We start from the raw sequence: 60,948 nt of genomic DNA, 5'->3' as shown, positions 1-60,948 counted from the left end.
ATAAAAACCAAGATAGTGCAATTCTAAGAATATGTTGAGTATTTAATTTGCTTTGATATAGGAAGAGAATAATGAAGTCTGGTAAGCATTTCATTTGGAGAGAGCACAGAACATCATGATAATTTTGGCAATGATAAACTTACATCTTTCTGAATTTGCCTTTTTATTTCTCCAGTGGGCCAGAATGTAGTCAGTAGCTACTGCTGTCATCAGTTTTGTTTGCAGACCGAGACAGTGTGGATTGCTTTAGGCAAATATGGAACCAGAATGTTGGTAATATTTTGAGAGGTAAGGAATCATTGTCCCAAGATAACCAGAGGGAGGACCAACACCACCACTGATGTGTTTGCACACAGCATTGGCTGCTTCCTCCAGGGAGCCCACTGTCATTTCTGGTGATTTGCTGTGGCTGCTATGATAAATGTTTTATATTCATCCCTCTATGCATGGTTTCCAACTCAGGACCAACCATTGAGTAGACTCTCAGCAGCGTTCATTCAATGAATGCACTTTTAAACCACTTTTAAAGTGGTGCAAACCTCCAGTTATCTCAAGTCTGCCCCTGCCCAATGTCCTGTCAGGGATGTTCTGCGTTCTCCCAGGATGTAATAAATCCTTCTCCTAGAGAGAAGCCTGCCCTATACCATCCATGCCTCATGACCCTCCAAAATTTGAGCTCCGATGAAAATGTGGCTGCTCTCAGGGATTCCTCCCCTGGGTCACCTTGTCATTAGGAATAAATTTCCTTGATCTGTCTACCGACACTCTGTATTACCAGAGTTTTGGGAGGACAACTGTTACCAGAACTAGTGAGGCTTCAAGGAGGAGGTCTCCTAAAGAAGGCCACCGTCTGGCTCTTGGGTACCAAGTTTCTGAAATTGTTGCAAAAAGGAATTTTGGGACACATTGAAGTCGAAACCAAGAAAGTTTGTAAATAATCATTAAGTCGCAATCCAATTATTCCTTGTTGTAATCCCATTAGTCTCCTTATTCTCCACTGTTACTTTGTCCATTTGTGGTTATTCTCATTGTCCAAGCATGCTGACTTTCTTCCATATGTTTCCTCAGTTCTGCTTTCGCGGGGTGTGGACTTGGCTTAGGCACCTGCAGGAGGCACATGCATTGAGACCAAAATCAGATCTGGGTTGCAATCTGTAAGACCCATCACATACCTATCTCAGTCCTAGAGGTACTCAGAGGAAAGTGAACAGAAAGGGCCCTGGAAGAGGTACAGTAAGAACCTTAACGAAGGGATGAGCACCTGGGACCCACAGAGGAGGAGACTTTCCTAAGCAACCCCACCACCCATGGCAGCAGAGCCACCATACAAACCTTGGCCTTTTAGCTTTCTTATCCAAGTGCAGACATCCTAGTTTCAGGGGGACACTGATCACACAACTCTTTGTAGTTTTAAAAAAGAAAAAACTTTGAAAGAGTCTTTCCTATGGCAATGTTTTATCACAGTTTTATGGTCCTCATATTCATAGTCAGTTCTCATTCAAGAGCAAGGATCATAAAAGTGTCAAGTAATACTTATCTCAAACACAAATGAAATGTGTCACCCCTATAAGACAAATGTGTAAATGACAGAGCTGAGGAAGGAAGTTTATTATATAGCTTGAGAACATGGCATGGGAAGAAGCAAAGCAAGCACTTTAACATCTGTGGGGTACAGACATGAGCTTTACGTTTAAATAGAGGAAGAATCGGGGCAGAGGGAGAAAGATGCATAGTTAAACAGTCCTGGTCAAATTGTGGCCAGATTATTATCTCAGTTCTGGTTCTCTGAGAGTTTTAGAGTTTTTTTTTCTTTTTTATCACTATCATCACTTGAAGGGAACAGTCTGGTTTCCATGAGATGATTACTCCTGTTTCAGGGTGTAGCCTCATCATTATAGGTAATTGTCCTTATTTGGTGTTCTGTCCTGTATGGCTGTGTTGTTTCTTAGGGGTAGTTTTGATCCTTTGTCATGGAGATTTTATCAGTCAGTCCTGTCCTTCTCTGAGCAAGGTGATTGCAGAGAGAATGGCTCAAAGACAAAGAGGAATACAAAATGAAGGCAAAGATGCCAAACTTTTCTCTTGCTTTTAGTTAATTCTTGGGCATAAGTAAGGATTGGTGCTTTTCAACAAAAGCATTTTAAGCACTTGTTACAGGCTGACCCTGAGGAACCTTGTGTCCTGCAAGGCTTGCCACTACCTGCCAAGTCCAGAGATACTGAATCACTGCCTGATTGAGAAAAATATGATGGTTTCCTGCCTAACCTCCTTGTGATGTGGTGTCCAATGTCCCCTGGTCTGCTTGTGCCAGAGGTGCCAAGCAGAGAAGATGGAAAGAACACAGGACAATACTCACCATGGTGAAATTAAGTCCAACAAACTAGAAGTGAGGTCGATGCAGGGAGAAACAAGTATGCTTCTCTCCCCTGACTACAACTGTAGTCTTAAGTATGGGTGGAGAGATGATTGGAAGGTGGAAGAAAGACTGAGTCATAGACCCTCAGCCTTCAGCAGCTAGTCCTTTGGTCTGGAACTTTCTGGATACCAGAGAGTCTCCCAGGCCCACCTGCATACAACCCAGCATCAGAGTATCTGGAGACTTCTAACTCCTGAGTGGAAAGTAGATGCAGTTTTCCCTTTAGATGTTAGACTGTTACACTAGACAGGTTCAGTGGGTTTTGTGGTCGGATATGAGGTTCTCCTGTCCCAAAGATTTGTGTGTTGAAGGCTTGGTCCCTAGCTTGTAGCACTGTTTAGAGGTGATAGGCTCATGAGGGTGCTGAGAAAGTGAGGAGGTAGTTCAGGGCATCACTCATTCTCTGCCTGCCCCCTCAATCCTGTCCCAGCTTCTGTGCCACTGGACCCTGTTGCACCTCAGACTCATGCCCTTGATCTTACCATGCTTTATTAGTGGAATTCAACCACAAGTTAGCAGCATTAAGCTAATTCACTCACACAGTCTATGGAGCAATGATGGGCCCTGTTTGGTTCAATATGTGGAACCAATGAAATAACATATATAAGTCTTTCCAAAATAGATGGTCACAACATGTACTCAATGTTATATAGATAACCATTTTAATCTCACTGCCAGTTTGGAAAGAGCTCGTGTGGAAAGAGCTCTTGCTCAGAACACATGTGAACTGCTGTTTAGTGACATTAAAAACAAAAATAGCTGGGCAGAGACAGTAGGATCATGAGTTCGAGGCCAGCCCGGACTACATAGGGAGACCTTGTTTCAAAAATCAGGAAAACAGCTGGGCTCTGGTGGCTCACACCTGTTTTCCTAGCTACTTGAGAGGTTGAGATGGGGAGGATCATAGTTTGAGGCTGCCCCAGGCAAATTCTTGCAGAAACCCCATATCCAAACTAGCCAGCACAAAATGAACTAGAGGTGTGGCTCAAGCAGTAGCGCTCCTACTTTGCAACCACAAAGTCCTGTATTCAAATCCCAGTCCCATAAATAAATAAATAAATAACAAAAAAGCCAAGTAAACAAAGTATAAATGGAATCAATCAAAACAACCCATCATAAAGGAGGCGGTTAAGAGGTAGCAATAGCAAACTTGACTTGGGTTTAATGAAAAACTAACATCCGCCCCAATGAGAGAAAAGAAGCCAACATAGAAATGGAATGTTTGAAGGTGTGGCTCGAGCAAGAGAGCTAAACACAAGCCCAGAGATCAAATCCCAATCCCTCCCTTGCCCCCACCCTCACACAAAACCAAAACAGAATCTCTGGAGTAAGAAAAAAAGGTGAAAAATGAGTATAGCAAAAATAATACTGAAAAAGGACAGAAAAAATTTTAAACACTAGGAATTTATTCTCTTACTATGATATATGTCTCTGTGTTTCATAGGTATTAACCCAGTGAGAAATAATGTGTGAATATTCAAAGAACATGACAGTTTTACATTGGCAAAGTTTTATAGTTTTCACTTGATGAAAAGTCTTTTAAAATATGCTCTAATGTTAAAGAAGTGGACTTCTGGGTAGCTGTGAAGAAAGTATCACTTGTTGGGAAGCCATTTATTCTTGGATGATTTTGTCTGTACATAAGAATGAGCAATAAGAAATAGTCTTAGTAGTATAGGAAAGAGAGGTGGTGGTGTTGGCACAAAAGCACACAGCTTTTGTAAAACTGGCAGATGACCGGGAGGGCGTCATCAATAGTAACTTCCACTGGGACCATATGGCTTTAAGAATCAAAGTGGGTTTGGCAGTTGAACGGCAGGGGCTCCTGACATTCCATGACACCCTCAACCTTCTAATTTTGTTGTGGCTACTCCAGGCTGTTACCTGGCGCACTGCATTCTACCTCACTCACTTCTGTTGGAGTCTGAGCTACAGACAGTGCCTTTGGCTCTGAACTCTGGCATCTTGACCGTTGTTTTCAGGGCTAAGGACTCTGAAGTGGGATGTTGATCAACTTTTTCTCAACAGTAAGTTAGTTTTTAGAGTTATTGTCATCCCTCAGACCTGATGACACTAGTTTGATTTCATGTGTTTTGGTTTCTTCTCCACAGTACCTGGTTTGGCTTTTTCTGCCACAAACGCCATCATGGCAGGATCTTTCAGTCCTTTGTCTACTCCAATGGGAGAAGTGAACATCCTAGAAATCAACAAGAAATTGCGCTTTGAGCTGGAAGAAAGGAAGCAGTGTTTCCGAGACCTCAAAGAGAAACTCCTTATATCTGAAGCTACTGTGTATAACCAGGCCAACCAGCTGTGGAAGTACAGTAAGTTCTGTAGGCTCATAGTCAGTAATGAATGAGCACCTGTTTTCTATGAAAAATGAAATGTCTCCCAAACTTGATTTTTCACTTCCCTTTATCAAATAAATTTCATCCTTCCCATATTCCTAGAAATATAGAAGTTGATGTTTCTCCCTGAATTTGCTGAGAATAGAAAAACAGCAACATAAAGGGTCACAAAGTATATAAGGTAGTGATTGATTTCTGATTCAGGGAAAAAACTGGCTGCTATTCTCAAGAACTGGTCAAACCATTTTTATTAGGATCCCTTCTATACCATGGTAGATCTTGTAGACATACTGCCAGTGTTGAGAACAATGCAAAGGCCTGGTATTAATAAGCTTCATCTGAGTTTAAGCTTCCATTGAGTTCTGATTGGCCAAGCCCTATGCTGGTCATGCTGTAGACATGGTGACAGAGCACAGTACCTGCTTCAAAGGAGGTACAGGGGAGTCTGCTCCTAATCGAAACTGTGGCATCATAGGTGATCCCTCTGAGACCAGGGAAACCTTGTTGAGGGGAAGCACTAGGACAACTTAGAGGACAGGTTCTTGTTATGAGTCCAGGAGGGTCATTTGATGCTCTGTGGAGTAGTGGAAGGAGCTTCTGAGATAGGAGACAATCTATAGTATGCCCTGTCTCTCTCTGAGCTGGTGAAACTTCAGGGATACCTAAGGACCAACAGGTCCGGGTGCATGTGAGGTGTCTCAGGTATGAGATGTGAGGCCAAAGTGAGAATGAGGGTGTATGGAGGAGATCATCAAGCCCAGAAATACGCATGCCAAGATATGGGCAGGATCTTCCCTCCCACAGTCAGCTGCCCACTTGCCTGTTGTAAGACAGGCTGTAACAACTCCAGGAAACATGTGAACGGGGCCATGCACCATAGCAAGTTTAGAAGGAAGCATTCCAACTCTGAGCTGGACTTATCCTCATTTATGTACAACTTTTTATCAAAACTTCTCAGCAGAGGTTTTTTTATATTGAAAAGGACTTTAAAAAGTAAACAATTGGGTCTTTTAAGTAAGTCAAGAGATGAGTTTTGGGAAAGGGTACACTGTATTTTCTTTCCTTACAATCACAATATAATTGTAGGAAACAATTTTGAAGTTGAAGAAGAAGAAAGATACTGCCAAGACACTGTTGAGGTAACAATGTGTAGAGAGTATTGGCTGTTGGACAGTCTCTCTCTCTCTCTCATTCTCTCTCTTTTTTTGTTTTGGTGATATTAGAGTTTGAATTCAGGACTTAATGCTTCCTAGGCAGGCACTTTAGCACTCAAGCCACTCTGTTAGCCCTGGCTACCTACTTCTTCAGCTAGTAATGAACACATGAATTAATTCTAGTAACTCTTATATCAAGTGGTTTGTAAAGAATAGGTACTGATAGCTTGTTGTTCTAGTACTTTTTATATAACAAAGTTTATTAGTGTTGGTGGTATTTCTTTCAGGTCCTGATGGTCTTATGTCTTCTATTTTATGCAGTTATATTTTCAATCTGAGAAACTTGTGCATGAGTTGAATTGCAGCACGAGGGACCTGTTGTCCCTAGTGTTTGAGCATAACGGAAATCACTGCTTTAGGCCCAGCTCAATGTTTTGACTTAGAGGCTGCAAGGCTTGATAATTACAGTGCCCCTGCATCAGTGTCAGAACTCAGGGATGTGAATTCTGACTCTGTTCTTTACCAGTTGAGTCTTTTGTGAAATTACTTGCATTTAAGGCTCATCTCTCTAATGGGGATAATTAAATGTCACTTAGTCAAGACACTGGGAAATTAAAGTATGGAAATCTCTAGACAGAGCCTGGCCAGGGGGCAATGTTTGTCTGAGGGAGGACCCTGCTTCCTCCTCTGAAGGCTGTGACCACTGCAGTGTGTTGAGCTGTCCACTGGGGTGGGTGCATCTGTCTTTTCTCAGAGTGTGGTGACTGCAAAACCATCCAGTCAGTTTTGGGGGAGAAGCTGCAGCCCGATGAGTGGGAGCTGGCAGAGAAGCTGACACTAGCTGAGAAGCTCAGGTAAGGGGGCTCTGTGCAGGGCAGATGGTGGGCAGACGTGCAGCTTTCTGAGGTACATCTCAGCTGGGGGAACTAAGAGCTAGCCTGGGCCAGGAGAAGGTGCACAGTCATAGTACTGACCTCCCCTCAAATAAATAATGTGCATGTCCAAAAAAAAAAAGTTTGTGGCCAAATGAGGAGCTGCAGGGCATGTTTGTGACGGAGATTTAGGAAGACACCTGAGTTTGGTCACAGAATGGACCTGGACCGTGTGGAGGAATCTTACAGAAGGATCATTTTCTGACACTTGGGAGGACTTTGTTCTTTTTTCTTTTGCCTCAGGCAGGTCACCAAGTAAGTTGTGAAATTCTGCTAAGGGCTCATTGGGGATATTCCCACAGACATTTCTGTCAAAGCTCATACAATCTGTGGTGTAACTCTCTTCAAGGTTTAATTTTCTCTGTACTCTACCTCAGGGCATCCAATATCATCATTGAAGACCAGGCCAGGAAGCTGTCCCAGTTAACGCAGAAGTTACAGCAGGGGAGAGATGTGTCCCTTGTACTCAGTCAACATCTCCAGGACCTCCTCACCCAGGATCCTGGCAGTGACCAGGGGCAGGGCTTCCAAGAGCAACTGGCTGAGGGTTGCTGGATAGCTGAGTGCCTCGTTCTCAAACTCAGCCCAGGTGAGGTGGCCACGGGCCCTGAATATACCCAGCTGCTGGAGGTCCCCAGCTCAAGGACTGTCCAGTTACAAAGTGACTTTTGCAGCTGTTTTGGTTTCCATGTCAAGTATAGGCCATGCAAGAGCAGGACTGTCTGCATGGAAACACAAAATAAACGCACAACGTGGAGTCAGAGTATCTACCTCCTCTGTCCTCTGCTCCCTGATGGATCTTGGCCTTCGATGAGGAGGCACATCCCTCCAGTGTCAAAGCAGAAGGGGACATGACAGGAGGCAGCTGGTTAGCGTTAAAGTTGTTCCAGAATAAGAAGGAAAGCTCCCCAGCCTCCAGCCTATTTGCTTTCTTTATAACTGGACAATTAATCACTTTATCTTTCCTGAAATTCAGTCTTCCGGGCTATAAAAAATGGTTGGTAGTAGGTATAGCCATCATAGGTAGGAATGGAATATTCCTGAATGCACTTATAAAAACAAGGACCCTCATTTTGGGGGCTTGTTAGGTAGTTGGAATAGTAGCACCTGACAGTGCATTAATGGGAATGTTCTGTTAAATTTCATCAACTTCCAAAGACTTGTAAAGACTACAGTTTATATTAAGGCTCACTGTCAGTGTTGTGTATCTGTGGGTTCTGAAAACATTGATATATATCCTCCCCTGCAGTGAGACAGAATAGTTCCACAGCTCTAAAAGTCCACTTTACTCTACGTATTCATTCCTCTGTCCCATATCCAGAACTCCAAAGAATCATATCTTTATATGTCACCAGCTTTGCGTTTGCAAAGATTTTCTCCCAGTGTGTAATTTCTCTTTTAGTTACCTTAACCGTGTTTTTCACAGAAGAGACATCAATTTTAACAAAGTCTGACTTACCTATTCTTTCTTATGTGAATTGTGCTTTTGGCAGTCTGTCTAAACTCAAACCCATGCTCACCTAGATTTTGTTCTTTGGGAGTTCTATAAAAAGTTTGTAGGCTGGGAGCATAGCTTAGTGATAGAGGATTTGCCAAGCATGTGTAAAACCCTGGGTTTGATTCCCAGCACTGGGGCAAACAACAATTTGTGGTTTACACTTGAGGTCTATAATCCATGTTGATAACAGTTTTTGTGATGGTTGTAAGTTATATTTCAATTCATTTTTTTGTGGTCTGTGAATGTTCATTTGGTCCAGTGTCACTTTTTAAATTTTTTATTAGCAAACAGAATTTTACTCTTTTTTTTTTTTTAAGTTTCAAAGGAAAATTTACTTACATGTATATATGTTGTTTGGGCTAACCCCCAATCCCACCCCTGGTTTCTGGGCAAAACCTATTCTGCCCTCTTGTTCTCCGATTTTGCTGAAGGGAAAACCTAGGAGTTAATAAGAAAGATAGAGTTTTTGCTAGTTTGAGATAAAGATAGCTATATAGAGAGATTCCTAGTGTTGCTTCCATGCACTTGTGTATTGCAACCCGAATTGGTTCATCTCTGCCAGACCTCTTCACTACTTCCTGGCCCCCTACCCATAGTGGCCTCTGCCAGTTTAAGATTACTTTATTTGCTTCTACACAGTGACCACATTAACCATGTTCAAGTTTTAGGTTTCTTTCCCATTCTGTATTCCTCCTGTGTGCGTTCTCCCCTTAGTGCATGGCCCATGTCCAGTAATATTATTGCATTTGTCTATAATTTGCGTCTCAGAGAGAACACGCAAGTTTTGGCTGCCTGAGCCTGACTAATTTTGCTTAAGATGGTGTTCTCCAGTTCCATCCATTAACTTGCAAATGGCAAAATTTCATTCTTCTTTGTGGTTGAATAAAATTCCATTGTGTATAAATACCACATTTTCTTAATCCATTTGTTGGTAGGAGGGCATTTTGGCTGTTTGCATAACTTGCCTATTGTGAATAGTGCTGCTGTTGTAACCTGAGTCACATTCCTTTGGGTATATCCCTAGAGTGGGATTGCTGGATCATATGGCAGCAATTCTTTATTTTTGAAAGAAGCCTCCATATTATTTTCCAAAGTGGTTGTACTAGTTTACTTCCCACCATCAGAGTCTGAGGGTTCCTTTTTCCTCACATCTTTTCCAAATTTGTTATTGTTGGAGCTATACAGGGGTGAGGTGGAATCTTAGTGTGTCTTTTTCTTTATTCATTTATTCATATATGCATACATTGTTTGGGTCATTTCTGCCCCCAGCCCCCCTACCCCCTTTCCTCTGCCCCCACCTCCCTCGCTTCTAGGCAGAATGTGTTTCTGCCCTTTTCTCCAATTTTGTTGAAGAGAAGACATGATCAATAATAAGGACATAGCGTTTTTGCTAGTTGAGGTAAGGACAGCTATACAGAGAGATTCCTAGCATTGCTTCCATGCACAAGTGTATTACAACCCAAATTGATTCATCACTTCCAGGCTTGTTCACTACTTCCTGGTCACCTTCCCATATTGACCTCTGTCGCTTTAAGGTTACTGTATTGGCTCCTCTGCAGTGGGGACATCCAACATTTTCAAGTTTTGGGTTTCCTACCTATCCCCATTCCTCCCATATGTACTCTTCCCTTAGTATGTGACCCAAGTCCAGCAACACTACTGCATTTGCCCTACATCTAAAGTACATATATGAGGGAGAACATACGATTTTTGGTCTTCTGAGCCTGGCTAACCTCGCTCAAGATGATGTATTTCAGTTCCATCAATTTACTTGGAAATACTAAAATTTCGTTCTTCTTCATGGCTGAGTAAAATTCCATTGTGTATAAATACCACATTTTCTTAATCCATTCGTCAGCAGTGGGGCATCTTGGCTGTTTCCATAAATTGCCTGTTGTGAATAGCACTGCAATAAACAAGGGTGTGCAGGTGCCTCTGGAGTAACCTATGTCGCATTCCTTTGAGTATATCCCCAGGAGTGGGATTGCTGGATCATATGGCAGATCTGTGTTTATATTTTTAAGAGGCCTCCATATTTTTTTCCAGAGTGGTTGCACTAGCTTGCATTCCCACGAACAGTGTATGAGGCTTCCTTTTTCCTCTACATCCTCGCCAACACCTGTTGTTGGTGGTGTTTTTGCTGATAGCTATTCTAACAGGGGTGAGGTGGAATCTTACTGTGGTTCTGTTTTTCATTTCCTTTATGGCCAGAGATGGTGAGCATTTTTTCATGTGTTTTTTGGCCATTTGAATTTCTTCTTTTGAAGTTCTGTTTAGTTCAGTTATCCATTTCTGTATTGGTTCATTGATTTGGAGGGAGTTTTGTTTTTTGAGCTCCCTGTATATTCTAATTATCAGTCCTTTGTCTGATAAATAGCTGGCAAATATTTTCTCCCAGTCTGTAGGTGGTCTCTTTAGTTTAGAGACTATTTCTTTTGTTATGTAGAGCTTTTTAATCTCGTGTGGTCCCATTTGTCCATCCTTTCTCTGAGTTGCTGAGATGCTGGGGCCCTATTGAGGAAGTCCTTGCCTATACCTATTACTTCCAGAGTATTCTCTGCTCTTTTATACACTAACTTCATGGTTTCGTGTCTGATATTAAGGTCCTTGATATATTTTTGTTGATACTAGTACAGGGTGAGACATGGATCTAGTTTCAGTTTCCAGTAGGCAGATAACCACTTTTCCCAGCAACATCTGTTGATGAGGCTCTCTTTTCTCTATTGTATGTTTTTGGCACCTTTGTCAAAAATAAGGTGGACAAAGCTTTGTGGATACCTATGCGGGTCCTCTATTCTGTTCCACTTGTCTTCATGTCTGTTTTTGTGCTAGTACCATGCTGTTTTTATTGCTATGGCTCTGTAGTATAATTTGAAGTCAGGTATTGTGATACCTCCAGCATTGCTCTTTTTGCTCAGTATTGGCTATTCGTGGTCTTTTTTGTTTCCAAATGAACTTTAGGGTAGATTTTTCAATCTCTGTGATGAATGTTATTGGGATTTTGATGAGAATTGCATTGAACATGTAGACTGCTTTTGGTAGTGTAGCCATTCTTACTACATTTATTCTACCAATCCATGAGCATGGGAGAGCTTTCCATCTTCTGTTGTCTTCCTCGGTCTCCTTCTTCTGAGGTTTGTAGTTCTCCTTGTAGAGTTCATTCACATCCTTTGTTATGTTTACTCCTACGTATTTTGATTTTTTTAGGCTAGTGTAAATGGAATTGTTTCCACATATTGTTTTTCAGTTTGTTCGATGTTGGTGTATAAAAAGGGTACTTGCATTTGTAAGTTGATTTTGTATCCTGCTACATTACTGAAGCCGTTTACAGTGTCTAGGAGTTTTTGAGTGGAGTTTTTTCGGTCTTTGAGATATAGGATCAAGTCATACGCAAATAGAGATACTTTGACCATTTCATTACCTCTTCATATTCCTCTTATTTGTTCTTCTTGTCTTATTCCTCTGGCTTGGAATTCCAGGACTGTGTTGAATAGGAGTGGGGATAGTGGGCAACCTTTTCTCATTCCTGACTTTATGGGAAATGGTTTCAGTTTTTCCCCCATTAAGTATAATGTTGGCTATAGGTTTGTCATATATAACCTTTATAAGGTTGAGGTACATTCCTTTTATTCCTAGTTTTCTTAGAGCGTTTATCATGAAGTGGTATTGGAACCTATCAAAGGCTTTTTCTGCATGTATTGAGATGATCAATTCGTTTTGTCTTTATTTCTGTTAATGCACTGTATTACATTTATAGATTTGCATATGTTGAACCACACCTGCATCCCTGGGATGAAGCCGACTTGGTCATGGTGAATGATCTTTCGGATATGTTTGCGGATTTGGTTTGCTTTATTTTATTGAGGATTTTGCATTGATGTTCATTAAGGAGATTGGCCTATAGTTCTCCTTTTTGGATGTGTTCTTGTCTGGTTTTGTGATGAATGTAATGCTGGCTTCATAGAATGAGTGAGGCAATATTTCTTCCCTTTCTATTTCATGGAAATATTTAAGGAGTGTTGGTATTAGTTCTTCTTTGAGGGTCTCGTAGAATTCAGGTGAAAACTTGTCAAATCTTGTACTTTTCTTTTTTGGGAGATTTTTATTGTTTCTTCAATTTCATTATGTGTTAAAAATCTGTTTACATGGTTAATATCGATTCAGTTCAGGTTTGGACGGTCATAGGCATCTAGACATTTGTCCATTTCTTCAAGATTTTCCAATTTATTGTAATATAGGATGTCAAAGTCTCTGAGAATTCCCTGGATTTTCTTAGTGTTTGTTGTTATCTCACCTTTTTTGTTTCTGATTTGACAAATTTGAGTCTTTTCCCTCCTCATTTTGGTCAGATTTTCCAGGGGACTTTCAATCTTGTTTATTTTTCAAAGAACCAGTTCTTTGTTTTGTTGATGCTTTCTATTGTTTTTTTTGTTCTCTAGGTCATTAATTTTGGCCCTTATTTATTATTTCTTCTGCTTGTTTTGGGTTTTGCTTGTTCTTCTTTTTCCAGGTGTTTGAGATGTAGCATTAGTCATTAATTTGAGAGATTTCTGTCCTTTTAATACGTGTATTCATCTGTATAAACTTTCCTCTTAGGACTGCCTTTGCTGTTTACCGTAGGTTCTGGTAGGTGGTATGTTAATTTTCATTAGCTTCCAGGATCCTTTTTATTTCCTATGTTATTTCTTCTGTGACCCACTGACCCACTGGTCATTGAAGTATGTTGTTATTCAGCCTCCAATTATTTGCATGTTTTTTGCTGTTGCTTTTGTTGTTGAGTTCTGGTTTTAATGTATTGTGTTCAGATAGAATGCAGGGGGTTATTTCTGTTTTGTTATATTTGCTGAGGCTTGCTTTCTTTCCTAAGATATGATCTATTTTGGAGAAAGTTCCATGAGATGCTGAGAAGAATGTATATTGTGCTGTTGTTGGATGAAATATTCTATAGACATTAGTTAGGTCCCTTTGGGTTATGGTGTCATTTAGTTCTAGGATTTCTTTACTGATTTTTTGTTTGGATAACCTATCGTTTGGTGATAGAGGAGTATTAAAGTCTCCCACTACCACTGTGTTGGAGTCTATATGTCTGTCCTTTAAGTCCTTTAGACTGTGTTTGATGAAATTCAGTGCACTGACATTGGGTACATATAGTTTGATAATTGTTATTTCCTTTTGATGTATTGTCCCTTTCACTAGTGTGATGTGTCCTTCTATACCTCATTTGACCAATGTAGGATTGAAATCTCCTTTTTCTGATGTAAGTATTGCTACTCCTACATGTTTTTGAGGCCATTGGCTTTGCCAATTTTCTTCCAGCCTTTCACCCTAAGGCAGTGTTTATTTATGTCAATTAGATGGGTCTCTTGTAAACAACAGATTGTTGGATCTTTCTTTTTTATCCAGTTTGTCAAATAACGTCTTTTGATGGGGGAGTTGCGTCCATTGACATTCAGTGTTAATATTGATAGGTATGTGGTGACCCCTGCCATTTAGTTGTTTTCGTTGTTTAAGGAATTGATTGTGTACAGTTGAATCAATGCTACTCTGATTACTTGTCTTTTATTCTCCTGGGGTTTGATACTTCCCATCCTCTAGTGGTTTTGTTTGCTTTCATCTTCTGTGTGCAGAATTCCTTGTAGAATCTTCTGTAGTGGTGGCTTGGTGGTCTTACATTGTTTTAGTTCCTGTTTATCATGGAAGATTTTTATTGCTCCATCAGTTTTGAATGATAGTTTTGCTGGATAGAATATCCTAGGGCTGAAGTTATTTTCATTTAGTGCCCAAAATGGAGTGAGGATTCCATGCACTTCCTGCTTTTAAGGTTTCTGTTGAGAAATCTGCTATCATTTTTGATGGGTTTACCTTTATACATTGTTTTTTTCTCACTAACAGCCTTCAATATTCTTTTCTGTTTTCTGTGCTTGTTTTAATGATAATACACCACATGGAGCTTCTTTCTTGGTCAAGTCTGTTTGGTGTCCTGGAGGCTTCCTGTACCTGAGTTTCTTGAGATTTGGGAAATTTTCTGTTACTATTTTATTGAATATATTACATATTCCTTTGGCTTGTACCTCTTCTCCTTGTTCAGTGCTCATGATTCTCAGGTTGGTCTTTTGATGGACTAAGTAAGTTCTTGCATGTTCCTTTCACAGAACATTTCTTGTTTTTTTTCTTTAATTTCTGTTTTATCTTTGAACTCTGAGATTCTGTCTTATACTTTGTTCTGGTCTATTGGAGTGGCCTTCAACTATGTTTTTTGTTTGACTAAGGGGACTTTTAATTTCCAGGATTTCTGTTTCATTCTTTTTTCTGGAGTTTTCCATACCTTTGTTCAACTTCTCTTTTCTGTTTTGTGTTGTCATCTTTAATTCATATCTCCCTTTTTATAGTGTCCTATGTTTCCCTTTGGTGTTTGTTAAAGTCTTGTCTGAGGTCATTTATTTGTTTATGTTCTTTATTTTTGGTATCTTGAAATTTCTTGAGTGCGTCTTGTACATTCTGGTTAACCATGTCTAGTATCTTCTCCATGAATTTCTTGGTGATACCTTCCAAAACTTCTTTTTTGGTTTTATGTGAGTGTCACTGGGCTCCTTACTGACATTTATCATTGTTTTTTAAGGTCAGGAACTTGGGATCCACCTTCCTTATTTCCCACTGAATCCTGTATTGAACTGGTTTTTTGAGGAGAGTGGTTTCCATCCCTTCTTTTTCTTCCTGTTGCTCCAGTTGGTGCTGTGCAACTATGTTTTTGATAGGCTAATTGCTGGTTTTGATTGCTTGATTTAATTTTTGTGTTGTGACTGACTTGGTTCTTAGCTAGGTTGATGTGCTCTTTCTGTCCCTGGCCTGGAGTTATAACTTAGCCATAATAAATTGACAGGTTCATTGCCAGACAAGTTGTTTACATATTATATAGTAAACCCCTTGGTGATAATATCTATAAACAGTGGGTGTTGGGGGTGGAGGGTAATGGTTATTAGGTTAGTTATGGATTTGGGGGAATTGGTAAAGGTGGCAGTAAAAAACTCAGGTTAGGAAAAGGGGTGGATGGGTAGGGGAAGAGGTATGGGGACTGTTGGGTTTTCTGGCTCTTGTGTGTGTTTGGGTGTATTTCTGTTGTTGTAATGGAGGGTGCTTGTATCAGGGATTGAAGGAGACTAGTGTTGTGTACAGGTGGTCCAATAGGCTAGTCAGTTGGTGGTGAGTGTGTAGGAGGGAGGGGTCAATATGGTGACTGGCGGGGGGAGGACAGGAAGGGGAGGTGAAGATGGGGGAAAGAGTGGATGAGAAGGGGCAGAAAGAGTAGTTTGGAGGGAGAACAATGTATTGTAGCACAAGAGAAGGAGGGAAAGTGAAGAGGATAAGAATAGGGATAAGAGGATTATGATGATGAAGTTAATACAGGAATAATAAAAATAAAAATTAGAAAAAAGAAAACAAAGCAGTATAAAAAACAACAGGTTCAGGAATCACAGAAAGTTCACTCTTTTGGTAAAAGTTCTGTGGTTATTCCATAGGTGTCCAATCCTTGTATTGCCATACAAGCGGAAGCTCTGATATGGTCTCACCAGGTGACTGGCTTGTGAATAGTGTTTGGTTCCTTCTGTCCACAAGATTAATTGGAAATGTGAGGTGAGGTAAGACTGCCAGCTCATGCAGGATGGTCAGAGCTGTTCTTTTCACCAGGCAGGAGCTTTATTGCTACCTTCAACTGTAGCTATGTTTGGTGAGCTCCTCCCCCTGCAAGGTGGGGCAGTTCAGTTTTAAATGCTGTGCTCTCTCCTAGAGATCAGCTCTGGATTCCACCATCTGCCCTGCTTTGGGAGATTGCCCATCACCCCACCCCTGCTCTCAGCCTTTGGGTGTTTCCTGGTCTCTGCTAGGTGCTAGCAGCTCCTCTGAGAGGTTAGCTTGTCACCTCACTCTTACTCTCAGCCTTTATATTTCTCCTGATCTCTGCTGGGTGCCTGTGGCTCCTCTGGGAGATTGGCTGCTTTTGGTTCACTGAGAGTTCAGCACTGAGAGTTTGGCTCCTTTCCCCACATATCTTCTCCTGGGAAAATTTAGCTTTACACCCCCCACCTTCACTGTTAGATTACAGTTTTCTGTTCATGTTTTTCAGTTTTTCTGGGGAGGGGAGTATTCAGTCTGCCCAAGGGCTGAACTGGATTATTTTCCCAGGAGTGGCTAGGGCAGTTGCATGTGGTGCGTGATGCTCATCTGTTTGTTCTGCAGTTTCATGGAAGCAACTATGGAACCAGCTGGCAGGGAGAAATGGCTCACTTTTTTCAGTGTGGTGTGGTATAGGGAGGCTTTCCACAGGTTAGGTGTCCAGGATGTTGCAGAGTTTGATTCTGATTGATGCTCTGTCTTCTGCTTGTTGGGAGAAGGAAGAATATAAAAAGAAAAGCGGAACTGCTGGAGTGACGGGCATTTTTCTCAGATACAGATTGCTGGCTGTGCTATGTGGGATTTTTGTGGCTGTTAGGTGCAATTAAAGGCTGATTTAAGCGTCAGTCTTTGAATTTTGTTTGCACCTAATGTTATCATGGTTATTATTTTGGCTAGGAGCAATCAGCATTACTCAAGTGTAGCTCTGACGTTTCAAGGAGGTTTCTGGGGTCACGGAGCTTAGCATTTCTGATCCCCTACCCTAACTGCCATTTTGGATCTCCCAGCATCACTTGTTGAAGAGACTCTTTTTGCCATCGTGTGATATTTTCTTTGTTAAGTGTATATTTGAGGGTCTCTTTCTGAGCTCTATGATTAATGGATTCTCTCAGTACCACCATACCTTGGTTACTATAACTATTGAGGAAGTCTTCAAAAGGGCAGTGTCAACTCTTTGACTTTGCTCTATTTCAACATTGTCTTTTGTGGGTGTTTTGAGATTCCCTATACACTTGAGATTCTGTGTTTGGTAACTTCAGAATAAGGTGATGTTTTTTAATTGGAAGGGCACTGCATTGATAGATTTAGTTAGGAAGAACTGACATCTTGATAGCATTGAAATTTCTTCTTATACATGGACTGTCACTTCATTTACCTAGATAATCACTGGGTTATGTGTTCTATTTTTCCTTTTCCTTTCCAGTTTGTGTTCTTTACTCCCTTTTCTGTGACTTTTGAAGCTATAGAATCCAGAGGCACCTAGATAATAAGATGAACTGAGTCACACATTATACTTTTAACAGTGTTTCCATTTGCAGCACAGTGTGCAATAAAACCAACACATGCCATTTATGAAAATACAATATGTGAGATGTACACTATAATTTTCTCTGTGTATCTTGAAATTCTCCAAGGATATTTATGTCTCCATGGGTAATGTGGAACTATACAATGTTTAACTGGACAATTCTGACTTTGATTGCAGGAAATAATGAAGATGAGGGAAATGATAACAAACGGAAATGGCTGCCCCCCAGGTAACAATATATATTTAGAGTTTGGAATAGGATGAGTAATATATGAAAAGAGACTGCAAATGAACAGTCCAAATCAAGAGCAGCCACAAATTTCACAAGGTGTCCTTTGTCCTGGTGGTACTCCTCTGTACCTAGGTAGAACTAATGAGCCTGTGAATTCTTTGAACTCACAAAATCTACCACTACTCTGGATGGATATATTGACAGTGAGATGCATATCTGGTTTCTGTATGGTTGGTCCTAGCTTTTGGCCAAGATTTCATTGCAAGGAATCTAACCAGACCAGAAAGAAAATTGTACAGTGTCACTCTGTACACAAAGAGTCATAAAATGCCTAAGATTCTTGGACTCTACAGTGTCTTGGAAGCACTGACTGTATTGCTTGATTTAAAAGTCAGCATAACTTATAGAAATGTTAAGCCACTGTTACAGCCCTCTGTGTATGCTATGCATCATATAGCATGTGGGGGTAGTTGAAAAGCCTTCATCAGTTCATTGTCCAGTCAGTGCTCTTAGCTCCTTCTCCTGTCTCCTGCCATCAAGGCATCCTCCTCTTGGGGGATTGTTTTCTTTCTGTTTAATGGGTGTGTCCCTACCATAAGTCACTATTCCCTTATGACTGTCAGAGCACCTGGGAATCTTTTATCTCATCCTCTTAATTTTAATCACATTCTATCCCACCAGGCTGAGCAGAGAGGGACAGGAGGAGAGAGTTAAAGAAGCTCTTAAGAACTCATTGGATGAATGTCTTAAGACTTCCTCTAGTTGTCATGACCTGTCTGATACCCACCATCCTTTGAGAGTCACTGATGTTCTGTTGGATGACCATGTAGAATCGTCTCTGGATTCAGTTGGTAAGCATTGGTTTACAAAGAGCACTGCATTCATGCCAACCACATTTCTGGAGGTGCACTGGAAATTTCAGAGTGGTGAACACCAATGTACCAGACAGGGAAGGTTGAAAAGACTATAAATAGACACAGCCACCACTGATGCCTGAGGTCATTCTTTAAGTTGGGACAGTTAATCTCTCCTGTAATATTCTTGCTAATTGTTGATACTGAACAGTGTACTTTGACCATCCAAACAGGTTGGTACTCTTGTACTCTTGACTACATCATTGGAGATAACTGTTGTTAAGGCTTCTCAACTACAAGCCTCAGTCTCTTCCTCTCTATAGGTTGTTTTGTCAACAATAAGGTGCCATATACCTACCAGCATACAAACACTTCTTGTCTGTGTTTATAATTATTCCTGAAGGCATGGCTTGTGTCGTGACTCTCCATCCCCTTGAATATAAAGTATCTTGTTCTTTGTAGCATCAGAAGTCTTTTCTCCCTAAGGGTCTATAGATTCCATCCATCAGTTTAGTCTTGATATAATCTGAACTCCACCAAGAACAACCCTAGTACCTGATGGGATAAGGGCTAAATCTTGCAGAAACATTTCTAGAAAGCCACTATTGAGGCATTTCTGATCACTGGGATAAACAATAGTTTTAACTGATCACCAGATTCAGGACAGAGGGCACTGTGATATTAATTGAGCAGCTCAGGGACAACTTTCCCCATGATGAAGGAAAAGAAACCTTTCCATTTCTCAGAGGAAAAAATCTAAAGACTTTCGGTATTCCTCTTAAGGTGTCCTATTCTCACACCAAGAATACTTAGATCCATTTGCTTAAGTTGGCACAGTGTAATGTGTCATAACATAAGTGTTCATTTTGACTTTCTGTCTGGATGTATTTTTCAGGAACTCAAAATGTTCAGAGGCAAGAAGAAGAGGAAGAGCCTGTGTTCTTCAGGTGAGGTGAAATCATGGGCTATTATGCAGTGGTGTCACCTGGAGAGCTCAGGTCCAAGGAAAAGCAGAATGGGCTGAATATATCTATTTTATTCTTTCTGCTAGCTTGGAATGGCTTCATTTTCTTGATGGCTTTTCTGTTAGTTTCCACCTTATATTACTTTTCCAAGTTTACTAACCTTGGGTCAGGCAAACCCAAGGTGAACTAAACCCAGGTTTTCCTGCAATCAGGGTGAACTCTTTACTCTCTGTGTTAGGAAATTGGGAGGGGATGCACCTATTCTTACTGAGCAGTTGGTTGTCTGGGATTCCATAGAAAGAAAAGGCAATGAGATTAAAAAAAAATCATCTAAACATAATAGTGAATGAAGAAGGCCTGGAATCACCATATCAGGAAGCTTTCTTCTCTGGACCCCTGCAAGTGGAGCAAAATGCAACTTCTGTGGTTCCTATGCTGTGGATGCTGTGCTTGCACCATACAGGGTGGTTGAGTCTCCTTCCTCTCCAGCATGTTATCTGACCAGTGCATTGAGCAGCTGGTCTGCTCACCAACCGCCCCACACACTTGCACACTGTTCCCACATTCCCTTGACAGTCTCACTGTGCCTTAGTCAGAGGGGATTTTTTTTTGCTTTCTTTTTTTCTGCCTCCTAGGACCTCTCATTTAGGTTACCCATCAGGTACAAGTGAGAATTTATCAAGTCCAAAATTTCATTGTTTAACATTCTCTTCTCCTCACACACTTGGGCTCAGCAGAGAGGTGCAAGAGGAAGGGAGCATTACGGCAGTGCTGCAGGACTCACTGGATGAGTGGTATTTGGTGCATTCCAGTTGCTGTGACCTGTCTTGAGTTCCACCAGCCTCCCAACGGTCCAGTATCCCTATCTGAGGAGCACCTGATATGCTCTGCCATGAATCCGTCTGGTGAGTACACCCAGTGCAAAGAGAATAAGTCTCTCAGTGGTCTTCCATGTAGCCTTTTTATTCTTTATCTCACCCTTCTGTGTGGTAGAGAGCTCTCTTTGCTGCACACCCTGCAGCTACACCTGGGTTTCAGTCAAATTCTAAGTCCAAATTTTAAGTACAGACATAAGGTATGTCAGGCAGCTTGTATTCTCCTTGGTTTCAGGCCACACCTCTCTCACCTTGGTATACACTGGCAAATGCAGGATGTGGGAACCGTGCTGGCCAGGGTGAGGAGAGTGAATGAATCCCACTTTCTGTTTTATAATGGGTCATTTCATCTCTTCTTCAGTTGTCTTAAGTATCATTTATGAACAATGTTCCTTCCGTATTTGTAGTTGTCCAAGGAGGATGATGGTCTTACCTGTACTTCTGGAGATGTTACTAATATTGCTGAGCTCTAAACTCCTGTTCATCTCCTCCTGACTTGTCCTCCTTAAGCATTCCTCTGAGTACCTGAACATCCTGGCACTATCATTTCTTGTGTATGGGATTTTCCTTGAGGGTAAGACTGTATCCTGGTACCTCAAACCTAAATGAACAGCAAGGATCTTGTGCCTTGAACAGCTCCAAGTATTCTTGCCTTTGTGGCAGTTTGTATATTTCACCTCAATCAATCTCAGTGTCCACTGCCATTGGAGCCAGCCAAAAGGAAGGTGTCTGATGGGGCAAGTTGGGGAAGAGCTTCAGAAAGCAGCTAGGCAAGTCCTCCATGATCTCTGGAGGGAAAATGTATACTAAACTGTTTTCCAGTGTTCAGGCAGTGGATGCATGTTGATGATTTATGAGAAAAGGACTGTCTATGCAATGGCCAGGAAAACAGAGCCAGCTACTCCTAGAGTTCATCCCAAGGTTGACTACAGTGGTCCTCTCAGAATATCCCAGTTCAACAGTGAATATTTATGTCCCTGTGTTTGCAGCAGGTAAAGCAGTAGCAATGTAGCAATGTAAGATGACTCATTCCATCTGATTGTATTTTCAGAGAACAAAATCAGTTGCAAAGCTGGAGAAGGACAAGAGGCAAAGGCCTCCAGGTAAGTGATCTCCAAGGACTGTTAATGGTACATAAGGTGAATGGACATCTCACCTGCAGGTCCCAGGAGACAACAGACCTGCAGTTAGCCAACCACGAAGTGTATCCTTAAAATATTTTGCTTCCCTTCTTTGATTTTCTTGGATTGAAAATCATTTCTAATTATTTTTTAAATTAAAATAGAGTTCATATGAGCAAACTGGCTTTCAGTAGTCACACATATATGGTAGCAGTTCCCCAGTGAATAATCAAAATAAGAAAGGGATGCACACCTGTTTTCTGCATTTTACTCCTTAGCTCTTTGACATGTTTTTCAAGGAAAAAGATGTACAGTGCCTCAGGAATTCGCTTGTTTTTGTTAGTATTCAAAAAATTTTGCACTGAACACTAAATATGTGATCCATTGCTTTCTGTAAGGTTACAGATGTTTGTATTTTGAAAATTCTATCTTAAAGCCTTGTCACTTATAGTCACCCCATTTCTACTCTGATGTTTCCTTTCTACCTACCGTAGGAAATACTATGCCCTAATTCATGATCAGGCAAGAGAGCTGACCCAGTTACGCCAGCAATTACGGGAAGGAAGAGACACCTCCTTCTCTCTTAGCCAACATTTAAAGGATCTCCTCACCCAGAAAGACCCTGACTTCTACCAGACACAGGGCTTTCGAGAGCAGCTGGATGAGGGGCGCAGTCTGGTGGAGCACCTTGTGTGTAAGCTCAGCACAGGTGAGGTGGCCACAGGTCCTGATATCTCAGAGCTGCTACAAGGTCTCCAGTTCACAGGACACTCTGCATCTCCGCTAGTTACCTTTTTTCAAGGCTTATCCTTTCACATATCTCTTGGGGTTGTGCGAAGACCAGTCTTGTGTGGTTGGGAAGATAGAGGAGAAATGCTCTGGGGTAGAGGACATGGTAAAGGACAGGAGACATGGTTTTGGAGTGAAGGAAGCTCTGGAGGGAGAGTGATTTTCTCAGAGGCATGTGATTGATTTATCCTTCCTTCTGTTCTTTTTCTTCCTCTATGATGTGGTGACAGATGTTTTGTAATGTAGCTGTAGCAATAAACATGGGAATATTTATGAATACACTTCAAAAACGATACAGCCATTGTGGGTGGGGTTCTGCAAAGAACTTGATGCAGAGAAACTTGATGGTGGGAATGTTGGTCTACAGTGAAATACTTTTCACACAGAGGACTTTCCAGGATAACACAGCAGAGGCTGACTTGGCAGTCCCCTGTGGTGCTGAGATGGGTGAGGGGCTTGGGACAGGTTCATATGTGACCTTTTTAGAGATAGGTTTTGACTCTGTATAAGAACCGCGACAATACATAAGAGTCTGTGGCAGGCACCAGATTTGTGGCAGGAGGTTGGGTACAGATGGACAAGTCCAGAAGGAAGCCAAACAAAGGTGTGGTGACCAAGGGAGCCAAAGGCATTTTAAACTTTCTCCTAGTTTTAGACAGAACATTCCAGGATGGGATTTACCAGGTCACAGATGTTTTTTCTGAAGGATCATAAAAGTAAGCTAGACGGTTTCATTAAAGACAAAATGGGATAGGTACCCTTCAGTACAATTCTCTCAGTGTATTTTAAAATTATACACAAGTATTTATGTCACCATGACCAGAAGGACCAGGGGGACACAGAACTATGTCTGACCTGTCATTTCTGAATTTGCAGAAAATCATAAAAATGAAGAAGAAGAAAAAGAAAAGGAACAACTGTCAAAAATGAATGATCAGGACAGGTAAAATATGGAGAGGGTCTTTGAAAGGAAAAAGAATGATGTGGTCACATTTATGATGCCAGTTTAAATATACAGATTTAACCAATTTCATTCACCCAGTCAACCACATCTATTCTCTTTCTGGTACTTGTAGGGTTAGTTGAATCAGTCTCAGACCCTTTTCTCGTATATATGGTAAAGAAGGCAAAGTGAGATTCATGCCTGGTTCCATATTGCATTTAGGTCACTGACAGGCAGTTCACAGCAAGAAAGGAAATTAGATGTGTGCATGTGTAGTATTTATCTCCATCTATCTCTATATAAAACACAAGCATAAATGCATGTATGATGCATACATATAAACATATACATATATACATACATACATATTTATATGTATATAGAAAAGCCATAGTAAAAGAAACCCGTAAAATACAAGAACTCTGGGTTTTTGTAAGGCTCTAGGAGGTCCCCAGGATGCTGTATTTAACATTTAAAAACTTACATATAGTTGCCCAAAATGTACCAGAATTCTATCTTCAAAGGACATTCTCATAGAAATCTCTGTGAAAGTCCTGATAATGTGTTATTCGTTTTGTTCTAACTTAATTTTCCCTTCTATATCCACCTTAGGGAACTCAATTTTCTAATTCAAGTTCAGGCACGAGACTTGACCCAGTTAAGGCAGAAGTTGCAGGAAGGTAGAGAGGCCGCCTCCTTCCTCAGTCAGCATGTTAACGAACTTTTCACCCAGGACGACTTTGACAGCCAGGAGGGGCAGAACCCCCGAGAGCAGCTGGCTGAGGGGTGTAGGCTGGCACAGTGCCTAGCCCGCAGGCTCTGCCCAGGTGAGGAGGCCACAGCCCCGCTTTCCACTGAGCTGCTCTCCTGTGCTCAGCTCACATGAGACTCCATTAGAAAATGATGCTTTTTCTGGCTCTCCTGCTATCTACATTTCATTTGGATCCTTGACAGAGCAGAACTGCCTCAGTTTGAGGAGAGAAGAAATGCACTGGGTAGATGGCAGTGTATTTCAACGCTGCTGTGCTCCCTGATGGAAAGTGGTGTTTGGACACAGGTAGCATCTATCAACAACCCCACAGAAAGGGTATGACAGGCAGAAGCTGATTAGATTGAAAAGACCTTGGGCTAGGAATGGAAGCTTTCCAGGTATCCTCACCCTGAAATATTGTGGGCAAGAGCTGATTTTGCTTCCTGGATCTCTGTTTCCTCATTTCTAACATGGTGAAAATATGTGTTATGGGTAGTTGGAGTATTGGAATAAGTACTATTCATGAGTATACGTATAGTAGGACAAAGTCACAGGTTGGTGTAGGGACCTGATGTAGTAGAATATGGCAGTGGAATGCTGGATACTGGAATATTTAATAGGTAATGTGTCTGATTAAATGACAGAAGCAGGCATGAAGGAACCAGTGAAATCCCTAGATATGGAGAGACGTGGAATAGGGCTATTTTTCCTCTTCCTAGAGAAGGTAGTTGGTTTGATTTGAGAGCCATGGTAGATCCACTGAACCTGGGGACCAGCTATGTTCCAGTGGGAGGTATAGCTGGAAAGGCCTGATGGTAGCTGGATTCACCAGTATGTGTGGAACTGGATAACAAAAGACATTTTTCTTTCTTTGCCCAATTAAATATAGAGCATGACATTATGGAGGTCCCTCAGATTGGGGCCACTTGCTTCATGGGTTAGAATGTCATGGCATGCATCTCTTTAAAGACAAACATGAGGCATTTCTGAACTCACACATAGATAATTTATGTCTCTGTGCCAAGATAAGCCACTGCACTTCTAATGCTCGAGTAGAACTACCTAATGTCTAAGTGAGCTTGTTTGAATTTGATTGTAGAAAATCTTGAAGATGATGATGATGATGAAGAACAAGTACCATCAGAATTGGACCCCAGGTAAAAACCAGAGATTAGGGGAAGGTAACAATGATAAAAAATATGGAGAGCAACCCCTGAAGATCATACAAAAAGCCAAAGGTAGCCATATGTGATGCTGGGGCACAGAAAAGCTGCTGTTACTCTGGTTTCATTTACTGAGGCAGTAAGCATTGTCTGTTCTGCATTTTGCAGTCTGTCCCATCTAGAGTGGACCCAAGCAGGGTAAGGAATATCCTGCATTCAAAGATGACATGTTCTCCTCGAACTGCTTAAGATCCAGAGGTGCATCTATTTTCTGCATTGTTCACTTTCACTTGTTGGCAGGCATTTCACAGCCAAACAAACAAACAAAAATCCCCCAAAAAATATAAGGTTTTTTTCCTGCCCTAACATTAAGAGAAATATGCCTAGAAGTCATAGTACTTCTAGGGGTCTATAAATAGCTCAAGAGCATGTTTCCACTGAACCACTGAATACAGAATATAATTAAAGAGAAAGGCACAGTTCATCAAGGAATGAGTCAGAATTACACCTGAAAGACACTTTGGGATTATTCTGACAGAAATCTCTCAAAATCTGAACACCTATGATTATACCATTTCTACTTTTAACAATTTCTTCTATCCCACCTTAGGAACGATGATGTCCTGGCTGAAGTTCAGGTGGGAGAGGTGACTCAGTTGTTCCAGCAGTTACAGGAAGAAAGAGAGACCTACTTCTCCCTCAACCAGCATCTCAAGGACCTCTTCATACAGAAAATCCCCGACAACCACCAGAGCCAGGACCACGGAGAGCAGCTGAGTGAGGGGTCCAGGCTGGTGGAGCCCTTTATCTACAAGAAAAGTGCAGGTACATTGGCCACAGCCCTGATTATACCAAGGTTTCCAGCTCAGAGGACACTCCACAACCTCAGTAGTAACCTTTTACCAGCTGTCTTGGTTTCCAGTCATAAGTGAGGTCATGGTAGGGTGCACAAAGCCTGGAAGTATGACAATTTTCTCTGTCATCCATGAAGGGTGACAGGTGCCTTTGGGGCCTAAGGTGCATCCATCAAGTGATCAAGGACAGGAAGCAGATTCTGAGAGTACTGAGAGCCTGGACTAAGAATGAAAGTTTCGTATATTTTCCTGAGCAATCACTTCATAAGTGTGGCCAAGTGGCCGATTTATCCTTTCTAGATTTCAGCATTCTCATCTGTAAAATGGAACAAATTATGTTTTGCTTCCTAGCTGTAAAGATCAAATGAGGAAGTGTGCACGAACACACTGAAGTGAGAATAAAACACTTCAGTGCCCCTAAAGCTTGGCAATAGCATTTTAGAAGGAAGAAAGACATAGCTAGATAAATCCAGGAGAAAATGAGCATGTATCCAGTGATCAGGAGACCAAAATGTAGTTTATCTTTGCCCAATTAAACACCAGCATGCCGTAATAATGATCCATCAAATCAGGGTATTCTGCATGAAAGGTCTGTGTATTGTCACAGACCATATCATTATTTTTTTTTTGATGCTGTATGGATTCTTTATTAGTGTATATTCATTTTACAAAAGAGCATTTTGTCATGATTTTTACTACTTGTCTATGTGGTACTTTGTATTTATCCCCCCATTACCAAAGTCAGCATATGAAATCATTGAGTACAGTTTTCCAAGTGCATTCTAAACTCATACATACATGATTTATATCTGAATGTTCAGATAGGTCACTGAAATGGGTCAAGTAGAACTCTTTAATGACTCTCTGGACATGCCTGTACTTTTTTACAGAAAATCATAATAATGAGGATGATGATGAAGAAGAGTCACTGGTTTCCAGGCAATGATGAAAGAGAAGAGATTAAAAAGCAAGGTTAACATATTGACAGCAGGGGGGCTGTAAACATATATAGGTGAAAATAGCTGCAGATTTCCTTATTGAAGATAAAGAAAGACTGGTGAGGTACAGTGATGTCACTCACTCAACCAAGATGACATAACCCATTTTGCAAGGTTACCTACTTGTAGAGTGAGTGACCAAGGTGAAGGAAGCAGTCCCAGGACTTCTCACACTGAAAGAAATCACTTTGTTCCCTTTGTAAGGCTAAAATCAGGATAAGATGCACATCTCTTTTCTGCACTGTTGGCCCAAGGTCATGCACAGTTATGCCATGAAATGTAAATAGTCCTGTCACATCCCACTATTCATAGAAAAGGGCCTAGAAGGCATAAGTTCACTGGGAGTCCAAATTGATGGAGTCCAAATTCACTGGACAGCTGTATGTAAAAGTCAGTGTCATTCATGAAGAAGGTCCACCCACCATCATGGTTCTCCTTGGCTGTGTCCTCTGCACGTTCAGGTGAAGCTCAGTCTCCTTCCTCATCAGCTTGTTAGCTGCCCAGTGCACTGATCCAGAACTGCACTCAATCTCTGTCTCTCTGCCACCCTCTTATCTCCATGGCAATCAAGCTGTGCTGAAGTCAGAGGACAATGGTTTCCTTTGTCCCTTTTGAAAAGAGAGCTCCATACTATTGGGCTCCACCTATAAGCTTCTGATCAGGACTAGCTGGGTTGCTGTGGTGTGTATCCATCTTGAATTAGTCTTTTGTTCTTCCTGATCTCAGTAGACATACCAGTCATCTGCAGGAGGCGAAAGTAAAAGAACTCTTCACAGATTCATTAGGCGAACAGTATTTCCACCCTTTTACTCATCCGCATTTATTGGACTCACAAGAACTTCTCAGAGGCAGTGCCCTCCCCTTGGATGGGCCTAAAGTCAGCCCCGCTCTGAATCAAGACAGTGAGTACTCCTGACACAATGCAGTCAACCCAGCTGGTCTCCCAAGGGAACCCCCATTCCAGTGCTCCCATCCTGTCTGAGCTGAAGTTTGTTCATAGGCCACCTATGAGGCCCATTTTGGTTCAGGAAAGATGAGAGGTCAGGTGGCTCTAGAGCTTTGCTGTCTTCCTTGTGCCAGGTCAGGTCTTTCTCAGCCAGGTCCTCTGGGGAGGCCAGAGATCCATAGGCAGCAGATTGGAGAGGGAATAATGAGCTATGAGCCTGTTAGCAGCAAGGGTGTGTCGGACCTGTCTGAAGGGGCCATCTTATCCTTAGACCATTTTACCCTCCTAGCCTACTATCTTAATTTGATGACCCTCTTACATCCCTCCAAGGTCATAGATAACAATGGCTGTATTTTTCTTTTCAGAAGTGAATTCTGATGCTTCCTTTCAAATAAGGAAACCTGCCACAAAGGAGGGTGATACTCCTGAAGGTTCATTTGAAAACACACGTGGGATTCAAGATGGCTTCATTGACGCTGCAAGTGTCCTGAAAGAGAAAATTATCAAAGGAAAACCACTGCTCAGCAAGTGGCAAATAACATGCAGATTCCCTGGCCCAGGTTACAAAGGTAATCACCCCAGTGGCTCTTGGATGCATGTAGTCCTTAAGGCACTCTATGTTGGGTTGAGCTCACTGCCTACTGTGTTTTCCCTTCAGCATTTGTTCTGTCCAACAGCTAATGTAACTTCTGTCAGTGCTTACCTCAAGTTTCCATTGGGAGCCACTCTGCAGGCCCTTCCATCTTCATCTCCTGTTTGCTCTCTCAACTTTATTTCTAACCACTATTGCCATCTTGATACTGTAACTGCCACAGGGAAGCTCAGCCAGTTGTTATACTCATTGTATGAAGACCGTGTTTTTGGCTGCTGATTATATGTGATTTCTTGGAAACACCACACATTCATGTCTTTTAACCTTCAAATCCCAGCTGCCCTAGCTCCCCTGGGCCTTTCCTCTGAGAGCACACCCATTATAAAGGACTTATGCAGAGTCTATGCTTCTGCCATGTTTGGGAAACCAGGCTAAGTCATTCCCTAAATCTTCAATTGGACATGCAAATGAAAATTACTAAAATTAATGAGAAGGAACCCTGATTGCAAAAACTAAATTACAAACAGGACTATAGGTGGGAGATATATACTGGCCTGGAGTCATTGTTGTATTTATGTCCATGTGTAAGCCCTGTGTCAATATGCAAGGGTTTTCCAGAACTCAAGGTCTGTAATTCAAAGACTATGAAATCAACTGGAGGGTATTAAATGGCACTGTAATGGAATACCAGACCAAAAGTAGAAACCAAAGGCAGTACTTGCACAATTTATTTAAATAACATTGAAAAGTGACTCCAGGACCAATTATATGAAGACCCAATTTGATTGTGGATACAGGACAAGCCTTTCATCAGGACAGTGTAATTAACAAGAGGAATTTGCTTGAAATTGACAACAGGATTGGAAAATCCATAGAGCCAGTAGATAAGGACTACAGATGGGGCAATGAAATGAAAATGATGAGGATCAGTGGCCCATTTCCTATCCAAGATCATGCTGCAATGAAGAAGAAATCTAGAGACTCCTGTAAAATATCTGGAATGTGCTTTGGGCTTCAGTGTTTTCAAAAGGCACCCAGGTGTTTTTTTTGCCATTTGGATTCTGTTTAGTTCACTTGCGCATTTCTTTATTGGTTCATTAGTTTTGGAAGAATTTAGTTTTTTAAGTTCCCTATATGTTCTGATTATCAGTCCTTTGTCTGATGTATAGCTGGCAAATATTTTCTCTCACTCTGTGGGTGGTCTCTTCAGTTTAGAGACCATTTCTCTTGTTGAGCAGAAGCTTTTTAGTTTTATGAAGTTCCATTTATCTATGCTATCTCTTAGTTGCTCTGCTGCTGGGGTTCCATTGAGAAAGTTTTTGCCTGTATCTATTGATTCCAGAGTAGTTCCTACAAAAAAATAAAAAGAACCCAGGTGATTGTAACATGTGACATGAATTGTGGAGCACTGAGCTCTTTTTATCCACTTTCTTCTGATATTTCTCAATAAGTTTTAATTTCAGCACTGTGGAATAGAGATTATAACCTTGTATAAGATCCTTCCATTTCACAGTGTAAGAAGTGGTGAAATCAGACAATTAAATGCATGTACATTCTATCCTCAGCAAATGTGAATAATGAATGAAGCCTGCATCTGGGCCATATAAATTATGTGTTTGTGGCAGGTGTGTTTTCTACACAGAATGTGCATGCAGGAAGTATATCGGATACTTACACAAGTATTGTAGTTTCCCAGGATTAATCTCCTCCAATTAGTTTGGGTCCTAGGGTTTTCCTTGAACTTTGATTTTGCTTTGTGTTAAAATCTCTTCCTCTCCCAAATCACAGCCTCTGCCAGTGTCATTTCCTTGTCTTCCCATATATTCTTGGGAGATAACTGGGTTTTACTAGTCCAGTTTCTCTTGAATATGTTAATAAATTGGAAGTACCTTTGCCTCCTGGCCATCTTACCATTACTGGATATGTGAGAAACATCAGCCATCATGAAAATATAAGGGTATCTATAGGCCTCCTCTCCCAGCCTTGGACTCTGTTGTCCCAGCCTACATTTCTTTCCTTGATGATGTTCTTCTGTCCCAATCAGGGCATAGGGAACAATGTCTGTGGTTATATTTTCAGATCTGAATTCAGGCGTCTGCTTTGAAATGAAGCTGGAGGATGATGCTCCCGAAGGCTCTGTTGACCACACACCAGGGTTTCAGCATGGCCTCATTGATGCTACAAACATCCTGAAATGGAAGATCCTGAAGAGAAAACTACTGTTCAGCAGGTGCCGAATAGTATGCAGATTCCCTGAACTGGGACAGACAGGTAATCCCACCTGTGGCTCTTGGATGCACTTACTCCTTGTGACCCTTCATGTAGGATTGAGCTCATCCTACTACTGTGTTTTCTCCTCAAGGTTTTTCCTGTCAAACAGCTCATGTAACCTCTGTGTGTCCATACCTTGAATTTCCATGGGCCTCCACCTTGTCTGGACATCCATCTCCATCTCCTGTTTATACTGTGGACTGTGTTCCGAGGCAGTGCTTGTGTCCTGATGCTTTAAGTACCCTAGGTAAGCACAGCCTGTTATTCTCATTACTGTATGAGAGCATCAATTGGCCTGCTATGCACAAGCAACTAATTCCCCAGAACCCCAGTCTTTGTTGGCTTTTTGCCCATCTTCCTGGCTATACAGGCTCTCACTGGGTGCTTTCCTCTGGGAGCACGCCTTAAACCAATCTCTAGTATGGGATTCTCCTCTGGTGCTGCTTTCAGGAACCAGACCATGTCAGTTCCTGAATTCTTAAATTGGACCTGCCCATGAGGAGTGCTAATGTGATGAGAAGTAGCCTGATTATAAAAAAACTATATTGCAAACTGGGATCTTGGTGAGAGAAAAGCTAGGCCCTGGTGCCAGTATTGTCCTGAGCACCATTTCTCCAAACCTTTGCCAATGTGCATAGTTTGATCAGGAGTCAGTGTCTCTACTTCATGAATTCTGATGTTAGCTGGAGGACACTGAGTGGAAGTTTAAAGGTATGTCAGTCCAAAAGGAGATACCAAAGGTAGTACACCAAATCTGCATAGATCAAGGAGGACTTAGGCAGTCATTGTCCTCTCCTCCTTATTGCCTTCTCCATTAACATGTCCAGCTTTGAGTCTAAATACAACCCCATTGACTCTGAAGGTCTGAGACTAAGAGAGCCTTTGGTTTAAGTCACTCAAAGAGCTGCGGATAGGGGGGTCAGTTACATCAAGACCCAATGAAATTGATTGTGAATACAGGAAAACTTTGCATCAGGCCATGGCAGTGCAGATGACACAAGAGTGATTTGCTTGAAACTGTCATTAGGAATGGCAAAATCCATAGAGCCATTAGGTAAGGAACCAGGCATGATTGAGATGGGACGATGGAATGAGAATGGTCCATGCCCTATGTACAGATCATGCTGCCAGGAAGAAGGAATGGAAGGGCTCACAAAATAGTTTGGGATGTGGTTAGGGCATCAGTGTGTTGAAAAAGCTCCCAGGTGACTCTAATATGTGGCATGAACTATGGATTTTGTGAACTATGGATTTTGGACTTAAGCTGTGGGCAGGTTGAGAGAATGGTATTGTCCTAGCTGTGTGGCACAGGCCATAGAGAAAGCATAGCATCCATTAAACATTGAATTTGTTTAATGAACAAATAAAAAAATAAATAAAAGTCCTCCCTTGAGGAAAAATGATACAGCTCAAATGTCAAATGTAGGAAGTTGTCATATGTTTACACTTGTATGCCATTCTAGAATGGTATGAACTACAAGAGAGGGATCTTTTTTTGAAGGAGCACTTTGAAGACGGAAAAAGGCAGCAGCATACTGCAGTTTTGATTTAAATATCTGTGGGTCTACATATTTGAGCTCCTCCTAGAAATGCCTAAGGGTGACCTGGTGTGGAATTTCCTTCCAGAGATTAGCAAAAAGGGTTGTGCTCTGGTTGAACTCACTGCTCTCCTTTCACTCTCCTTTGTTCTGCTTTTCCTGATCTGCTTGGAAAAGCACTCTCAAACTTTTCCTGTCGGCTACAATGTGATCCACCATTGCTCTTCATCCACATTTATGGAAAGCACTGCTCCAGATTTGTCAAGAGGTCACCCTGGGTTCATTAAAAGCTCAGCACCTAGGAAAGAGTGTCTCCCCTTTAGTAAAAGGCAGGGCTGCACTTGGATCTTGTGCCAATGCCCCTTTTCAGTGTTCCCATTCCATGCTTGACAATTTCTTTAATAAATAGTTTCCATCTTTCTCTTTTTGTTATTGCTGGCATTTGAACTGTGGACCCTCCACATGTTAGGGTCTCTTCCACTGCATAGGCTCCAAAAGCCTGGGATGGCAGTCGCACACCACAAATCCCTGCTTACTTCGTGTTTTAAATGGGGTCTCACTCCAACCTCCATCCTCTCCATTTCTACCTCTTGCATAGGCTTCGATTACAGGCTTGTTCCAGCACCCCTAGCTTGCTCCACATGTTCTTAACACTGAGGTTTCAACCCTTCACGTCCATTTTATCTGGGCCTTGCACATCCTTCCACAGTGTCACTCCAATGACAACACATTGAGCCATGGACACTTCCTGGTGGTGATGTCAGGAGGTGGAAGGTCATGTGGGATTAGGGGCCCCAGTCACCCACTTGGAGTGTTCCTATGGGAAGTGCTCTTGCATCTTTGGGGACATGCAGTGCCTGACCCGTGTGAATAACTTGGAGCATTTAACTGTCTTGCCATCCATCTGGCACGCCTTTTCCTTGCCACTGGCTTCCCCCAAGCCTAGACAATTTTCAGCAGCCAAACGCATTTACTCTGTCTCCTGCTCACCTTCCGTGGATGCTGGAGCAATAAGCCAGCTCAGAGGATGTTTAGGGAGCTGGGAGAGTGTGAATCCTTGCTCTATTGCTCAGTGCTCTAATTTCCTGATGTCTTAACGGGCCATCTGCTTTTCACAAGCTCTTTTTATCCACATTTTTCACCGATTTCTAATTTCAGGTCTGTGGAACAGGAATTATAATCTCATGTAAGATCTCTTCATTTTCCAGATTAAAAAGTGGTGAAATCAGATAATTAAATACATGTACATTCTATCCTCAGCAAATGTGAATAATGAATGAAGCTTGTATCTGGACCATACACATTATGTATTTGTGGCAGGTGTATTTTCTAAACAGAATGGGCATACAGGAAATATATCAGATACTTATGCAATTTTGTAAATTTCCCAGGATTAACCTCCCCCAGTTAGTTTCTGTCATAGGGTTTTCCTTGAACTTTGATTTTATTTAGTGTTAAAATCTCTTCCTCTCCCAAATCACAGCCTGTGCCAGTATCATTTCCTTGTCTTGCCATATATTCTTGGGAGATACTGGGTTTAACTAGTCTAGTTTCTCTTGAATATGTTAATAAATTGGAAGTACCTTTGCCTCCTGGCCATCTTACCATTACTGGATATGTGAGAAGCATCAGCCATGATGAAAATATAAGGATGTCTATAGGCCTCCTCTCCCAGCCTTGGACTCTGTTGTCCCAGCCTGCTTTCTTTCCTTGATGATGCTCTTCTATCCCAATCAGGGCACAGGGAACAATGTCTGTGATTGTATTTTCAGGGCTGAATTTGGATGTATGCTTTGAAATGAAGCTGGAGGGTGATGCTTTCGAAGGCTCAGTTGACCACACACTGTGGTTTCAACATGGCCTCATTGATGCCACAAACATCCTGAAATGGAAGATCGTGCAGAGAAAACTACTGTATAGCAGGTGCCGAATAGTATGCATGTTCCCTGAACTGGAACAGACAGGTAATCCCACCTGTGGCTCTTGGATGCACTTACTACTTGTGACCCTTCATGTAGGATTGAGCTCATCCTCCTGCTGTGTTTTCTTCTCAAGGTTTGTCCTGCCCAACAGCTCATGTATCCTCTGTGTGTCCATACCTCGAACTTCCATGGGCCTCCACCTTGTCTGGACATCCATCTCCATCTCCTGTTTGTACTGTGGACTGTGTTCCCAGGCAGCGCTTGTGTCCCGACACTTTAAGTGCTCTAGGTAAGCCCAGCCTATTGTTTTCATTATTGTATGAGAGCATCAATTGGCCTGCTATGCACAAGCAACTAATTCCCCAGAACCCCAGTATTTGTTGGCGTTTTGCCATCTTTCCGTTACCCAGGCTATCACTGGGAACTTTCCTCTGGGAGCACACCCTAAACCAATCTCTAGTGTGGGATTCTCCTCTTGTATCTGCTTTCAGAACCAGACCATGTCTGTTAATTTATTCTAATCAGACCTGCACACGAAAAGTGCTAATGTGATTAGAAGTAGCCCCAGTTAAAAAAACTGCATTGCAAACTGGGGTATTGGTGAGAGAAAGCTAGGCCCTGTTGCCAGTATTGGCTTGAGCGCCATGTCTCCAGGCCTTTGCCAATGTGCATGTTTTCATCAGGAGTGGGTATCTCTATCTCATGATATCTGACGTTAGCTGAAGGACATTGAGTGGAACTTTAAGGGTATGTCCGTCCAAAAGGAGATGCCAAGGGCAGTACCCCAAACCTGGTAGATCAAGGACGACTTAGGTAGTCGTTGTCCTCTTCTCCTTCAATTGCCTTTTCTATTAACATGTCCAGCCTTGAGTCTAAAATACAACCCCATTGACTCTGAAGGTCTGAGACTAAGAGAGTCTTTCATTTAAGTCACTCAAAGGGATGTGGGTTGGGGGTCAATTACATCAGATCCCATTAAATTGATTATGAATAGAGGATAAACTTTGCATCAGGCCATGCCAGTGCAGATGATACGAGAGTGATTTGCTTGAACCTGTCATTAGGAATGGCAAAATCCATAGGGCCAGCAGGTAAGGAACCAGGCATGATTGAGATGGGACGATGGAATGAGAGTGGTTCATTCCCTATGTACAGATCATGCTGCCAGGAAGAAGGAATGGAGGGACTCACAAAATAATCTGGGATGTGGTTAGGGCATCAGTGTGTTGAAAAAGCTCCCAGGTAACTGTAATATGTGACATGAACTGTGGGGCATGGACTTAAGCTGTTGGCAGGTTGACAAGATGGTATTTTCCCACCTGTGTGGCACAGGCCATAGAGAAAACATAGCATCCTTAACCATAGAATTTGTCCGCCCCTCTGAACAAAACTATTTTATTGCTGCAGTAGAATGCTGAGATGGATGGGAGAGACCCATGTAGTCCTCATATTTGTAGCACATGTTCAAACAATGTTTGAGTTCAGTTGTAGATAAGAATAATAGCTCTAATTGAAAGTATAAGAATTTTGCCTCCAAGTGCACATGGTGGAATTTAATATTTTCTTTTTCATTTTTTTTATTCATATGTGCATACAATGTTTGGGTCATTTCTCCCCCTTTCCCCCATCTCCTCCCTAACCCACCTACCCCATCCCTTTCCCCTCCATCCCCTCGCTACCTGGCAGAAACTATTTTGCCCTTATCTTTAATTTTGTTGAAGAGAGAGTATAAGCAATAACAGGAAGGACCAAAGGTTTTTGCTAGTTGAGTTTTTGCTAGTCAACTCTCAGGGAGTTGACTCACATTGATTTCCTGTGCATGTGTGTTACCTGCTAGGTTAATTCTTCTTGATCTAACCTTTTCTCTAGTTTCTGGTCCCCTTCTCCTATTGGCCTCAGTTGCTTTAAAGTATCTGCTTTAGTTTCTCTGCATTGAGGGCAACAAATGCTATCTAGTTTTTTAAGTGTCTTACCCATCCTCACCCCTCCCTTTTGTGCTCTCGCATTATCATGTGATCAAAGTCCCATCCCCTTGTTGTGTTTGCCCTTGATCTAATGTCCGCATATGAGGGAGAACATATGATTTTTGGTCTTTTGGGCCAGGCTAACCTCACTCAGAATGATGTTCTCTAGTTCTGTCCATTTACCAGTGAATGATAACATTTCATTGTTTTTCATGGCTGCATAAAATTACATTGTGTATAAATACCACATTTTCTGAATCCATTCGTCAGTAGTGGAGCATCTTGGCTGTTTCCATAACTTGGCTATTGTGAATAGTGCTGCAATAAACATGGCTGTGCAGTTCTTTTTCATTTTCAAATAAAACTTGTAGCCTGCCTTCTTCCACGTTTACTTGGCAGTCCTGCGAGGAGATAGGGACCATGATATGAAAGCTTTACTTTTCATTCGTGATTTTCCTGAAACAAAAGTCCTCAAAACTCCTGAAATAAATGTCCTCCCTTGAAGGAAAAAGGGTACACCTCAAAAGTGAACCATAGGAAGTTGTCATATGTTTACACTTCTGTGCCACTCTACAGTGCTATGAACTGCTATAGAGGGATCTTTTGTTGAAGGAGCGCTTTGAAGATGGAAAAAGGCAGCAGCATACTGCAGTCCCTTTTGATTTAAATATCTGTGGTTATAGATACTCGAGCTTTACCTAGAAATGCTTTGCAGGTGACCTGGTGTGGAATTTACTTCCAGAAATTAGTGAAAAGAGTTGTGCTCTGGTTGAACTTACTGCTCTCCATTCACTCTCCTTTGATCTGCTTTTCTGATCTGCTTGGAAAAGTGCTCTTAAACTTTTCTTGTCTAACAAGGTGACCCACCATTGCTCTTCATCCACATTTATGGAAAGCACTGCTCCAGGTCTGTCAAGAAGTCACATGGGTTCATTAAAAGCTCAACACCTAGGAATGAGTGTCTCCACTTTAGTAAAAGGCAGGGCTGGTCTTGGATCTTGTGCCAGTAGTGCTTTTCAGTGTTTGCACACTTTTTGACAATTTTTTTGAGGGGTGTAAGTGGGGTTCATTAAAAGTTGGTTAAGGAAAATACAAAGGGGAGCATGGTGGAGCCCTGGTGGAATCTGAGGGCTGAGAGAGTGTGCTTGTCTTTTTCAGGTGATTTTCTTTTTGTTTTTTTCTTTCTTTCCTCCTTTTTATTAAGATTTTCTTTTCACTTATTCGTTTATTCATATGTGCATACATAGTTTGGGCCATTTCTCCCCCCTGGGCCCCAATCCCTTCCCTCTCCCCCCCACTGCCTCGCTTCCAGGCAGAACCTGGTTTGCCCTTTTCTCCAATTTTGTTGAACAGAAGACGTAAGCAATAATAAGAAAGACATTTTTGCTAGTTGAGAGAAGTATAGCTACACTGAGAGATTCCTAGCATTGCTTCCATGCACAACTGTATTACATCCCAAATTGATTTATCTCTACCTGACCTTTTCACTAGTTCCTATTCACTTTCCTTTATTGACCTCTGTTGCATTAAGGTTACTGTATTAGCTCCTCTGCATAGGGGACATCACTTTGAAGGTTTGGGTTTCCTACCCATCCCCATACCTCCTTTGTGTGCTCTCTCCTTAGCGTATGACCCAAGTTCAACAACACTACTGCATGTTCCCTAGATCTAAAGTCTACATATGATGGAGAACATGGGATTTTTGGTCTTCTGTGCCAGGCTAACCTTGTTCAAAAAGATGTTCTCCTGAGCTTTCCATTTATTTGAGAATGATCAAATTTCATTCTTCTTCATGGCTGAGTAAAACTCCATTGTATATAAGTACCACATTTTCTTAATCCATTTGTCTGTAGTAGGGCTTCTTGACTGTTTCCATAACTTGCCTATTGTGACTAGTGCTGCAATAAACAAGGATGTGCAGGTGCCTCTGGAGCAACCTGTGTTGCATTCCTTTGGGTATATCCCCAGTAGTGGGATTGCTGGATCATATGGCAGATCTATGTTTAGTTTTTTAAGAAGCCTCCATATTTTTTTCCAGAGTGGTTGCACTAGCAACCCCCCACATACTCGCCAGCACCTGTTTTTGGTGGTGTTTTTGATGATGGCTATTCTAATAGGGGTGAGGTGGAATCTTAGTGTGGTTTTGATTTGCATTTCCTTTATGGCCAGAGATGGTGAGCATTTTTTCATGTGTTTGTTGGCCATTTGAATTTCTTCTTTTGAGAAAGTTCTGTTTAGTTCAGTTGCCCATTTCTTTATTGGTTCTGATGATTTCCTGGATTTCCATCGTGTTTATTGTTATCACCATTTTTGCATTTCTGCTTTTACTGTTTTGGGTTTTTGGTCTCCTCATTTTAGTCAGGTTTGCCAGGGGTCTGCCAATTTGTTTATTTTTTCAAAGAACCAGTTTTTTGTTTCATTGAGTCTTTGTATGTTTTTGTTTGTTTGTTTCTATTTCATTAATTTTGGCCCTTATTTTTATTGTTTCTCTCCTTCTGCTTGTTTTGGGATTTGCTTGTCCTTGTTTTTCTGTGAGTTTGAGATGTGGCATTAGGTCATTGATTTGAGATCTTTCTGTCCTTTTAATATATGCACTCATGGCTATAAACTTTCCTCTTAGGACTGCCTTTTCTGTGTCCTAAATGTTCCGGTAGGTTGTGTTTTCATTTTCATTAACTTCCAGATAATTTTAATTTCCTCTTTTATTTCATCAATGACCCACTGTTCATTGAGCAATGTGTTCATCTTCCAATTGTTTGCATATTTTCTGCTGTTGTTTTTGTTGTTGAGTTCTAGTTTTAATACATTATGATCAGATAGAATGCATGGGATTATTTCTATTTTCTGATAGAAATAATCAATTTTGGAGAAGGTTCCATGGGCTGCTAAGAAGAATGTACATTGTGCTGAAGTTGGATGAAATATTCTGTAGACATCAACTAGGTCCATTTGATCTATTGTGTGATTTAGTTCTGGAATTTATTGATTTTTTTTTGATGACTTATCTATTGGTGACAGGGGGTGGGGTATTAAAGTCTCCCAGTACCACTGTGTTGGAGTCTATATATGCTTTTAGGTCCTTCAGATTATGTTTGATGACATTGGGTGCACTGACATTAGGTGCATTTAGGTTGATAATTGTTATTTCCTTTTGGTGTATTTCTCCTTTTGTTAGTATGGAGTGTCCTTCTTTATCTCGTTTAATCAATGTAGGTTTGAAGTCTACTTTGTCTGATACAAGTATTGCTATTCCTGCCTATTTTGGGGGGCCAATCAGTTGGTAAATCTTCTTCCAGCTTTTCACCCTGAGCCAGTGCTTGTTTCTATTGATGAGATGGGTCTCCTGTAAATAGCAGAGCGTTGGATCTTCCTTTTTAACTCAGTTTGCCAAACGGTGTCCTTTGATGGGGGAGTTAAGTCCATTAACATTCAGTGTTAATAATAGGTATGTGGAGATTCCTCTCATTTCATTGTTTTTGTGGTTTAAGGGTTTGATTGTGTGCAGCTGCATCAGTGTTACTCTGTTTTCTTGTCTTTTCTTCTCTTTTTATTTGGTTTTATTATTTTTATTTATTGATTTATTTTATTGTTTTATTATGCATATGTGCATACAAGGCTTGGGTCATTTCTCCCCCATGCCCCCACTCCCTCCCTTACCACCCACTCTGCCCCTTCCCTCTCCCCCCATCCCCCTCAATACCCGGCAGAAACTATTTTGCCCTTACCTCTAATTTTGTTGAAGAGAGAGTATAAGCAATAATAGGAAGGAAAAAGTGTTTTTGCTGGTTGAGATTGTGGTGTGGTGCTTCCTGTCCTCTCATGGTTTTGATTGGTTTCATCTTCTGTATGCAGAATTCCTTGGAGAATCTTTTGTAGTAGTGGCTTTGTGGTCATATATTGTTTTAGTTTCTGCTTACCATGGAAGACTTTTATTACTCCATGTATTTTGAATGATGGTTTTGCTGCGTAGCGTATCCTTGTGTTGAAGTTATTTTCATTCAGTGCCTGGAATACCTCAGTCCTTGCTCTTCTTGCTTTTAATGTTTCTGTTGAGAAATCGGCTGTGATTTTGATGGGTTTACCTTTGTATGTTATTTGTTTTTTTCTCTCTTACAGCCTTTCTGTATTCTCTGTGCTTTTTGTTTTAGTGGTAATATGCCGTGAGGTAGTTCTATTTTGGTCAAGTCTGTTTGGCGTCCTCGAGGCTTCCTGTACCTGAATGGGCATAACTTTCTCTGTATTTGGGAAATTTGCTGTTTTTATTTTGTTGAATATATTGCAAATTCTTTTTGCTTGCACTTCTTCTCCTTCTTCAATGGCCATGATTCTCAGGTTTGGTCTTTTGATGGAGTTGGTGCATTTTTGCATGTTCCTTTCACAGGTCTTGAGTTGTTTGACTAATAGCTCTTCAGTTTTTACTTTAATTTCCATTTCATCTTCAAGTTCTGAGATTCTGTCTTCTGCTTGTTTTAGTCTGCTGGAGTGGCCTTCCATCTTGTTTTTATTTCTGTTTCATTCTTTTTTCTGAGGTTTTCCATATTATGGCTTACTTTCTCTTTAATATTGTCAATTTTTACCCTTAATTCATTTATATCTCTGTTTATAGTGTTGTATGTTTCACTTTGGTGTTTATTTAGGGCTCCTATGAGTTCATTTATTTGTTTCTGTGTCTTCTTGTATTCTTTATATTTGGTGTCTTGAAATTTCTTGACTACCTCTTGTATGTTTTGCTTGACCATGTGTAGTAACATCTCCATTAAACTCTCAGTGATTATTTGCAGGATTTCTTCTTTTTTAGGTGTTCTCGTGGGCTTTGTTGGGTTCCTTGGTGTAGCTTATCTTTGTTTTGTTGGAGTCTTTAACTGGGTATCCATTTTCTTCATTTCTCTCTGTATTAAACTATTTTTAAGGCGAGAATGGTTTCCATCCCTTTTTTGTCTTTCCATTGCTCCACTTAATACTGTGTAACTATGTTCTTGATAGACTGTTGATGGTTTCAGTCACCTGTTTTCTTTCCCTTAGTTTAATTTTGTTTTGTGGGTGTGTTTGGTTTTAGATTAGTGTATGTATGCTATTTCTGTTCCTGGTCTGTGTGTAATTTAGTATTAACTAACTCACTATAGTAAAACTAACAAAACAAAACAACAAAACAAAACAAATCAACAGGGAGAGATGGACAACACACACAAACAAACAAGAAACAGAACAAACAAATGAACAAACAAAAAATACCAGGTTCAGGAACAATAGAATTTCAGTGTTAGCAGTTCTGGTATTACTCCTTCAGCATCCAGTCCTGGTGTTGGTATTTATGAAACAGAACAAACAAATGAACAAACAAAAAATACCAGGTTCAGGAACAATAGAATTTCAGTGTTAGCAGTTCTGGTATTACTCCTTCAGCATCCAGTCCTGGTGTTGGTATTTAAGCGTAGGCTCTTAGTCTCGCCAAGTGGTTGGGGTGTCTTGCCAATTTGTTTTATTCTGTCTTTCAGTGGCAGCTACTTAGTTAGCTTCTCCCTCAGTGAGATGTGGCAGTTTGAGTTTGTATATTGTCCTTTGGTTCTGGAGAACAGCTTTATAGCCCACCAGCCATTCTGCTTTGGAGTTGAGTTTTTGCCGTGTTGGTTTACTGGGAGCTTGTTTCTTTGCCTTGCCCCCTTTATCTGGGGCAAGGTCAGAGATCCATCAGCCGGATCCCTGCTGTCAACATGTTATGATGGTTTGCTGATTGTTTTTCAATTTTGCAGTGTCGTTTGACTTTGGATGTTGCTCACTGGCTCAGGAGATGAGCTTTGTGGACTGCTAGCTGCTGTATTTCAGGCAGGGACTTATCACCTGCTTGCTGTCAGCCCTTCTGCCTTTCCAGCCTTTGTTTACTGAAAGGTCACATGGAGATCAGCTCCTCACTCCTCCCCCTATCTCTGTTGCACTTACAGTACCCTGCCCCTCTGCTGCATGTTCCTTGTTTGTTATTCAGTTTTTTTTCTTTTGCGGGGCAGGGAGTCAGTCTTTCCATGAGGCTATACTGGTTTATCCTAGGGGTGGCTATGGGAATATCGCATGATGCCTGGTGCTTACCTGTTGGTCTGCTGATGTCTCCCAAGCAGGTTTGGAGCTGGTGTCTGGTGGCACAGCAGCCCTCCTGTGTTCTCACTGTAATGTGATGAGGAGAAGCTTTGTATGGGATTGAGGTTCAGGGTGTTGAAGTTTTGATTCTTCTTGATGCTTTATTTCTGCCAAGTGTGGCTCCAGCATCTCAGCAAGATTTTTGATTTACTGTCTACTTCTGCACTCTAGTTGCCATGTTGGATCAGTCTCTGTTGCCAATTTCTTTAACAAAGAGTTCCATCTTTCTCTTTTTGTTATTGCTTGCCTTTGAACCCCAGGCTTCCCATACGTTAGGGCCTCTATCAGTTCAGAGGCTCCAAAAGTCTGCAATGGCAGGTGCATGCCACAAAGCCCTGCTTACTTGGTGCCTTAAATGGGATCTCACTACCACCCTCTGTCCTCTGTCTCTTCCTCCCATGTAGCTTGGATTACATGCTTGTGCCACCACCCCTGGCTTGCTCTAGATGTTCTGAAGACTGATGTTTTAACCCTTCATGTCCACTTTATCTGGGTCTTGCCCATCCTTCCTAGGTGTCACTCTGAATGACAGCACCTTGACCCGAGGATCCTTCCTGGTGGTGATGTCAGGAGGTTGAAGGTCATGTGGGATTAGGAGCCCCAGTCACCCACTTGGAGTGTTCCTATGGGAAGTACTCCTGAGTCTTTGAGGACATGCAGTACCTAACCCATGTTAAATTACTTGGAGCATTTAACCGTCTTGCTATCCATCTGGCATGCCTTTTCCTTGCCACTGGTTTTCCCCAAGCCCAGACAATACTCAGCAACTGTACTCATTTGCTCTGTCTCCTGCTCGCATTCCACAGATACTGGAGCAATAAGCCAGCTCAGAGGACATTTGGGGAGCAGGGAGAGTGTGAATCCTTGGTCTGTTGCTCCATGCTATAATTTTTTGATGTCTTAATGGGCCATCTACTTTTAACATGCTCTTTTTATCTACTGTCTTCTCATATTTCTCAACAATTTCTATTTTCACCCTTTGAAATAGGAATTATAATTTCATATAAGATCCCTCCATTTTCCAGTGAAAGTGGTGAGATCAGGTAATTAAATGCATGTACATTCTATCCTCATAAATGTGAATAATGAATGAAGCCTGTATCTGGAGTATATACATTGTGTTTGTGGCAGGTGTGTTTTCTAAATAGAATGTGCACATAAGGAAGTATATCAGATACTTATGCAAGTTTTGTAAGTTTCCAGGATTAATCTCCCCAGTTAGTTTCAGTCGTAGGGTTTTCCTTGATCTTGTATTTTGCTTGGTGTTAAAATCTCTTCCTCTCCAAAATCACAGCCTGTGCCAGTGTTGTTTCCTTGTCTTGCCATATATTCTTAGAAGATACTGGGTTTTACAAGTCCAGTTTCTCTTGAGTATGTTAATAATTTGGAAGTACCTTTGCCTCCTGGCCATCTTACCATTACTGGATATGTGAGAAACATCAGCAATCATGAAAATATAAGGGTGTCTATAGGCCTCCTCTCCCAGCCTTAGACTCTGTTATTCCAGCTTACTTTCTTTTCTTGATGATGCTTTTCTGTCCCAATCAGAGCATAGAGAACAATGTCTGTGGTTGCATTTTTAGAGCTGAATTCAGAGGCCTGCTTTAAAATGAATCTGGAGGGTGATGCTCCCAAAAGCTCAGTTGACCAAACACCTGGGTTTCAACATGGCCTCACTGATGCCACAAGTGTCCTAAAATGGAAGATCCTGAAGAGAAAACTACTGCTCAGCATGTGCCGAATAGTATGCAGATTCCCTGAACTAGGACAAACAGGTAATCCCACCTGTGGCTCTTGGATGCTCTTACTCCTTGTGACCCTTCATGTAGGGTTGAGCTCATCATCGTACTATGTTTTTTCCTCAAGGTTTGTCCTGTCCCATAGCTCATGTAACCTCTGTGTGTTCATACCTTGAATTTCCATTGGCTTCCACCTCGTCTGAATGTCCATTTCCATCTCCTGTTTGTGCTGTGACCTGTGTTTCCACCCAGCGCTGGTGTCCCGACACTTTAAGCGCCATAGGTAAGCCCCACCTGTTATCGTTACTGTATGAAGAGTATCTCTTGGCCTGTTGAGCACATGCAACTGATTCCACAGGACCCCAAGTGTTTGTTGGCTTTTTGTCTGTCTTCCTGGCCACCCAGACTCCCACTGGGAGCTTTCCTCCAAGAGCATGACCTAAGCCAGTGTCTAGTATGGGATTTTCCTCTTGTGCTTGCTTTCAGGAAACAGAATGTGTCAGTTCCTAAATTCTTAAGTTGGACCTGCACATGAAAAGTGCTAATATGATGGATGAGAAGTAGCCCTGATCATCAAAAACTTCATTGCAAACTGGGGTATAGGTTCAGAGAAGGCTAGGCCCTGGTGCTAGTGTTGTCCTCAGCACCGTGTCTCCAGGCCTAGGCCAATGTGCATGTTTTCATCAGGAGTCAATATCTCTACCACATGAACTCTGACGTTAGCTGGAGGACACTGAGTGGAATTTTAAAGGTATGTCAGTCCAAAAGGAATTGCCAAGGGCAGTACCACAAACCCACATAGATCAAGGACGACTTAGGCAGTCCTTGTCCTCTCCTCCTCCTCATTGTCTTTTCCATTAACATGTCCAACTTCAAGTCTAAAATACAACCCCATTGACTCTTGAGGACTGAGACTAAGAGAGCCTTTCATTTAAGTCACTCAAAGGGATGTGGGTTGGGGGTCAATTACATCAAGACCCAATAAAATTGATTGTGAATATAGTACAATGTTTGCATCAGGCCAGGCCAGTGCAGATGAAACGAGAGTGATTTGCTTGAAACTGTCATTAGGAATGGCAAAATCCATAGAGCCAGCAGGTAAGGAACCAGGCATGATTGAGATGGGACGATGGAATGAGAGTGGTCCATTCCCTATGTCCAGATCATGCTGTCAGGAAGAAGGAATGGAGGGACTCATAAAATAGTCTGGTGTAAGCCCTTTACCTGCAGAACCTGGGTGACTGAAGCTGTAAAAGATAGGGGACTACTGACTCCCGCTCAATAGCCACTTTAATGAAGCATCCTTTGCTTTTTATAAATGCCTTTTACACAGAGAGCATTTGGTCAGAAAATGCAGGCCAGGTATTACATGTCAAGGTTACATTAGTACACGGAAGCACAGTTAAAATTAACTCTTTGTTATGTCTCCTTTAAAATGGGAACAGAGAAGCAGGAGAAGCACATGGTCAGCATAACTTTCTTACTTACATCTGAAGGACATGAAGCCATCTGAGAACCTTGAATGCTGTTTTTCTGGATGTCTGGCTTTCTCACAAGGCCAGATACCAACTCACACAGGCACAGTCTGGTCTGAGACTTTTTCCTCAGTTCCTTAGAGCTTTCTCACATGGCCAGATACCAGATCACACAGGCAAGGTATGGTCTGAGACTTGCCTCAGTTCCTTGGGGCTTTCTCCCATGGCCAGATACCAACTCACACAGGCACAGTCTGGTTCCGAGGCCTTTGCCTCAGTTCCTTAGAGCTTCCTCACAAGGCCAGATGCTGCCTCACACAGGCAAGTTCCCACTGATGGCTATGACAGTCTCGGATGTGGTTAGGGCATCAGTGTGTTGAAAAAGCTCCCAGGTGACTGTAATATATGGCATGAACTGTGGAGCATGGACTTAAGCTGTTGGCAGGTTGACAAGATGGTATTGTCCCAGCTGTGTGGCACAGGCCATAGAGAAAGCATAGCATCCATTAACCATTGCATTTGTACTCCCCTCTGAACAAAACTATTTGAGTGCCACAATTGAATGTGGAGATGTTCCCCATATTTGTAGCACATGTGCACAAAATGTTTGGGTACAAGAGTAGATAACAATAATAGTTCTTTTTGAACTGAAAGTATAAGAACTTCCTGCAAGTGCACATGGTGGAATTTAGTATTTTCCTTTTCATTTTCATATAAAACTTGTAGCCTGCCTTCTGCCACATTCAATCCTGTGAGGAGATAGGGACCATGATATGAAAGTTTTACTTTTTTGTCCATGATTTTCCTAGAACAAAAATCCTCAAACCTCATGAAATAAAAGTCCTCCCTTCATGAAAAAATGATACACCTCAAATGTCAAATGTAGTAAGTTGTCATATGTTTACACTTCTATGCCATTCTAGAATGGTATGAATTACTAGAGAGGGATATTTTTTTGAATGAGTGCTTTGAAGACAGAAAAAGAAGCATACTGCAGTCCCTTTTGATTTAAATATCTGTGGATCTACATATTCAGGCTCTTCCTAGAAGATTTTTATGGGACACCTGGTGTGGAATTTCTTTCCAGTAGTTAGTTAAAAGAGTTGTGCTCTGGTTGAACTCTGCTCTCCCTTCACTCTCCTTTGGTCTGCTTTTCTGATATGCTTGGAAAAGGACTCTCAAACTTTTCCTGTGTAGCCAAGGTGACCCACCATTGCTTTTCGTCCACATTTATGGAAAGGGTCTGCTCCAGGTATGTCAAGAGGTCACATGGGTTCATTAAAAGCTCAGTGCCTAGAAATGAGTGTCTCCACTTTAGTAAAAGGAAGGGCTGGACTTGGATTTTGTGCCTGGAGCCCTTTTCAGTGTTCCCATCCCATGCTGGACAATTTCTTTAAGAAAAGGTTCTGTCTTTCTCTTTTTGTTATTGCGGGCATTTGAACTCAGGGCCTCCCATATGTTAGGGCCTCTACCGCTTCACAGACTCCATTGTGAATGGCAGGTGCTTTTCACAAAGCCCCTCTTGCCTGGTTTCTTAAGTGGGTCTCACTAGCAAACTCTGTCCTCTCCATCTCTTCCTCCCGTGTAGCTTGGATGACAGGCATGGTCCACCACCCCTGGCTTGTTCCAGATGTTCTTATGACTGAGGTTTCAATTCTTCACATCCACTCTGTCTGGGTCTTACTTGCCTGTCTTTCCTTGGTGTCAGTCCAAACGACAACACCTTGAACCATGGCTACTTCCTGGTGGTGATGTCAGGAGGTGGAAGGTCATGTGGGATTGGGGCCCCAGTCACCCACTTAGAGTGTTCCTATGGGAAGTACTCCTGAGTCTCTGGGGACATGCAGTGCTGACCTGTGTGAATAACTTGGAGCGTTTAACTGTCTTGCCATCCATCTGGCACGCTTTTTCCTTGCCACTTTTTCCTGCCCCCAAGCCCAGACAATACTCAGCAACTGGACTCATTTACTCTGTCTCCTGTTCGATTCCACAGATGCTGGAGCAGTAAACCAGCTCAGAGGATGTTTGGTGAGCAGGAAGAGTGTGAATCCTCAGTCTATTGCCTCACGCTATCATTTTCTGATGTCTTAACGGGCCATCTGCTTTTCACAAGCTCTTTTTATCTACTTCCTTCTCATATTTCTCAACAATTTCTAATTTCAGCTCTGTGAAATAGGAATTATAATCTCATGTACTATCCTTCCATTTTCCAATGTAAGAATTGGTGAAATCAGATAATTAAATGCATGTACATTTCTATCCTCAGCAAATGTGAACAATGAATGAAGCTTGTATCTGGACCATAAACATTATGTGTTTGTGGCAGGTGTGTTTTCTAAACAGAATGAGCATGCAAGAAGTATATCATATACTTATGCAAGTTTTGTAAGTTTCCCAGGATTAATGTCCCCCAGTTAGTTTCTGTTGTAGGGTTTTCCTTGAATTTTGATTTTGCTTTGTGTTAAAATTTCTTCCTCTCCATAATCACAGCCTGTGCCAGTATCATTTCCTTGTCTTGCCATATATTCTTGGGAGATACTGTATTTACTAGTCCAGTTTCTCTTGAATATGTTAATAAATTGGAAGTACCTTTGCCTCCTGGCCATCTTACCATTACTGGATATGTGAGAAACATCACCCATCATGAAAATACAAGTGTGTCTATAGGCCTCCTCTCCCAGTCTTGGACTATGGTGTCCCAGCCTACATTTCTTTCCTTGATGACACTCTTCTTTCCCAATCAGGGCATAGAGAACAGTGTCTGTGTTTGTATTTTCAGAACTGAATTCAGGCGCCTGCTCAGAAACGGAGCTGGAGGGTGATGCTCCCGAAGGCTCAATTGACCACACACCGGAGTTTCAATATTGCCTCACTGATGCCACAAACATCCTTAAACGGAAGCTCTTGAAGACAAAATTACTGTTGAGCAGGTGCCAAATAGGATGCAGATTCCCAGAACTGGGACAAAGAGGTAATCCCACATGTGGCTCTTGAATACACTTATTACTGCTTGTGACCCTTCATGTAAGATTGAGCTCATCGCCCTACTGTGTTTTCTCCTCAAGGTTTGTCCTGTATAACAGCTCCTGTAATCTCTGCTTGTTCGTACTGTGAATTTCCATGGGCCGCCACCTGGTCTGGACGTCCGTCTCCATCTCCTGTTTGTACTGTGAACTGTGTTCCCACCCAGCACTGGTGTCCCAACATTTTAAGTGTCATAAGTAAGTGCACCCCATGTTATCATTACTATAGGAAGAGCATTTCTTGGCCTGCTATGCACACGCAACTAATTTCTCTGCACCCCACTCTTGTTTTCTTTTTGCTTGTCTTCTGGTCAGCCATATGGCTTGTGTTTTCCCTCCTTTTGCTTTTTGTCTTCCCAGCCAATACTCATCACCTGGGCTCAGTCACAGTATCTGTTGCTAGCCTTCTTTTGATTGTAGCGCAGTAAGCCTGCTCAGGTGACATTTGGGGAGGAGGTTTGTTGTACATCTTCAGTTATTGACCTGTGCTATGACTTTTCTTAATGTGTAACAGGTTGTCTCCTTTGCACAGCATGTTCCTTTCCATTTTATTTTCATATTTTTATTTCATTTCTGATTCAACTGACTGAACTAGTAATTGTGATATTATATTTTATTCCTCCTGTTTCTAATGTAAAAATTCATGCTCAGATAATTAAGTATATGTACATGATGTTCTCACCAGATATGAATAATGAAACTTGTATCTGGAACCCATGTATTATGTTTGTGGTAGGTGTTTTATACCTGTTGTTCAATGGAAAAGATATTAAATATTTTTGCATGTTATAATTATTCCTTAGGTTTAATCTCCCCCAGTTTTTTCTGTTGTAGTGTTTTCTGTGGACCTCGATATTGCTTCCTTTTATCCTCTCTTCCATTCCAAAATCTCAGCCCATTTCTTGTGTCATTTCCTTGTTTTGGCTCATATTCTTGGGAGATACTGGGTTTTACTAGTCCTGTTTTTCTTGATTTTTAATAAATTGCAAGTATGTTTGTCTTCTGCGATCTTAACTTGACTGGATATGTGAAAGCTGTCTGCACTATGGAAATAGCAATGTTGTGTACAGACTTTGTGTCCCTCCTGGACTTCCATGTCCCGGCCTTTCTTTTCGTTATGTCCCTCATAAACCCCAGTAAGGACATAGGTAACAATGGGTATGGTTTTGCTTTCAGAGCTGAATTTGAATGCTTTCCTTGGAATGAAACAACCTCCCAAGGTAGAAGGTGATGTTCCCGAAGGCTCAGTTGACCACGCACATGGGATTCACCATAGCCTCATTGATGCCCCAAATGTCCTGAAGCAGAAGGTTATCAAAAGAATACTATTGCTCAGCAAGCGCAGAATAGAGAGCAGATTCCCTGGATCAACATACAGAGGTAGTCACCCCTGTGGCTCTTGGATGCACTTAATCCTTATGATTCTCTATGTAGGTTTGAGCTCATTCTCCTACTGTGTTTTCTCTTTAAGGTATGTTCTGTCCAACAAGTGATGTAATCTCTATCTATCCTTACCTTGGATTTCTGAGGACTGCTACCCTGTCTGGTCCTCCATCCACATTTCCTGTTTGCATTCTGAATGCTGCTCCTCCCCAGTGCTGTCGTCCTCATACTTTAAGTGACACAGGTAAGCCCAACCCATGTTATTCACATGTCATGGAGAGCATTATTTGAGGTTCTTAGTACATAAAGTTTCCCACAGCCTCATACTTTCTTGGTTTTTCACCTGTCTTCCCAGCTTCCCAGTTCCACTGCCTCTTTCTTCTGGGTCCATGCTCTTTAAAATTACTTGTTCAGTTTCTCCTCTTGTGCCTGCTTCAGGGAACCAGACCACATCAATCCCTAATTCTTAAATTGGGCATGCACATGAAAATGGTTAAAATTAACGATAAAGTGCTCTGATTAAAAAAACCTAAATTGCAAGCTGGGCTTTAGGGGGGAGGTGCATAATAAGTGTTATCTTCAACCCAGTATGTAGAGCCCTGTGCCCATTTTCATGGGTTTTCCAGGACATATTGTCTGTACCTCTTGGGTTCTTACATTACCTGGAGGATATTAAATGGTATTGTGAAAGGACAATGGTTGAAAATGAGATGCCAATTGCAGTACTTCACAACTGCAATGATCATGAAATCTTTTTTTCACTTAACATGTTCAGGTACGTGTCAAAAATACAATGCCAGTGAATCTGGAGATTGCGAATATGTGAGTCTTTTATTTAACTAACTTAATGGAAAATTGAGTCCATACCTACCTGGTAGGGGAGATACCATGATCACGAATGTGGTTTTCCCAGGGCGAGGCTTATCCATTGCACTCTGGATGTGCTGACCCTGCAATTTCCCCAAATGAGGGAAACTGTACTGCATAATTTGTGGTAGTGAGGGACTGTGTTCACACTCTCCCCTGATAAAAAAAAAAAAGAAAAGAAAATGGAGTCCAACCCCATGTATATCATATTCTAATATGATTGATTGAAAATACTGGATGAGCTTTGCATCAATCCATTTCAACTGACAAAAGAGCAATTTGCTTCAAACTATCAGAATGAAGAGTAAAATCCATAGAGCCAGTAGGTCAGGAGCCAGTCATGAGAGAGATGGGGGAGATGAAGTGAAAGTTATGGTATCAGTTGTCCATTCAGTATATCCAGATCAAGATGCCCTGATACAAGCACCTGAGGTAATGGGTGCCTTGGATGCACACATAAGAGTCTTGTGTAAATAGTCTGGGATGACATACGAGCATCAGTGATTTTAAGAGAGTCCCAAGTGATTCTAACATATTTAGAAAATTAGGAACACTGATTCATGATGATCTCAAGTTGTCAATATGGAATTTTCCCACTTGTGTGGCTTACTCCATAGAAAAAGCTGAGCATCCATTAAATGCTGATGAAATTTGTATTTCCCTCTCAACAAAACTCTGCATATCACAGAAAAACATGGTAATGAATGAATTGGGCCTGTAGCCCCTGAAGCACATGTGCACAAAGTGGTAACAAGATGAACTAAGAAATAGTAGGTACACTGAAACTCAGTGTCAAAAAACATATTTCCTCCAATTACACATAATGGTATTTAGGTTTTTTTTTTCATTTTTTACCATAAATCTGGCAGTTTGCATTATATATTGTTAACTTCCCAGTCCTCGAATGTGATTAGGACCACAATTTTAAAATTTTACTTTCGGTCAGAGAAAATCCCCACATAAAACTTTTCAGTCTCCCTTTCTTGAAGTACATATAATAATACATCAAAACTGAATGCCAAGAAATATTTTTATACTTACACTTCTTTGTCATTCTTTTCTCTTTTTTCTGGTGATACTGATGTTTGAATTTGTGGCTTCACAGTTGCCACCCAGGCATTCCACCATTTGAGCCACTCTGCCATCCCTTTTTTGTGTAGAGTATTTTTGAAATAGGGTTTTTAAAAATATTTGCCCATGCTGGATTTGAACCAGGATCTTCCTGTTCTTTGCCTCGTAAGCAGCTGGGCATGAGACACCAGAGCCCAGCTTCTATGCCATTCTTGACTGCCATAAAAAACTAAAAAGAATCTTTTCTGAAGGAGCAGTATTGAGAAAGAAAAGTACAAACAGAGGAGAGTATAGTAAAACACAGTGCAGTCCCTTTTGTTTTGGAGATTTATGAGTCTAGCTATTGAGACTATTCCTAGAAATGATTTGTGTTATGATCTGGTGTGGGATAGCCTTCAGGAATTTAGAGAAAAAAGTTGTGCTCTGGTTGAACTCACTGCTCTCCCTTCATTCTTTCCATTTTTAGTGAATCCTTTTTCTTGTCTTTCCTAATCTGCTGTGGAAAAATAGTACAGAGCTTTCTTAAAATTTTTTGTCCCTGTCTAGCCAAGGTGACCCAACATCCATTGTGTCTATTGCACCATTGGGTGCCTTCTTGTTCTTCCTAAATGTTTATGAAGAGGGTCTGCTCCAGTGTTTTAAGAGTTCATGTATTATTAAGAGTTCATGTGTTCATGGACTCTTTGAAAAGAGTCAAAGATCAGCCCCCAGGCATCACTGTCTCCTCTTTAATAAAGGTGGGACTGGACTTGGATGTGGTCTGAAGCCTGCTATCTCTCTTTCCTGTGGCTATGCCAACTGCCCACCCTCTCTTCCCTTTTTGGAGTCATAAGAGTTGTTTCTCCCTCCCACAGCAGTCTGTTTCTGAATGTGTATCCTGGGTGCTAAGAACAATGAGCACTGAAAAGTATGAAAAGCCCTTGATTTGGTCAGGATAAAAAGGATAGGAAGAAAGTGGCTGAGACCACCAGCTTCTGTATGGGACAAGGAAGGGACACTGATTCCTGTACCACAAGCTGAACTGAAAGTTCGGGAGGGTTTTCTCTACATTGTTGAGGATGCCACCTTCCACTTTAGCCAGCCTGCATTCCAGCAATTCGGCTCCTTCTCACAAAGGAGCTCAGGTGGTCTCTGTCCTCTGCTATCACTGGGCAGTACTTCCTGGGGCAACCATCCCCAGGACCTGACCAAGACTCTCATTTGATTTCTCTCTCCCTCTCTCAGATACCAAATGTTGCTGGAACAAGAAGAGATATTGACCATTTAAATAAGTCTGCATCACAGAAAGTGCCTTTTCCACTTGAAGAAATATAAAACAACAAACCAAGTGAATGGCCAAATAGAACACTGATGACATCCATCATGATCATTGGATTTCACAACCATGAATGGCTCTTGACACTCCAAAAGGACGGTTTTATTGGAGAAATTAACAGTTTCTGAGCCTCTAATTGTGATTACTATTCAAGACCAAGACCAAGACCAAGGTCCATAACCACTATTGAGTGACCTTAATCCCAGCCCCCAAAGTTCCCACTCTATAGAAAAGCAAGGGCAGGAATAGCAGGAAGAAAAGAACAGACCAAACTGGACGATTTCAGGATCACAAATGCTAGAAGTGGGCAGTATTAGCATTGTAGTGTTTTTGCTAAAGATGTTTAGCATGAATTTAAGCACAGGAAATTATGAGACATATGAAGAATATAGACCAGTAAACAAGACTACTGACCTATCTTCTTTGGTCAGGGTCACCATAAATGATGTAACAACAAAGGAGAGGAGACATTTCGGTTGAAAAAGCATAAAAAGATAAATTTTTTAGTCTTTTTGAATCAAAAATGTCTCCTCACTTTTTTGTTATCAGAGTCTGGTGACGACCTGTTTGTAGGGGACAGGTCAGGTGTCTGGCAACATGGCCCACATTCTTCAGTTGTCTCATAATTTCCTCAGCATTAAATTTAGCCTAAACTTTGAGCAAATCCTATGTATAGCTAATGCCACATGCTTCCTGTAGCATCCTACTTGAAGACCTGCCAGTTTGTCTGTCACTCATGTCTCTATCTAGGGCTGTCACTTGGAGGAGGAGGCATCCACTGTGGGAGCTCATGAAAATGACTTGTTGTTTTCCTTAAAACTGTTAAGCAATGTGGAGAGTGATGCTTTGAGAATGTATAAATATTCTTGTCTCCAATGATCTTCCTTTAAAAATACTACTGTCCATCATTCCATCTTTGCCACATCTTGGTTTTTGTTTTATACCTAAATTGAACATTCATGTTTATATCCTGGAAGTTCTAAAATTCAGTTATTTCCATATACTTGTTTTTGCTGGCATTCTGTTTTAAAGAGGACATTTTCTCCCTGAATTTTAATTTAATCCAAAGTTAATATTAACCAGAATGATTAAAACATTTGTGTTCCTCACTGTGGACTCATGTTTTTATTGAAGTTCTTTTATTTCTATAATCAATTTTTGGGGTAAAGATATAAATGAGCACAAGCTCTTCCATATAATTTAGGCTGGGTTTACCATAGGTAGTAGATGGGATTTATTATAGTTCTTTCTCCATGTTTGTTTGTGTGTTTGTGTGGGGGGTTGGCATTTAAGAAGCATCATATAGCTTTGTCTTGAGCATTACTCTGATAATGTTTTTGACATCTTTAGCATCCTTTAATTGACAAACATCTGATATTTGGCTTGTAAGTTTTCCATGAAACCTTCTACTTCAACTGAGGCAATCAATGACATTATTTGCTATCTTTATTTCTGCTCACTGTGCTTGCCATTTATGGTGTTATTTCAACCCAAACTATTTCTTCCACATTTTCCACACCTTGCATTTTGATTCAGATAAAAATTGAATCTGTTAATGCTTATAATGCTCACCAAAGCTGAGTTGCTCATTCACCACTTGGGTGGCATTCCTGCTGGACAGATCTCAGGGTGGAGTCAGCAGGCTCCAAGTTTTGCATGACTTAACACTCCTTTTCTACTGCGTTGATACACAGGTACCTTAGAGGACACAAGTTGCCTGAGATTTATATTCCTTGCTTTTGTAGATAAGCATATTATGTATTTGGATTCTGGTTTTCAGTCTTAAATTTCTACCAGCTGTTTCAGTCCTTCTTTTCACCACAGGTGTCCAGGGGATGCATCCTCAGTTTGGGTCTCCAGTCCTGCAGCGATAAACATGTGAATGCAGGCATCTCTATTGCATGCTGACCTGGGTCCCTCTTTGTATATACCCAGAATTGGTATAGCTGGATCATATGGAAGTCCTGTTTTGAATTTTTTTTTTGCAGAACCTCCATACTGATTTGCATAGGGGCTAAACTAATTTGCATTCCACAAAGCTGCGTATAAGGGTTACTTTGTCCTCACATCCTTACCAGCATTTGCTGGTTTTTGTTTGCTTAATGGTAGCCATTCTGATTGAAGTCAGAATGAATGTCAGTGTAGTTTTGACTTGCATTTCCTGGATGGCTAAAGATGTTAAACATGTTTTCATGTATTTATATTGCCCATTTGTATTACTTCATTTGAAAATTGTATGCTCGGTTCATTTGCCCATATAATTTATTGGGTTGATATTGTGGTGCTTGATATTTGAGTTCTTTATATATCCTGGGTATTGATTCCCTGGTGGATGAACAGCTGGCAAAGATTGTCTCTATTCCGTACCTGTCTCTTTACTCCAGTAATTGTTTCCTGTGCTGTGCAGAAGACTTTTTTAATTTGATGCAGTTTCACTTGTGAAACCTTGCCAACTTTTCTTTTTCTTTCCTTTTTTTTTTGGTGCAGTACTGGAGCTTGGACATAGGGCCTCGCATTTTCTATGCATGTGTGCTACCACTTGAGCCATGCTGTCAGCCAGCCAATACTTGCTGTCATTTCCTAAGCTATTGGTGTCCTATTCAGAAAGTTGCTGAAGTGTTTTCCCTATATTTTCTTGTAGTCATTTCAAAGTTTTAGGTCTTACATTAAGTTCTTTCATCCATTTTGAGTGGATTTTTGAACAGAGTGGAGATGGAAGCAGAGATCAAAAGGATCACAGTTTGAATGTGTAAGTCCTGAGTTCAAGCCTCAGTACAAAACAAAAATGAAAGAAAGAAAACGGCTGTTAAAACGTTTAACTTGTGTGTCTCATATTCCTAGAGAGGATGAGCATGTTTTGTACATTTTTGTTTTCTGGTCTGTCAGTTGCTTCGTAGCTTCTTTCTTTTATTGGGTTTAAAGTATATTGATTTTAGGATTTTTTTTGGCAGCACTTGAGCTTGAACTTGGGGCCTTGCATTTGCTAGGCATGCCTCTCCCACTTGAGCCATAACCTCTACTCTTTTTGCTTTAGGTATTTTTCAAATAGGGTCTCATGTTTATTCCCAGGTTAGCTTGGATTTCCATCCACCTATTTACTATTCCTGTGTAACTGGAATGACAGGTGTTCACCACTATTATTATTTTTTTTTACTGATTGGGATGGGGCCTCTCTATTTGCCCAGGTTGGCCTTGAACTGTTACCCTCCCAATCTCCACCTCTGTACTAAACTGTTTATAGGTATTCTTAAAATATCTAGTATACTGTTCTTTTTCACATAGCCTTTGATTGCCATTTTTATTTTATCTTACATCAGATATATTAGTATTTCCAATATTCTGGGTGTTCAAAGGCAAGCAGTGTGGGGTGTTAGTACACCCAGATGTAAAGATTATTATTATTATTATTATGGTAGTACTTGGATTTGAATTTAGGTCTCACACTTGCTAGGCAGGTGCTCTACCACTTGAGCCATTCTACAAGCCCTAATTTTGTGATGAGCATTTTCAAGATAGGGTCTCAGGAGCTATTTGCCTGGGCTGGCTTCAAACCTCAATCCTCCTGATCTCTATCTCCCAAGCAGCTAGGATTATAGACCTGAGCCAGGATGAAGATTTATTGTAAGACTGTACCTTGCCTGGGGCCTTCTTTGGGTGTTGTGAGGGCTCTGGTCCTAGAGAGTCTCTGGTCCTCAACTTTGTTTTTGGTGTTTTGTGATGTAGCTTGGAATTTTTCCCCGTAGAAATGCGTTTGTATCAAATGTCCTGGTCTAATGTTGAGTTTGATGCTGGTAGTATGTTTTCCTTTTTCAGTTTCTGAGTATCATTTCTGGATTAAATTGTCAATGTTTCATCTTTCTTACTGACTTGGTAGAAAAACAGCTATTAACTTAATGATCAGGCCTTGTATTTCTTTTCTCATTACTCAATATCACCTAAGGTTAGCTTTTTACTTTTTATTTTATTTTGGTTAATTTTATAATGTTTATCTTAATTTAAATTCACACATTAATGTATCCCAAGTGTCAGCTGTGAGCAATTGAAGATAAATAAGACTCTGCCTCTTGTGGAATTCAAAGCATCACCCCTCAGAAACTGTCGTCCTTTGTGGCTCTTCCTGTGCCAAGGCCACAGGATCAGAAGTGCTGGCTGTAAAAGGCCACTAACTGTCCCCAGATCCTTTGTGCTTTCGTCTCTGCTCTTGTCTTGCAGACTGCTTTTTCTCCTTACGCCTCTGTCGGAGTGCTGTTTTAGGGTCAGTGATCCAGGCTTGATAAACAAACTGAAGGGGAAAAGTTCAATTATTTTCTCATCTTTTCATAATTTGAAGTGAAAAGAAAAGAGACCTTAGCGAAGCTTCCTAGCTTGAGAAAACATTTTTTTTCTCCCAACACACCTAAACATCCCCTTCCTTATGTAGAGTTGATCTGTGCTGTGTCTGTTCCTATGACATAGGATATGAGGACAGATGTTGTGGGAATATGTTTCATTTGCCATCGTAGATGATCACGACATAACTTTGGGTATATACAAACCATCGCTTCTCTTGAGCACCTAAATACTGCAGTCACTGGTGATACTTAATTTCTGATTCTTTTGTACTCCACACAGTAGGAATAAGCTGGAGGTCTCACTCAGTATTAGAGTAGCTTCTCACATCACAAATAAACTTTGAGTCAAAAACAAAACACCTTTAATATTCTTATTTACTTTGAAAGAAATAGTTTTGTACATGCAATACCTTCCCTTGTGAATAACAGCTATTACCAGCAACTTGAAAACAAGCTTTTCCACATTGATTAGCATTTTGAGAGGAGAGATAGTGTGGCAATGGGGTCACATAGTTGTTCCAGGACAGCACAGAAGGAAAACTGGTGTTTTGGTTGCATTCAAGAGCTGAAAACAGTTGTGTTGACATCTTATCACTGATAACCAGAAAGAGCAGTTTTGAACAGTCCACCCACCGAGTCTCCAAAATCATGCAAAACAAAGAGAAAACCTGAGACACAAAACCAGCCAGCGAGAAATCAAAAAGCCAAGCAGGCATGCTCATCGTGCACCACAAACAGCTGGGTCTCACGGAAGCTGGGTTTCCCTTATGTTGATAAAGTTACAGATGTGTTTTCAGGGGGCTCTGGTGAACCCAGATACTATCATTTTATCCTACATTATTTTCACATTTCTGAAATCTTTGAAAAACATAACATAAACGAACCATTGGTATGGTGAGGTCAGTAGAAAACAGAGATTCAACTTCTCCACATATGGAAGTGTAGAGGTCACAAGGCACTAAGAAAGAATCCCCTATTGTGTCTCACTAGTAGGATCTGAATTGTATGGGGTCATTAACACAAATGCAAAATGGGCATTATTTCAGGATAACAAATCCAAGAGACACAAAATATCCTATTTTATGTAAAAAACACATTTCATACAATGAGAAGATGAACTAGAAGTTAAGAAGGACCAAAGAAAGGAATTTATGGTAAACGTTTATTGAGCATATTAATCGGGAATTCTACCCATAATATCTCTCAGATTTAGTACCTCAAAAAGCAAACTTGCTTCGGCGCAGTCTTGGTTGTTTCAAAAGAATATGAACTGCTACACATAAGAAATTTTCAGGTTGAAAAGCAACATGTGGTGACATTTCCTTTTTAAAAAAAGTCCTTGTTACAATATTGCTTTAGACAATGAAAGAATCCCAACCATACACAATAAGAAGGAAATTAGGATTTGTGGATGCAGCAGGCACATACGTTGGAGGAAGTCTTTTGCTCTGAAGAAAAAGTAAACAACTGGGTGGGAGAGAGAAGGGTTCTTTTGGGTAGAATTACCAAAGTCTGGCGGGAAGGGCAGGTACATTGACTGTCTGACATATGAAACAGGCAACTACAGATTCTACACTGGATCCTAAGTGACAAAGCCTCTCATTGTGGTCTGAGATGAGAATTTAGACCATGTAAACCCCAGAGAAGGGAGAAAGAGCAGCAACCATTGGGCAATTCTTTATTTGAAGGTAAATTATCTTAGGTAAATCATCTGGAAGTTGATGATTTGAATTATGACCATTTAATAGTTCCAAGACTGTCTAACTTCCAGGAGTATCTAACTAGGGGTCACTGCCATGGTCTGACTATTTCAGGAAAATAGTGACAGCAGAGGCAGGGGAATGCTTGGTCCTTAACAAGTCAAGAAATAGAGGATTTTTCTTCCTGAACTTCCTCATTATTACTATGTGGCTATAATCACCATCCAACTTGATGGGATTGTCTGGGATTCTCACAACACTAACCAGAAGTAGAAAAGTACATAGAAATGTACAGAAATGACCTCTGGTGTGTGTCCCTGACTTTATCTTAAATTTTACCTCAAATGACTTTATCTTAAACTGTATCACTCTTATTAGGGGAAAATGGGATTTATTTTTACTGAAAAGTTACTAAATGCAAAAATAAAAAAATAAATGCAAAAATGCATTTATTCTTTAAAACAAGGAATGCTTACTACAGTGGGAACCTGAGCTAAAATTGTGAAGTTTCATAATTTTCCCTTATTTCAGGTGTGATGCAGCACCTTCTATATCACCTCTATCATTATCTGATCACTTTTAAGTAAGAAGGGAGATGGTTCCATTGTAATCGTTCATTTTAATAAATTTTATTTATAAATTAAGAGAATCATATGGTGGTCCTACAGGAGAAGATTTCCTATGGAAACAGTGTAGTGACTATTAAACTTCAATCAGTCTCCTGATGTTTAAGACTAGAAAGCACCTGGATGGCTGGACTCTGCTGCTCAAGGTACCCCAGGAGTATGGTTTCACCTGGGAGCTGGGCAGACATAAAGATCTGCAGAGCCCACTGGACCTGTTGAGTTAAAACCAGCATTGGATAAGATCCCAGGTAAGAGGTGAGTCACTACAGTCTCTGTCACTGTTATAACCACTTGCTTAACACTTAACGAACACTGAGACCCAAGCTTTTTAAAGCCTGCCTCTGGCTGAGTTTGGGAGAAAGAGTGTTTGATAAAATACAAGAAGGTTAATTTGTTATTTATGGCTTTCAAGAAAAAGTGACTACAGTACAGGTAGCCAGATAATGGCTATTGTGCATTAGATGAATCAATAAATAATGTTTTTACACCTTTTACAAAGCACTGTCATGACCTGAAGGGCATGAGGAGCTATGCATTCTGCTCACAGCTCAGCAGCCTAGAACAAAGCCGCATTCAGGAGCTGGGCAATCAAAGCCAATTAGGAAGATAGACACTAACAAACCAAAAAGGCGATGGACTGAAAAGAGTCTTATTAACCTATCCAGACTTTTACTAGCTTTCTGAGAATTATTGTATGTTTACTCATTGGAACTGATGCATGCAACCAGATGTGACCCTTTTAAAATGAAATGTAAGTTATGCAAAACTATGAGAAAGAAAGTAATACGTATCTGCATTTTCTCTTTCTATTTTTTCAGTACTCTCTGGTGTCAAATAAGAAATGTGGCTCTGAAGAACTTTTTTGGAAAACTTTCCTAATCTCTTACAATTCCGTCATTGCATGAGCTATAGAATAGACAAAATGCAGATAAGGAATATGTTTCTCTAAAGTTCTACGGAGCAG

General features: G+C 41.1%; 1 protein-coding gene and 1 non-coding gene across 2 annotated transcripts; both read left to right on the top strand.

Moving 5' to 3' along the window:
- Positions 1–20,418: 20,418 nt before the first annotated feature.
- LOC141422527 (uncharacterized) lies at positions 20,419–54,407 on the top strand. Its single transcript, XM_074070344.1, has 17 exons — positions 20,419–20,503; positions 21,525–21,576; positions 22,089–22,303; positions 23,260–23,326; positions 25,177–25,234; positions 25,851–26,065; positions 28,404–28,607; positions 30,710–30,901; positions 30,993–31,148; positions 34,212–34,403; positions 34,495–34,650; positions 44,038–44,229; positions 48,448–48,639; positions 48,734–48,889; positions 49,868–50,071; positions 50,163–50,318; positions 53,237–54,407. Exons 4-17 carry the CDS (start codon positions 23,314–23,316, stop codon positions 53,269–53,271), a joined length of 2,121 nt encoding a protein of 706 aa, XP_073926445.1. The 5' UTR covers positions 20,419–20,503; positions 21,525–21,576; positions 22,089–22,303; positions 23,260–23,313; the 3' UTR covers positions 53,272–54,407.
- LOC141422735 (U1 spliceosomal RNA) lies at positions 50,938–51,100 on the top strand. The gene has a single exon (XR_012447482.1). It is a non-coding gene; the product is annotated as a U1 spliceosomal RNA (small nuclear RNA).
- Positions 54,408–60,948: the final 6,541 nt, after the last annotated feature.

Source organism: Castor canadensis, chromosome 4, assembly GCF_047511655.1.
Source record: "Castor canadensis chromosome 4, mCasCan1.hap1v2, whole genome shotgun sequence".
In the NCBI taxonomy this organism is placed as follows: Eukaryota; Metazoa; Chordata; class Mammalia; order Rodentia; family Castoridae; genus Castor; species Castor canadensis.
The sequence above is the reverse complement of the archived record's forward strand: the minus strand, read 5'-3'. Positions and strand labels throughout refer to the sequence as shown.

Excerpts from the sequence above, each read along its gene's own strand:
- LOC141422527 (XM_074070344.1), top strand. Across the intron at positions 31,149-34,211 it reads TGATGCTTTAAGTACCCTAG|GGCTGAATTTGGATGTATGC; the intron begins GTAAGCACAGCC and ends TTGTATTTTCAG. Across the intron at positions 48,640-48,733 it reads CCCAGAACTGGGACAAAGAG|GTTTGTCCTGTATAACAGCT; the intron begins GTAATCCCACAT and ends TTTCTCCTCAAG.